The sequence below is a fragment of the Hyla sarda genome, chromosome 6 (genome assembly GCF_029499605.1).
Source record: "Hyla sarda isolate aHylSar1 chromosome 6, aHylSar1.hap1, whole genome shotgun sequence".
In the NCBI taxonomy this organism is placed as follows: domain Eukaryota; kingdom Metazoa; phylum Chordata; class Amphibia; order Anura; family Hylidae; genus Hyla; species Hyla sarda.
Window position 1 is genome coordinate 194,707,112 of NC_079194.1, and position 72,089 is coordinate 194,779,200.

Consider the following 72,089-nt stretch of genomic DNA (forward strand, 5'->3'; position numbering starts at 1 on the left):
AAACAGTTTGGTTACTAAGGGGTCAAAAAACAATCATATCTCCATAAGAAAGGGAAACTATCAAAAACTGAATCACGTAGAGAATACTACTTGTTCAATATTTTAACATATTAAAGGGGTATTCAAGGCAAAAACATTTTATCCCCTATCCAAAGGATATGCGGGTGCTGCATCTCCAGTTTCGGAAACCTCTGGGGACGTGACGCCACGGCACATCCCCTCCATTCATGTCTATAGGAGGGGGCGTGATGGCCGCCACACCCCCTCCCATAGACATGAATGCAGGGGGTGTGGCGTGACGTCACGTCCCCAGTCCCGGAAACTCGGAGCTTTCCAAAACTGGAGATGCAGCACTCACATAGAATGCGGGTGCTGCAGGGAGATGGCGAATAGGGGATAAGGAATAAGATGTTTTTTCCCGGAATACCCCTTTAAAAGAAAATGCTGGAATGGTAATGGCTAAAAAGAATATTGTACTACTAGCACTTTCTAAAACAGTACCCAATAGATAGGTAGGTAAATATTTGACCGCTGGACACATACTATTCCTTGAGTGTAAAGTACTATTTCATATGGGACCCCTTAAAATACTTATTTAAAGGGGTACTCTGGTGAAAACCTTTTTTCTTTTAAATCAACTGGTGGCAGAAAGTTAAACATATTTGTAAATTACTTCTATTAAAAAAGCTTAATCCTTCCTGTACTTATTAGCTGCTGAATACTACAGAGGAAATTCTTTTCTTTTTGGAATGCTCTCTGATGACATCACGAGCACAGTTCTCTCTGCTGACGTTGTTATAATAATAATAATAGTGCTTTATTTATTGTTGCCCTTAGTGGGATTTGAACCCAAGTCCCCAGCACTGAGCCACCATGCTGCCCTTAGCATACATCTGCTATGCATGGTTGCTAAAATGGACAGAGATGTCAGCAGAGAGCACTGTGCTCATGATGTCATCAGTGTTCCAAAAAGAAAGGCATTTCCTCTGTAGCATTCAGCAGCTAATAAGTACTGGAAGGATTAAGATTTTTTTAATAGAAGTAATTTACAAATATGTTTAACTTTCTGCCTCCAGTTGATTTAAAAGAAAAAAGGTTTTCACCGGAGTACCCCTTTAACACTCAAATATTTTGCCTTTGCAAGTTCCTTGTAAACTCAATAGCAAATGAGACCTTAACAATGACTAATACACAGCAAAAGTTCTGCAAGAACAAAACCAGATTAGATGTTTATGCCAGAGTGAAGTTGTTGTTAGACATTAATAAATCCCATCCAATTTCTTTATTATTCTCTAGCATCTGAAGCCATACAAGTATCACAGGGGACAGCACATAGTGCTGCGGGCCAGGAGTTATAATAATTCTGAGAATCTTATAATAGCACCCGATGTTTCTTATCAGTGAATATTGCATTGGATATTGTATGAGATGCCGCAATAAATTTACTACAGGTGCAGCATAATCTTTGAAAGAAATAAACAAGATATATGGCTTGTACACATGAGAATGTCACTGCGTAGGATTATTCCCAGGCAGAACCTCAATAAAATTAGGTTCCTTACTCTGCAGCTTTCATCTTTAAATTTTAATTAGCCCTGTTTATCAAATTTTGCACAAAATGAGTTTATGGCGTTAAATCTTCAGTGCTTAAGACGTCCCGGTAGAACAAGGAAATAATGTGAATTTGTGACCCCCGCTGTTTCTTTTGATATCCTTTCCCAATCTGTAATAGATAATATGACATTACACGGTCGAGCCTTTCATTAATATTGCTTCTTTCTTGCTGCTATCATCTATTATCTAATACATTTTAAAGGAGGGTTAATTAATCTTTCTCTCTGTTTAGCAAAAGCTGTTTTCCTAATTTCTTGGGGTATTGATTATGAATGTTTCATTTTTAAGATCATATAATATTAACTTGTAACAGAGGTAAATGTTATGACCCCCTCCCCCAAGGAAGAAAGACTGAACGTTTTGACTTTCAGAGATTGCTTTTCATGCTGCCCTATACCAGGTGACCCCTCCTCTGTGCAACTTGCTTTAAGCCCCCCTCCCCATCTGCTAGAGAAAATAGCCCTTAAAGGGGTACTCCGCCCCAAGACATCTTATCTCCTATCCAAAGGACTATCTCCAGCAAGGCACCATAGGCATCTGGTGCATAGAGTGAACTCTGTTTCGTGCCGGATGATGGGTGACCACTGGCACCATGCCCCCACCATTTATGTCTATGGAAAGAGGTGTGGCAGCTATGTACTAGCTGTCATGCCCCCTCCCATAAACATGAATGGAGGGGGCATGGCGTGACGTTACAAACACAGAAGCCCCAGGCTTTCGTGTTCATGAACGCTGCAGTGCCCGTCCGGCCGTTAACCCCCGTCCCAGATCAGACATGTTATCCCCTATCCATTGGATACCCCTTTAAAGTGCCTGCCAGTTCATTAATAGACCTGCACCAGACAATTGTAATATTGTATAACCATAAATAAAATGGTTACCAAACCATACCAGTATACAAATAACAAATATGCCTACGCTATTACCGTTATACTGAACATAACTTAGTATTCCAAGACTGAGTAATGCCCAGTACCAGTATAATGGTAATTACTAGTAACTTTATACAAAGGACAAATAATACTGCAAGAAAACACATGCTACTACTGCATAATGCCTAATACTAACATTCTGTTGCTAAATTATAACCACTGTCCTAAAACCAATATAACCTCATACAGTGACCATTTATTATTAGATATCAGTTCTACCAGGCATAGACTGTTTGAGTTATTACAGTTATCCAGTTCCTCTCTGATTGGACTGTGAAACTTTTTCCAGCCAGGACTGAACTCAGTGGCAAAAGATGCCACACATCCAGGATCCTCAGTTTTACAGTACTTTGTCTACCCTTTCCTCACATAAAAACTCCCCATCCACAGTGACCCGAATAGCAATATTGTGCCCCTCTGTGCCCCACATAGTTATTGTACTCCACATATTAATAATACCAGTAAATGTTAATACTTTAATTTGTGGCTTACAAGAATAATTGATGGGTCTGGGAGTCAAAATACTATCTGCTCCTCCACAGTTTTCAACTGCATGTATATCCTAAGGGCAAGGATACAGTTAAAAGCAATGGTCACCCAGGGATCTTGGGCAGGTACTCTGGGTTTACTGGTACTAGTTGTTGCACCCTCTCTACTGCCAGGTAGGAGATTGCACATTAGAAGTTTCCCCCATCCTTATTGTGGCCCTGTTCTACACTGTGCATATATATGCAGAAAGTTGTATACAGCTTCTTATATATACTTCAGATTTATCTATATGAATCTGGTGACAGGTTTCTTTCAGCCAGTTCTTTTTTATTGCTTAGTACATCAGGCTTAGGACAGCAAAAGCCTAGTATAGGTGCATGTGCAATATAATACTGAACTGCACCACAACTCTATTAGAAGTGACAGAGAAGAGCTGGAAAACTGAGTGGTTTATGCCGAGGGTCCACATGTGGTGCTGGAAGACATGGCCTATGTAATTCTAAGGCCTGGGCTTATCAGTGGAGGCTGGTGTGGTTTCTTCATTTGGAGAGAAGTAATGGGCTAAACACTAAAGTGAGTGATAAGGTGCCTGTGAAAACCCTAATATAATTATTTATTTACATACTTTGCTTGGTTCCAGGACACTATAGATTTGATAATGGTTAACATACATTATACAAACGCAAGAACAATTAATGTGACACAGATTACTGTAGATTGCAGCCTGATGATATAGAGGGGAAGAGAGCCCTGCCCATAAGGCCTTACAATGCACAAGGAGAAGGGAAGAAACAGTAGGGGAGGGGTACAATTGGTCATCTGTGAACAGGGGGGAAAGTAGCTGGTAATAGTGCAGTACAATGACAGGGAATTTAAGAGATGTTTTTGAGGTGAAGGCAACAGGAGGAGGTAAGTGTCTTGATGTGTGATTTGAACAACAGCACCAAGTCAAAGGTGACCCTAAGGCAGCAGACTTGTGGGACCGGAGAGAGAATGGAGTCATTGACTATGATTGATAGATCGGGGGGGTTGCAGGATGGGGGGAAAATTATGAAATCGGTTTTCTCAATGTTGAGTTTGAGAAAGGGGGAGGAGAAGGAGAAAGATATGGGGGGACATTTATCAATGTTTGCTTATGTATTCCTTTTTTTAGTTATTTTTTTCTTACTATTTTTTTTGCTTATGTGCGACTTATTTATCAACTGGTTTCAGCCTGTTGATAAATTTCTTTCACTTAAGCACTTTTTCTTTTTTTGCTTTGGTAGTGGCTTTTTCTGCTCCATGTCTGAGCTGGAGTAAATTTAGTAGGTTTTTTTCATGCGATGCAACATTTTTGTGACTTTCGCACTTGATAAATCTCTGACCACTGCAAGTCAAAAATCACTTTTTGCTTTGTTAAGCAAGATTTTTATTTTTTGCTTAGGACACTGAACATGCAAAAAGTCGCAGAAAAAAGAGCGTAGTCGCACGTGCGACTTTTTTGCGACTATTTTAAGCAAAAAAATAATCTACTAAATGCTTTGATAAATGTCCCCCATGGTTGGTAGACAATCTGGTATTTTGGATAGGAAGGGGATGACATCAGTGCTTGAGAGGTAGATTTGTTGTTTTCAGCATAGAATTGGTACTTAAGGTCAAGGGATTCTATATTATCTCCCAGGCCAAGGGTATAAATAAAAAAGAGTAGGGGCCCAAGGAAAGAGCCTTGGGTGACACTAACAGTGAAAGGCTAGGAGAGGAGGTAGGATGTGAGTGGGTGCTTTTGAGGGGCCGCAATTGAGATGTTACACTGCAAAATCATCTAGCAAGGAATGGAGAGTGTCACTAGAGGCAGTTGGAGAGATGTGATTTCTAGAAGTCCAGCAGCAGGAAAGGTCAACTTGCAGGGCTCTGTGCAGACTATCTCTAACATGCCATGGGTTAATCCTGGGTACCTGCAGGGGTGTGTGAGAGATGTGCCTTCCTTGAGGGTAGCTAAGATTGCTTAGGCTGTGGAAGGCTACATCCCTGGAGTATGACAACAGTAGGGTAGGAAGGAATGTGTTTGAAGCCAGCCTGAAGAGAAATTAGAGTCCAGTGTACTCCAGGAGATTGGCCTAGGAAAACCTGTTAAGGCCCCCTAATTCTGCTTGCTGCACCCATATCTTTTCTGTGTTGCTGCACATTGATGGAAAAATGCTGTATTTGCTGGTCCAAGTGCTTTTAAAGTAGATATGGAGTGAAGCCACAAAGGCATGTGGTCCCAATGCTTTCATTCAGGTGTGATTGACATCCTGAGTAGGAGATGTCAATCAAGCCTGAGTGGCTGGGACGAGGGTAGAAGCAACCTGGCTACAAGAGCGGCATCCGGGAAAAGTGATATTTGATATTTATCAGTGCTATATTCTAGAGAATGGCAGCTCTGTTGTGTGGTCCATGTGGAGACAATATTGATCTTTTTGAGGTCAAAGCTCTATTGTTTACAGCACTGAGAATGTTCAAACACTCTGTGCCACCTAGAGTGTTTTGTTCCTGCTAAGCTTATTTGCCAATAAGTGTGAACTGACACTATTACAAGTGTTGTGCCATTATTTTTATAGGAAAGAAAGTAAGTCTAGTGTTTTACAAATATGGTCTGCAAATTTATTTTTAACCCCTTCCCGACATAGGACGTATGCATACGTCCCAGCACCCAACAAGTTTGCGCACTGGGACGTATGCATACGTCCTAGCGATCTCCTGCATTGCCGCGAGCAGCGCAGGAGATCGGTGGCGAGACCCGGCTGTCTGTCAATAACAACAGGAGACCCGCTGCAGCTGCTGGGGCCATGATCGAGCTGGTCCCGGCAACATTAACCCCATAGATGCCGTGATCAATCCTGATCACGGCATCTATGGTTCTGACAGGGGGAACACGCCCCCCCTGTTCACCAACGGCGGTGCCGCAATACAATCGCGGGTCGTAGTTGGTTGCTATGGGAGCATGAGGTCAGATCATGAACTCCTGTCTGCCTGCTACGGAAGCCTGTGAGATCCAGCCACAGGCTGAATCGCACAGGCTGTACTGTGTGCAGCGGATCGGGTCATACTGTGCTGCAGTACAAATGTATTGCAGCATAGTATGACCTGTAAAAAGTGTACAAAATAAAATAAAACATTCTTCAATAAAAATATGAAAAAATAAAAATGAAAAAAATGCCCCTTTCCCAATAAAAGCCCTGTATTATCACCAAAAAAGATCAAAGACACAAATCATATACATAATAGGTATTGCCACGTCTGTAATGATGTGTACTAAAATACTATAATGCAAATTATCCCGCACGGTGAGTGCCTTAAAAAAATAAAATAAATAAAAGCACAAAATTTGCCAAATTTGGTACAAATTTTGGTACGAATAAAAAAGATCAAAAGCTAGCACATACCACAAAAATTATACTAATAAAACGTACAGCTCATCCTGCAACAAATAAGCAATGGCGTTGGACGAAAAATAAAAAGTAATGGCTGTTGGAAAATGAATGGCAGAAACAGAATTTAGCTCAGAAAAGAAAAAAGAACATAGAAAGCGATATAAAATGGGTATTGCCATAATCGTACTGATCCACAGAATAAAAATAACATCACTTTTACCGCACTACTTATGTAAAGTACAATTTGTCACAAAAAAAAAATCTCAGAATCGCTCCGCTTAGAAAAAGCGTTCTAAAGTTAAAGGGGTATTCCAGGCCAAAACTTTTTTTAATATATCAACTGGCTCCGGAAAGTTAAACAGATTTGTAAATTACCGTATTTATCGGGGTATACCACGCACCGGCCTATAACACGCACCCTCATTTTACCAAGGATATTTGGGTAAAAAAAGTTTTTTACCCAAATATCCATGATAAAATGAGGGTGCGTGTGTGCGCGTGTATACCCTGATACACCCCCAGGAAAGGCAGGGGGAGAGAGGCCGTCGCTACCCGCTTCTCTCCCCCTGCCTTTCCTGGGGTCTAGAGCGCTGCTGTCGGCCCTTTTCACCCCCCGACAGCCAGGGGGAGAGAAAGGGCAGCGGCACCCATTGCCGGCGCCGCTGCCCCGTTGCCTCCCCCCATCCCCGGTGGCATAATTACCTGAGTCGGGTCCGCGCTGCTCCAGGCCTCCGTCATGCGTCCCCAGCGTCGTTGCTATGCACGGCACGGCGCTCTGACGTCATGCGCCGCGCCGTTCAGCGCATAGCAATGAAGCCGGGGACGCACGACGGAGGCCTGGAGCAGCGTGGACCCGACTCAGGTAATTATGCCACCGGGGATGGGGGGAGGCAACGGGGCAGCGGCGCCGGCAATGGGTGCCGCTGCCCCTTCTCTCCCCCTGGCTGTCGGCGCCGCTTCTCTCTCCCTGGCTATCGGCGCTGGCACCGATAGTCAGGGGGACAGAACGGGCAGCGGCGCCGATAACCAGGGGGTGAAAAGGGCCGACAGCAGCGCTCTAGACCCCAGGAAAGGCAGGGGGAGAGAAGCGGGCAGCGACGGCCTCTCCCCCCTGCCTTTCCTGGGGGTGTATCGGCGTATAACACGCACACAGACTTTAGGCTAAAAATTTTTGCCTAAAAAGTGCGTGTTATACGCCGATAAATACGGTACTTCTATCAAAAAATCTTAATCCTTCCAATAGTTATTAGCTTCTGAAGTTGAGTTATTGTTTTCTGTCTAACTTCTCTCTGATGACTCACGTCCTGGGAGCTGTGCAGTTCCTATGGGGATATTCTCCTATCATGCACAGCTCCCGGGACGTGACATCATCATTGAGCAGTTAGACAGAAAACTTCAGAAGCTAATAACTATTGGAAGGATTAAGATTATTTAATAGAAGTAATTTACAAATCTGTTTAACTTTCCAGAGCCAGTTAATATATATATAAAAAAAGATTTTGCCTGGAATACCCCTTTAATACCATTTAACCCCTTAAGGACACAGCCCATTTTCACCTCTAGGACGCAGCCCTTTTTTGCACATCTGACCACTGTCACTTTAAACATTAATAACTCTGGAATGCTTTTACTTATCAATCTGATTCCGAGATTGTTTTTTCGTGACATATTCTACTTTAACATAGTGGTAACTTGCATCCTTTCTTGGTGAAAAATCCCAAAATTTGATGAAAAATTTGAAAATTTTGCATTTTTCTAGCTTTGAAGCTCTCTGTTTGTAAGGAAAATGGATATTCCAAATATTTTTTTTTTTGGATTCACATATACAATATGTCTACTTTATATTTTCATCATAAAATTTATGAGTTTTTACTTTTGGAAGACACCAGAGGGCTTCAAAGTTCAGCAGCAATTTTACAATTTTTCACAAAATTTTCAAACTCGCTATTTTTCATGGACCAGTTCAGGTTTGAAGTGGATTTGAAGGGTCTTCATATTAGAAATACCCCATAAAAGACCCCATTATAAAAACTACACCCCCCAAAGTATTCAAAATGACATTCAGTAAGCGTTTTAACCCTTTAGGTGTTTCACAGGAAAAGCAGCAAAGTGAAGGAGAAAATTCAAAATCTTAATTTTTTTACACTTGCATGTTCTTGTAGACCCAATTTTTGAATTTTTTCAAGGGGTAAAAGGATAAAATTTATACTTGAATTTGTAGCCCAATTTCTCTCGAGTAAGGACATACCTCATATGTCTATGTAAATTGTTCGGCGGGCGCAGTAGAGGGCTCAGAAGCGACAAGGGGATTTTGGAGAGTACGTTTTTCTGAAATGGTTTTTTGGGGGCATGTTGCATTTAGGAAGCCCCTATGGTGCCAAAACAGCAAAAAAAAAACACGGCATACCATTTTGGAAACTAGACCCCTTGAGGAACGTAACAAGGAATTAACTGAGCCTTAATACCCCACATGTGTTTCATGACTTTTGCATATGTAAAAAAAAAAAAAAAAAATTTCACTAAAATGTGTGTTTCCCCCCAAATTTCACATTTTTGCAAGGGTTAGTAGCAGAAAATACCCCCCAAAATTTGTAACCCCATCTCTTCTGAGTATGGAGGTACCCCATAAGTTGACCTGAAGTGCATTACGGGCGAACTACAATGCTCAGAAGAGAAGGAGTCATATTTGGCTTTTTGAGAGCAAATTTTGCTCGGGGGGCATGTCGCATTTAGGAAGCCCCTATGGTGCCAGGACAGCAAAAAAAATGACATGGCATACCATTTTGGAAACTAGACTCCTTGAGGAACGTAACAAGGAATAAAGTGAGCCTTAATACCCCACAGGTGTTTCACGACTTTTGCATATGTAAAAAAAAAAATTTTTTTTTTACCAAAAATGCTTGGTTTAGCAAAAATTTTACATTTTTAAAAAAAGGTAATAGCAGAAAATACCCCCCAAAATTTAAAGCCCAATTTCTCCCGATTCAGAAAACACCCAATATGGGGATGAAAAGTGCTCTGCTGGCGCACTACATGTCTCAGAAGAGAAGGAGTCACATTTGGCTTTTTGGAAGCAAATTTTGCTCTGGGGGCATGCCACATTTAGAAAGCACCTATGGTGCCAGGACAGAAAAAAAAAACACATGGCATACCATTTTGGAAACTAGACCCCTTGGGGAACGTAACAAGGGGTAAAGTGAACCTTAATACCCCACAGGTGTTTCACGACTTTTGCATATGTAAAAAAAAAAAAAAATTTTACACTAAAATGCTTGTTTTCCCCAAAATTTTACATTTTTACAAGGGATAATAGCAGAAAATACCCCCCAAAATTTGTAACCCCATCTCTTCTGAGTATGGAAATACCCAATAAGTGGACGTGAAGTGCACTGTGGGCAAACTACAATGCTCAGAAGAGAAGGAGCATCATTGAGCTTTTGGAGAGAGACTTTGGTAATGTGCATTTCCAAAGCCCCCCCGTGGTGCCAGAACAGTGGATCCCCCCACATGTGACCCCATTTTTAAAACTACACCCCTCACGGAAGGTAATAAGGGGTGCAGGGAGAATTTACACCCCACTGGCATTTGACGGATCTTTGGAACAGTGGGCTGTGCAATTTAAAAATGTTATTTTTCATTTTCACAGACCCCTGTTTCAAAGATCTGTCAGACACCTGTGGGGTGTAAATGCTCACTGTACCCCTTGTTACATTCCGTGAGGGGTGTAGTTTCCAAAATGGGGTCACATGTGGGTATTTATTGTTTTGCACTTATGTCAGAACCGGTGTAAAATCAGCCACCCCTGTGCAAATCACCAATTTAGACCTCAAATTTACATGGTGCACTCTCCCTTCTGAGCCTTGTTGTGCGCCCCCAGAACACTTTGCGCCCACATATGGGGTATCTCCGTCCTCAGGAGAAATTGCGTTACAAATTTTGGAGGCTTTTTTTCTTTTACCGCTTGTGAAATTTTAAAGTATGGGGCAACACCAGTATGTTCGTGTACAAAAATGTTTTTTTTTTACACTAACATGCTGGTGTAGACCCCAACTTTACCTTTTCATAAGGGGTAAAAGGAGAAAAAGCCCCCCAAAATTTGTTAGGCAATTTCTCCCGAGTACGGCGATACCCCATATGTGGCCCTAAACTGTTTCCTTGAAATACGCCAGGGCTCCGAAGTGAGAGAGCGCCATGTGCATTTGAGGCCTAAATTAGGGATTTGCATAGGGGTGGACATAGGGGTATTCTACACCAGTGATTCTCAAACAGGGTGCCTTCAGCTGTTGCTAAACTCCCAGCATGCTTGGACAGTCAATGGCTGTCCGGAAATGCTGGGAGTTTTTGTTTTGCAACAGCTGGAGGCTCCGTTTTGGAAACACTGCTGTAGGATACGTTTTTCATTTTTATTGGGGGGGAAGGGGTGGTGGTGGGGGGGGGGGGCAGTGTACGTGTGTATATGTAGTGCTTTACTCTTTATTTTGTGTTAGTGTAGTGTAGTGTTTTTTAGGTTACATTCACACTGACGGCGGATTACACTGAGTCTCCCGCTAGGAGTTTGAGCTGCGGCTGCAGCTCAAACTTGAAGCAGGGAACTCACTGTAATCTGTCGCCAGTGTGAATGTAACCTGTACATTCACATGGGAGGGGGGGGAACTACAACTCCCAGCATGCACTGACAGAACGTGCATGCTGGGAGTTGTAGTTTTGCAACAGCTGGAGGCACACTGGTTGGAAAATACTGAGTTAGGTAATAGAACCTATTACCTAACTCGGTATTTCCCAACCAGTGTGCCTCCAGCTGTTGCAGAACTACAACTCTCAGCATGTACTGATTGCCAAAAAGAATGCTGGGAGATGTAGTTATGCAACAGCTGGAGCACGCAAGTACAACTCCCAGCATGCCGAGACAGCCATTTGCTGTTCCTGAATGCTGGGAGTTGTAGTTTTGCAAGATTTAGAGGGGTTCAGGCTGGAGATCACTGACAGTGGTCTCTAAACTGTAGCCCTCCAGATGTTGCAAAACTACAAATCTCAGCATGCTAAGACAGCAAACTGCTGTCTGGGCATGCTGGGAGTTGTAGTTTTGTAATATCTGGAGGGCTACAGTTTAGAGACCACTGTCAGTGATCTCCAGCCTGAACCCCTCTAAATCTTGCAAAACTACAACTCCCAGCATGCCAACACAGCAAACAGCTGTCAAGGCATGGTGGGAGTTGTAGTTTTGCAACATCTGGAGGGCGACAGTTTAGAGACCACTCTCTAAACTGTCGCCCTGCAGATGTTGCTAGGCAACAGACTCTGGACACGCGGCGTCATACTTACCTCCACCGCCGCCGTGATCACAGCCGCCGCCGCCGGGTAAGTGATCGCCGCCGCCGCCATTACATGGTTCCCCCCGCTGTGCCCGGACACCGATGGGTGGGCATAGCGGGGGGAACCGAACTTTAACCCCCCCGCCCCCAGTCTGCTATTGGTCGGCCGCTCCGCCGATCAATAGCAGGGATAGGAGGGGTGGCAACCCTGCCACCTCACTCCTATCTCTTCAAGGGGGATCGAGGGTGTCTTGGACACCCTCGATCCCCCTCATTTTATCGCGGCGCCGCCGTTGATGGGCAGGGGGAGAGCGCTCCCCCTGCAAACACCGTAGATGCCGTGATCAGAACTGATCACGGCATCTATGGGGTTAATGCTGCCGGGACCAGCGCGATCGCGGCCCCGGCAGCTGCGGTGGGACTCCGGCTGTGATTGACAGCTGAGTCCCACCCGCGATCTCCTGCGCTGCCCGCGGCAGAGCAGGAGATCGCTTGGACGTATGCATACGTCCATTTGCGCGAACGTGTAATTCGCCTGGACGTATGCATACGTCCAATAGCGGGAAGGGGTTAAAGAGACACGTCAAAAAAAAAAGAGCCTGGTAATTAAGGTAAAAAATGGGTCCGTCCTTAAGGGGTTAAAAACAAATGTTAACTGCCATCTCATAAGCTTCTTTATGGAATCTCAATCTGTACATTGGAAGTTAAGTAATAGTGAGTATGAGCTCAGGATATCAGGAGCTTAAAGGGGTATTCCAGGCAAAACCTTTTTTTTATATATATATATCAACTGGCTCCAGAAAGTTAAACAGATTTGTAAATTACTTCTATTAAAAAATCTTAATCCTTCCAATAGTTATTAGCTCCTGAAGTTTTCGGTCTAACTGCTCAATGATGATGTCACGTCCCGGGAGCTGTGCATGATGGGAGAATATCCTCATAGGAACTGCACAGCTCCCAGGACGTGAGTCATCTGAGAGCAGTTAGACAGAAAACAACAACTCAACTTCAGAAGCTAATAACTATTGGAAGGATTGATTTTTTGATATAAGTAATTTACTGATCTGTTTAACTTTCCGGAGCCAGTTGATATATAAAAAAAAAATTTGGCCTGGAATACCCCTTTAATAGAGTAAAACTAGGTAAGCAAGGCTCATGCCAAAGGCTTTTAGTGACGCAAGACAGCTACCTAGGCATGACACTAAATAAAAGTGTATCATGAGGCTTCTGGGCCGAAAAGGCAAAATTTGCACTCATCCTATCCTGTTTATGATACCTGTGCAGAGGAGACTATGGGTCCTCTTAGACCAAGCCCTTTAATATGTTCATTGGTAAGCTAATGTGTATTTTGGCAAATACAGGGATTCAGCTATAGGGGGAGCAGAGAAGAAGTCAGAGAAACTCCTCTGCCACTTAAGACACCAGAATTCTAAATGGTAGGTTGGGCCTAGGTTTTGAATTGGAGCATAGCTGCTTTATGTTTTGCATATGTTTTGCATCTGCCTAGTTGTATGTCAAAGGGCATAGTAAACAAAGCGTGTCAAGACATATTACTGCTGTGAGCAGACTCCACATAAGTAACAGCTTGTAGTACACTTGAAAGGTGTCATCAACTTTTATGTTTCCAGTAAGGAGAAGGGAATGAGAACAGCTATAGTATGTATGTCAGGTATGACTTGGATGAAGGAAACAAGTTGAAATAGGTATTGTCATTTGAACAAAGTTTGCATAGATCAATAGTAGAGATGAGCGAGAAGACCGTGGTGAACCCGGATTTGACCGAACTTTACAGTTTGCTCAGATCACAGAACTCCTGGACTTTTACAGAAGCAGTAAAAATGCTGAAGATATGTAAAAATCATGGCGTTTTGAAATTAAGAGGAAGCATGGGGATCAGGGGGTGGTGGCATCATGTCAGGTGACCAGCATATCACATGATAATCCCAGGTTATCATATGATTTTCTGGTTTATGTGCCAATCAGCACAAAGGCCAATACGAGACAACAAGGGGAGGGCAATTTTACACCGTTGCAAGGGCTCACACTCTGTATATATATATATATATATATATATATATATATATATATATATATACACATATATATATATATATATATATATATATATATATAAAATCTCCAAAGCCACCACACTACCTGAATATGTTCCCTGTAAACCATCCTGCCCACATGTCTTCTCTAGCTGCTTGATATTTTTTGCCATCCTCCCCTCATCTTGCCTACATCTTCCAGCAATCATTACAGCTCTGCTTTGTCTTCCAGCTCACTCTCTGAGAGCAGTCCCCACCCTCCTGCTTTGAGCAGCAATGAGAGGTTCACTGTCTGATTGGCTGAGACCATACCCACCTCTGAGTTCTCAGCACTAAAGAAAGCATGACTCATCAGTGGAGGGCAGAAACCACATGGTCTGTGTCTCTTAGGAGGGTAGGGGCTGCCTTCAGAGAAGGATTTGGACAAAGACAGAGTGGATTGCTGGATGATGTCCTGCCCCTATTTCATGCATGTAAGTGACAACCAATGAGGGGGAACTGTTCTATTTAGCTAATGAATGATATTTAGATCGGTTGATAAGAAGGAAAGTATGGGTTATGGGTTTAGTTCCCCAGAGTACTCCTTTAACTATTATATTGGTTTCAGCAAACACAAAAATAGAGAAATAGAAAGCCGCAAATCCACAACTTGTATTTTGATCTACTTGCTTCTCAGCAAAATTTCAAAAACTAACAGGTTGTTAGTATACATTTTGATCAAAAAGTACAAGCCCACTCACCACGTCAAGGCCACCTAGTCAGAGTGGGTCTCTAAGCTAAAACTGGCTTAGTGCCGGATGGCGACCACTGCCTCCGTGACACCAAGCACACAGGGGGAATGACCCAGTGGCTGGCAAGCCCTACTGCTGCCCGACCAAGCCCCCGACTCTGGGCCACACCACCCCACAGACAAAACATCACAGCAAGAATGGCCACCACAGAGCACTACACCAATTTGGTTAAAAAGTTTGTGAGCTCAACAGTAATAGAAAAGTGGGTATCATTTTAATCGTCTTGACCAAAAGAATAAGGAACACGGCATGTTTACCGTAAATTGTATGGCGTGAAAACAAAACCTTCCAAGATTTGCAAAATTGTGGTTTTCTTTTTAATTTCCCCGCACAAATAGTATTTTTTGGTTGTGCCATACATTTTATGGTAAAGTGAGTGATGGCATTACAACCGACAACTGGTCACACAATAAACAAGCCACTGGACACAAAAGAAATTCACTGAAATGAGCGCACACCACCAATATATTAATGAAAATACAGAAGTTCTTTTATTATATTATATGACTCAACAATCAGTATATAGGGAAACATTTAAAAACATTAAAATAGCCCAAACAAGGGCATAGCACAACCCTGGGGAAGGGCCATGAACCCCCTCCCACAAGTGAGTGACCCCGTCCGTATCAAACACACAGTGCAATAATAACAGATAATAACACTATGTCCCAATACCTATCCTGCTCAAGCATAAAAAATAAGCATAACAATAAATGAATGTTCAATATTGAGTGATAGGCGAGAGACAGAGATAGACATCCAATAACAAAAGGACGGGGTCACGCCAGAGCCCCACGCGTTCCGTCACAAAGCGACTTCCTCAGGCGAACAGTTCCCGGCGAACTTAGCATGTTCGCGTTCGCATCGCCTGGCGAACATATGTGAAGTTCGATTCGCCTCCTATACTTTAACATTGCGGTAAACTTTGACCCTTTGAGTCAGAGTCAGCAGCCAATCAGCGGCAGTCCCTCCCTTCCAGACCCTTCTACCTCCTGCTCGGATGCCATTTTACCTTCATTCGGCATGCTGCAGGCTTAGAAAGTGGAGGGACTGAGAAGCTGCTCCTGCTGTAATAGGGGAAGCGATAGCTAGGTTGCTGCTAGGTGGTGTATTCAGGGTCCACTTTACTCCTAAAGCACTAGTGTAACATCTGCTTTAAGGACAGCCCCAAAAAAGCCCTTTTTAGGGCTCAAATATCAGTCTGTGTGTCTTGCAACAGCTGGAGGCACCCTGGTTGGGAGGGAACCGCTGGTTAAAAGGGGTACTCCAGTGTAAAACTTAATTTCCTTCAAGCAACTAATTACAGTATTAAAAGGGCTATAAGTTCAGTCCGTGTGTCTTACAACTGCTGGAGGCACCCTGGTTGGGAGGGAACTGCTGGTTAAAAGAGGTACTCCAGTGTAAAACTTAATTTCCTTCAAGCAACTAACTACAGTATTAAAAGGGCTATAAGTTCAGTCCGTGTGTCTTGCAACTGCTGGAGACACCCTGGTTGGGGACCTCTGCTTAAAAGGGGAACTCCTCTGGCAACCTTTTTTGCTCATTGTCACACTAGTGCAAATCACATTGTGCTGCCTAAAGGGGGGCTCTAACTATGTGCTGCCTAATATGGGGGAATCTATGTGCTGCCTAAAGCGGGGATCTAAATATGTGCTGCCTAAAGGGAGCTCTATGTGCTGCCTAAAGGGAGGCTCTAACTATGTGCTGCCTAATATGGGGGAATCTATGTGCTGCCTAAAGGGAGGCTCTAACTATGTGCTGCCTAATATGGGGGAATCTATGTGCTGCCTAAAGGGGGGCTCTAACTATGTGCTGCCTAACATGGGGGAATCTATGTGCTGCCTAAAGGGGGGATCTAACTATGTGATGCCTAAAGGGGGGCTCTATGTGCTGCCTAAAAGGAGGCTCTAACTATGTGCTGCCTAATATGGGGGCATCTATGTGCTGCCTAAAGGGGGGCTCTATGTGCTGCCTAAAGGGGGGCTCTAACTATGTGCTGCCTAACATGGGGGAATCTATGTGCTGCCTAAAGGGGGGGATCTAACTATGTGCTGCCTAACATGGGGGAATCTATGTGCTGTCTAAAGGGGGATCTAACTATGTGATGCCTAAAGGGGGGCTCTATGTGCTGCCTAAAGGGAGGCTCTAACTATGTGCTGCCTAATATGGGGGAATCTATGTGCTGCCTAAAGGGGGGCTCTATGTGCTGCCTAAAGGGGGGCTCTAACTATGTGCTGCCTAACATGGGGGAATCTATGTGCTGCCTAAAGGGGGGATCTAACTATGTGATGCCTAAAGGGGGGATCTAACTATGTGCTGCCTAAAGAGGGCTCTATGTGCTGCCTAAAGGGAGGCTCTACCTATGTGCTGCCTAAAGGGGGGCTCTAACTATGTGCTGTCTAATATGGGGGAATCTATGTGCTGCCTAAAGGGGGGATCTAACTATGTGATGCCTAAAGGGGGGCTCTAGCTATGTGATGCCTAAAGGGAGGCTCTAACTATGTGCTGCCTAATATGGGGGAATCTATGTGCTGTCTAAAGGGGGGAATCTAACTATGTGATGCCTAAAGGGGGCTCTACGTGCTGCCTAAAGGGGGCTAAAGCACGTTATTCCAAAGAATTTAGGAATAATAGGTGATTTATGCCCTTTATGGATTAAAACCAGACTCTGCATCAACTATGTTATTTTCCGTGGGAGTTTTGCCATGGATTCCACTCCGGCATGCCACAGTCCAGGTTTTAGTCCCCTTGAAACAACTTTTAAATCACTATTGTGGGCAGAAAGAGACCCTGTGGGTTTTAAAATTCGCCTGCCCATTGAAGTCAATGGCAGTTCGCCCGGTTCACGTACATTTGCGGCAGTTCGAAAATTTTATGTTCGCGACATCACTAGCGGGGAGTTGAAGTTTTGCAACAGCTGGAGGCACACTGGTTGAAAAATACGGAGTTAGGTAACAGAACCTAACTGAAGGTTTTCCAACCAGTGTGCCTCCAACTGTTGCAAAAGTACAACTCCCAGCATGCACTGCTGGGAGTTGTAGTTTTGAAACAGCTGTCGGTTTGCCCCCCATGTGAATGTACAGGGTACATTCACACGGGCAGGTTTACAGTAAGTCTCCTGCTTCAAGTTTGAGCTGTGGCAAATTTTTCGCCGCAGCGCAAACTCCTAGCGGGAAACTCACCGTAACCCGCCAGTGTGAATGTACCCTAAAAACACTACACTACACTAACACATTATAAAGAGTAAAGCACTACATATACACCCCCTTACACTGTCCCCCCCACCCCCAATAAAAATGGAAAACGTATTGTACGGCAGTGTTTCCAAAACGGAGCCTCCAGCTGTTGCAAAACAAAAACTCCCAGCATTTCCGGACAGCCACTGACTGTCCAGGCATGCTGGGAGTTTAGCAACAGCTGGAGGGACCCTGTTTGGGAATCACTGGCGTACAATACCCCTATGTCCACCCCTATGCAATCCCTAATTTAGTCCTCAAATGTGCATGGCGCTCTCTCACTTCAGAGCCCTGTCGTATTTCAAGGAAACAGTTTAGTGCCACATATGTTGGGGTCTACACCAGCCTGTTAGTGTAAAAAAATTAAAATTTTTACACTAACATGCTGGTGTTGCCCCATACTTTTTATTTTCACAAGCAGTAAAAGCAAAAAAAGACCCCCAAAATTTGTAACGCAATTTCTCCTGAGTACAGAAATACCCCTTATGTGGGCGTAAAATGCAGGCTCAGGAGTGAGAGCGCACTATGTAGATTTGAGGTCTAAATTGGTGATTTGCACAGGGGTGGCTGCTGGTTACAGTGGTTCTGACATAAACGGAAAAAAATAAATACCCACATGTGACCCCATTTTGGAAACTACACCCCTCATGAAATGTAACAAAGGGTATAGTGAGCCTTAATACCCCACAGGTGTTTGAAATTTTTTCATTAAAGTTGGATGGGAAAATGAAAAAAATAATTTTTTTTCACTAAAATGCTGGTGTTACCCTAAAAAAAAATTCATTTACACATCCAACTTTATGAAAAGTCGTCAAACACCTGTCGTCTGTTAAGGCTCACTGTACACCTTGTTACGTTCCTTGAGGGGTGTAGTTTCCAAAATAGTATGCCATGTGTTTTTTTTTCTTGCTGTTCTGGCACCATAGGGGCTTCTTAAATGCAGCATGCCCCCCAAAAACCATGTCAGCAAAATTCACTCTTCAAAATCCCATTGTCACTCCTTCCCTTCTGAGCCCTCTAGTGCACCCACGGAGTACTTTACATCCACATATGAGGTATTTCCTTACTCGAGAGAAATGGGGTTACACATTTTGTGGGGATTTCTCTCTGTTTACCCCTTGTAAAAATGTAAAAAAAAAATGGCTCTACAAGAACACGCGAGTGTAAAAAATTAAGATTTTGAATTTTCTCCTTCACTTTGCTGCTATTCCTGTGAAACACCTAAAGGGTTAACAAACTTTCTGAACATCATTTTGAATACTTTCAGGGGTGCAGTTTTTACAATTGTGTAATTTAAGGGGTATTTCTAACATGAAAACCCCAAACTGAACTGGTCCCTGAAAATTTCAGATTTTGAAATTTTTGCCAAAAATGTGAAACACGGAAGCCCGCACACAGCGTTCGGAGGAATGAACTTCCAGACGCTGTGAGCGGAGCTCCGAACTGCAGGGCAGCGCACAACCCCTTTAAAGCCCTCTAATGTCTTATTAAAATTAAAAACATGTCAACTTTATGATGCCAACATAAAGCAGACACATTGTATACGTGAATCAATATATAATTTATTTGGAAAATCCATTTTCCTTACAAGCAGAGAGTTTCAAAGTTAGGAAAATGCAAAATTTTCTAAATTTTCATGAAATTTTGGGATTCTTCACCAAGAAAGTATTCAAGTAACGACAAAAATTTACCACTATGTTAAAGTAGAGTATGTCACAAAACAACAGTCTCGGAATCAGAATAAACAGCAAAAGTATTCCAGAGTTATTAATGCATAAAATGACAGTGGTCAGAATTGCAAAAAAGGGCTCAGTCCTTAAAGGGGTACTCCGCACCTAGACATCTTATCCACTATCCAAAGGATAGAGGATAAGATGTCCGATCGCCGCGGTCCCGCTGCTGGGGACCCCTGGGAATCGCTGCTACGGCACCGTGCTATCATTACTGCACCGATCGAGTTCCCTCTGCACGTAATGACGGGCAATACAGGGGCTGGAGCATCGTTATGTCACGGCTCCGCCCCTTGTGATATCACGGCCGCCCCCCCTCAATACAAGTCTATAGGAGGGGGCATGGTGGTCATCACGCCCCCTGCCATACACTTGCATTAAGGGGATGGGCCGTGATGTCACGAGGGGCGGAGCCATGACGTCACACTGCTCCGTCCCCTGTATCGCCCGTCATTATGCACAGAGCGAACTCGCTATGTGCAGTAATGATAGTCCCGTGGCACAGCGGCGATCCCGGGGCTCCCCAGCAGCGGGACCGTGGCGATCTGACATCTTATCCCCTATCCTATGGATAGGGAATAAGATGTCTAGGGCCGGAGTACCCCTTTAAGGTGAAAAAGAGCTCAGTCCTTAAGGTTAAAACTGTATAAGGCTACAGAAACAAGGATGTAGCTTAGGCTGGCCTTTGACAGTAACTAGGCCCAAATTAGTTTTTCAGGAAAAAAACTTACACCACGTAGGAGTTCCTACAGTTTAAATTTATGAAAGGAGGACTATGCGCTACACTACAAACTGTATAAGGCTACAGAAACAAGGGTGTAGCTTTGGCTGTGAAGAAAGAAGACAAAATGATCCAGCACTTGACGAAATCCACATATTTATTCAATCCTCCATAAAAACAGCATGGCAACACACAGTTCACAAGGTCTGTGCAATCTTGACGCATTTCGAGTGCATGCGCTCTTTGACAAAGATTGCATGCGCTCGAAACGCGTCAAGATTGCACAGACCTTGTGAATTGTGTGTTGCCATGCTGTTTTTATGGAGGATTGAATAAAGCTGTTGATTTCGTCAAGTACTGGATCATTTTGTCTTCTTTCTTCATTGCTGGACACACGGAGCCTGGGTGAGGACCCGTGCACGACATTAGGAGGTTGAGCAGGATTTTTACTTTCTTGTAGCTTTGGCTGGTCTTTTACAGTAACTAGGCCCAAATTAGTTTTTCAGGGGAAAAAAAATGTACACCACATAGGTGTACTTATTGTTTACACTTATGAGAGCTGGACAATACGCTCCACTACAAATTGTATAAGGCTACAGAAACAGAGGTGTAGCTTTGGCTGGCCTTTCACAGTAACTAGGCCAAAATTAGTTTTTCATGAAAAAAAATGTACACCACCTATAAGGTTACACTTATGAGAGGACAATAAGCTCCGCTACGCAACCTGTTAGCTTTACAGTTATTGTTCAACCAACTGCAGCAGTACAGAATCGCTGTGTATTAGAGCCCAGTACAGTACTAATAGGCACTAATAGCAGATGACAATGGCTTTTACTGCTCTGCCTAACTGGCCCCTTTAAGCTTTACAGTTGCTGTTCACCCCACTGCAGCAGTGGAGTCGCTGCGTATTAAACCCAAAAGTGTACTTTCTCTCTCTCTCTGTCAGTGCTTTTATGCAGTGATTTGGGCTTGTGGTAATTCGCTTATGTGAAGCTGTTTTTCTGTGCAACACACACAATGCTCTCTCTCTATACCTACAGTAAAACACTCTCTCTGAAATAAAACGCTGATGTGACTGGCCGCAAGATGGCTGCCGATTGTATAGGGCTGTTACATCACAGGGGTGGTTGGCTGCTGATAGGCTGACTCATGGTCATCCTGCCTTCCCAGAGTTCCTTGCCCCATGTCCTTACATGTGGATCCGCCATTTTGGATGCCCTGGAGCCTGGACCGTGTTTAAAAAAGTGATTCGTGCAACTGAATCATGGCGATATTCTGATTCGTTGTGAAGCAAATTTTTCCTGAAATTCGAAACAAATTCAGCTTTGTCAGATTCAATTCGCTCATCCCTAACCTGGAGCTCATAGGCTCCAGTGTAAAATCTTCCTCAGGGCCACTTACCTATCAATACTATTTTAATATACAGTAGATGTCTTGTGAGGGGTCAAAGGGACTTTAGCCCCTATAGTTATCACCTCTGACAAGGAGAGAAGATAATTCAGCTTTACCATATCATTATCATTGCAAAATTGCAAATCTTTTGCTTTCCCTTAAATTGAATTGACCGCTTCTTCGCCATTTCTTTTCTTTCAGAAGTAGTTTTTTCTATATTTGTATGTCAGCATTTCAGGGTGAAAAGACCCTATAACTGGTCTACATTTTCTTACATAACATTTTTATTTTTTGCACAAATCTTAATACTGGAAATAATATTTATGTAGGCCTTTAATCTTACCTTTTCTTCTATGTGAAGCTAATAGACTTTATAAAGAATGTGTGGAAAGTCCTTTATAATATAGTTGTATATACTTGTACATCTTTTCTCAGAGTGCTTGACATAACCTTGGAAATAATGTGAGTCTGATTAACATTCTTCATTCATGACTGAAGTTGGTTTTCCATTTGCTTTATATTATATCAATATGTGTAGATGTATTTTTTCACATCCTATGGGGGCATGGAAACAAGCAAAGAATACAAAGGGCTATTAAGACCTGCTGTTTTCAAGTATAGTCATTATCAATTGGTATAATTTTCCTGCACAAAGATTGTGGATTTTAATAATACATGACATGTGACTCATGAAATGGCTAGAAGGAATTCAAGTCAGAAAACCAAAAATGAACAGTGTGTGCCCATGGTTTCCTTTGTATGCGACTTCCAATGAATTGTGACTATACTGTAGACAAACACTATCCCCCCCTTCCTACAGTGTACCAGCACTTTATAAACAATATATGCACATTGTTAATTTTGTCTCTAATAAATAGTATTGCAATGTAATGTTGCTTTGCTTTTATGCCTAGTTAATTCTATTTTTTTCTATTTCTTTTTGGTCCCATGTCTGAAGAAAAAATTCTCGCCCACTCCTAAAGGTGGTCTACACCAAAGGTGGAACTCTGACTGCTTATTGTGCAGGAATTAACCATAAAAGTTGTCATTATTTTAGGTATCAAAAGGAGACTGTCAGCAGATTTGAGCCATCAAAACAGCTGACAAACATATACAGAGGTCAGGGCTGTAATGATACCTGCTGTTCGATCCTGCAAGTGTGTATGAGGTGTACTCTTGAATCTCCTTACTGGATGCTTTTCTGCTAATGGCTGAGAGGAGTGGCAGGGAAAACACTGTACTGTGCATCTAATCAGAAGAGCCTGCCTGTCAATGTGCATGAAAACATGCTCTGACTTTGGCGCTCTGACTTAATATGATTGCCACAACCAGTGCCAGTCCCTATGCTAATAAAGTGCAGGGCATAGCAAAGTCAAAGTAAAAAACAACTACAGTGTGAAACTCATAATAAAAAAACTCATTAACAACAGCACAGCAGAAAGACACAGAGGTAAAGCATGTATAAATGTGTAATGAAAGCTAAGCAAACCATGTCAGTAATGGAGAGAGTGTTGGAGTACAGATACAACAAGCAATAGAGGAGTCAGCGAACAAACCAATACAATATATAAATACACAGGATATAACAAAAACCAGAGCCAAGGACAAGAAAACATCCCTTATCTCAAGTTAGCATCTGGAAGTAGAGTGCAGCTCACATAGATCGGCTCAGGAGGTTGTGGTAGCTAAGGTCGGACACATTTGGGTAGTTGTCCAATCCTCCAGATTGTCAAGGATTTTTCATGGCAATAGTTGACACCGCAGCTGAACTGGAAGGGCTGGAATTGCTGTCAGAGCCAGAACAGATGTAAAATGTAGAAAAAAAAGGAAAAAGGCTTGGTGAACCCCTAGTGAAGCCTGTCAGGGATATGCAGATTAGGGTGTAAATTAGGGTGTAAATGTTTGCCCTTACCAAATGTTGTTGTGCTAAGAGAACAACACCTACAGTAGCACGTGGAGAGAAATCGTCTGGTGAGCAGCCTCAGGAGTCCCTTGTCCAGTGTGGTAAAGGAGCAGAAAATACAAAAATTATCCTGTATCTTGGTGCATCAAGCGTCCCCAGGTATAGGTCCAGGTAGATATATTAATAAAAACATAGTGTTTCAATCCTGGACTAGGGTGTTCATCAGGTTATCATAACCTGATGAAGACCGTAACATAACCTGATGAAGACCCTAGTCCAGGGTCGAAACGCATTGTTTTTATTAATAAATCTACCTGAACCTATACCTGGATCCGATTGATGCGCCAAGATACAGGTTCATTTTTGTATTTTCTGAACCAGAACAGAGACACACCTCTTACACTGCACACTGGACACTTGCCTTGAACAATAAAGGTGTATTCTCATCTGTCAAAGTTATTCCCTATCAAAAGGATAAGATTAGCAAGCTGGGATTGGACTGCCACCAGGGAAATTGTCCTCCCAAATAAATGGACATACACAGCCTGCACTCCATTCATTCTCTACTGGGCTTCTGAACATTGCAGAATGCTAAAACTTTCTATAAATCCACATACCACACAGTTGGCTTTTCGAGAAGAACTGAGCATAAAGAAATGGCACAGAACTCAGCTAAGCCCTTTTCCCCCTTTATTTTAGTGAATGGTGGGAGTTTCAAATTTCTGACATGTGACTATAACATGCCAGAAGCTTCTAAAAGAGATAGGTGCCCATTAAAAGTGGATGTGTACATATTCTCTTCAGACAGCTGGTGAACCATTTTTTGCCATGCAGTAATATCAGTAATAACATATTATAAGGCCTAAAAACTCCTATCAGGCATATACATTGTGATGTAAATAGCAAATATGGCTAAATCATTGTTTCCCCAAGCCATATTTAAAAAAAGAATCTTATGAATCAATCTACATCTCCAAATAAAATCAATACTTTCAATAATTGTGCTGCTAAATAAAAATGCTCCGATTAGCAAACACTTAAATGCTTATCCACTGTATCCACAAGGACTACTGTGATGATCAGTACATCATTCAACATATAAATGTATCTGAATCAGATCTCAGCATGAGGAGCATGTCGCTTTATGTCCTAAACCCTTGCACACAGAGGGATCATAATTATGTTGCATCTGCTTCCCATGTATCATTCAAAAGATAATATTTGTTACGTCTAATGCATAATAAGGCCTGGAAGAAGCCAATAGTAATTAGGCATTGTCCAACTTAACTTTCCTTTCCATACTCATTTTCATAACTTATTGATGCATACAATTAGCAAAGTTTTTACAGTAGACATTATTAGGGTGGCTGTGCCAAACGAGTGATCAATTAACATCCCTAATCCCATTATGTTAACATTTAATTGATATCTAATTAACTTGCATGGGGATTTCAATACATGGCAATTTAAAAATGTACACTTCCTTTCAAGGTTAATGTACTAATTGGAATCAAATTGAACATTGCTTGCTATAGTAGTTTCAAAGTAATTATGCGACTATTAGATTTATCCAACAAATGCTCAGTAAGTTATCATTTAACAATTAATTTATACAATTAAAAGAAGAGATTTGGTTGCCAACCGAAAAAAAAATCTATTTTAAAGGGATTATCAAACTTTTACTAGTGACACGGGGGATGTGCCATGAATGTTACAAATCAAACGTAAAGTCAATTTAATTGCTGAGGAAATAACATTTTAGTGGGATTCATCAATATTCCCCCATTAAGTGATGTCATATATTAAGTGGTAAATTGATCGTTCTAATAAATATTTTAAAATTACAATTGCAATAGCGGTAATATTTTAGTGGAGCAAATCACCCAAGCAATAAACAATGCGCATTAAAACATAATTGCAAATAAAATGGAAATAATTAAGAAAGTCACATGGTGCCTCAAGTCTGGTGCTGAGCACTATGTAGCAAAGGATCTGGGTCTAAAATCCTAATTATTTTTAAAACAGCTTATTAAGAAAATAACAAATTTATTAATGTCGCATTTAGTAATGCCGAAAAAATAAATAAATCTACCATAATGGTTTCAATCAATTACAACTTGTTATTATATTATTATGTCACTAATAGATCCTGGTTTGACTATATAAAATGTGCTTATGAAGGTCGAGCTGTTTTTTATTTTTACAATATAATTTTATACATTTTAAAATGCAATGAAATATTATTTTAATGTTATGTTATCATCCTTTAATATGCATATATTTATAAAAGATATTATTTCATATATTATTGTTGTTGTTGTTGTTATTATTATTAATATTAATAGTAAGTATTCATATATATTTATATTTGAATTTTGTGTTTTGTAGAAAAATAGGAGAATCTAACTTAAAGGGAGCCTGTCCAGGTCACACACAGCATGAAATGCCAATAGGCTCCTATATTGCAAACAACTATGTTGTGTTCTGAAATACTGCACTACAGCTGTAGTTTTACTTGTGTATAGGGAAAGACCTTACAAACAAGCCAAGCTAGTAGAGAAACTGTGCTTGTGCTTTGCCCCATTCCTAATTTTTTTTTCCCTATGGATGCTCCAGTTTTTCTTTTGAATTTCCCAGTTACATTGGAATGTTGCTAAATAACAAGTCCAGGTTTCCCACATCTTGGTAAACTTTCCGTATTTGTTTTCCTGTCTAGCAATAATTTCTTCAAAAAAGAAGTTATAATTTACCATGTATATTATTTCAGATATGGTAGGAACGACTTGGGATTTCCATCTCCTAGATATCAGTAGCCTATAACTGTGAAAAACATGTCAAATTGGGATACGTGTCTTGATCGGAAATTGGTCAATGCCTATAATTAAAAGAGCCATTTCTATCGGGATTACCTGTGTAGAAGGTGAGAGGGTTTGAATTAAAAGTTATAAATCCTGTTTAATTTTGGTTAATTTCGGACATTTCCAAAATACATGAGATAGGGAGCCAATCATGCCGCAGTTTCTCATTTCAACTCCCCATGACTACTGCTCTATATGCTGAACCTTGCAACATATTTCAACTTCTCATTGAAGACCACAATAATACACTAAGGAGGTATCGTGCGAGGTCTGTAGTTTACCACCTTGTTTTGAGCAGGCTTATCATAATATTACCTTGACTGTTGTTCTATTGTTTCCTCATAATACCTTCTCGAGCAACTGATATCTTGGCTTGCTAACCCGATGAATAACCTTGTGGAGTTCGGCTTCACAAACACTTTGCCCAAGTATACCTAACCTATTCCCTTATACAAGGTTATCTCTCTTAGTTCTGACATACAGAATCAACTCAGGATTGTTTATCCATGCATATATAATATGATATTAAAATATAATGTAGAGTACATTGTTAGAATATTTCATTATCTTGTTACCGTTTGTTGGATTAGTTTTTTCTCAATTACCTTGTATTACATAATGTGTATGTAAACATGTTTCTCCTTCTGATAAAAACCCAATAAAATCTTGTTGAAAAGGAATATTGCTAAATATTAAAGGGGTACTCTGGTGGAAAACATTTTTTGTTAAATCAACTGGTGCCAAAAAAGTTAAACAGATCTGTAAACTACTTCTATTACAAAATCCTAATCCTTCCAGTACCTATTAGCTGCTGTATACTACAGAGAACATTCTTTTCTTTTTGGATTTCTTTTCTGTCTGTCCACAGTGCTCTCTGCTGACACATCTGTCCATGTCAGGAACTGTTCAGAGCACCCTGTTTGCTATGGGGATTTTCTCTTGCTCTAGACAGTTTCTGACATGGACAGAGGAGGTGTCAGCAGAGAGAACTATGGTCAGACAGAAAGGAAATCCAGAAAGAAAATGATTTCCTCTGTAGAATACAGCCACTAATATGTACTGGAAGGATTAAGATTTTTAATAGAAGTAATTTACAAATCTATTTAACTTTCTGGCGCCAGTTGATTGAAAAAAAAAATAGTTTTCCACCAGAGTACCCCTTTAAGAAAATAATTAAGTATGATTGTCCCCTATGGGGTATATTATGTAACAAAACAAAAAAGTAAAAAGATATAGAAATAGAAAATAAAATACAAATAACATGGATAAAAATATTTACACCGCGCATACCAAACGAAAGCCGGACCATAGCATCTATGTTCCCCACTAATATTATTACTTTAATTTAGCAATAATTAGCAAATCTGAATTGATTCTTAATTCATTCTTTATACACTTTACTGAACATATTTGAAAAAAATGGTGAAAAAGTAACCACACTAATTATTTTGGTAGCCTAATAAATAAAATAAAAAGTGTGCAAAATCACTCAAAAATGGTATTTTAAGCACAAAACAAAAGGCGTTAAAGGCAAACACGACAAAGAGGAAAACAAACAATTTAAGAGCAATATTTTTTTGTCTTTGAAAGTGACATTAGCTTCACACATTCTGTCTGTTCATTTACAAAATATATTTGATACAAAATATCTGTGGCAGGTTGCTAGGTGACAAGAAAGAGATCATGGTAAAGCATCCCTACAAACAGTAGTCATGATTATGTGAATATAAAGGACGTTACAGAAACAATTTCATCAAACAAACCAATTTCTGTCCATCTTTATTCTACATTCGATAGATGGCGAAAATCTTGTGTTGTTTTGAATAAAATGTTTCATTGTGTTGTCAAGGCAATTTCCATTTTTACTGTTTCTTTCTGGACATGGTAATAAAAGTAAACGTGAATATTTTATACACAATGCTTTATTTAAATGGTAAATTTTATATTGCTTTGTGACTGTATAGTCTGTTAAAAGACAATGGGAAAATGAATACATATGCTTTCTTGTTGTAAGGCTAGAAATACAGTATGGCCACTGCCATATGAGTCCCTGTGTTCCTGTGAATAAGCTAAAGTGAAAGTAGTGGCATAGTCCACTACTAGAGATTCATTTCAGGTGACATTTGGTTAATTGATGTACAAAACATTGCTGCTTAACGGGGTACTCAACTGGAAAACATTTTTTTTTTGATAAATCAACTAGTGCCAGAAAGTTAAACAGATTTGTCCATTACTTCTATAAAAAAAAATCTTAATCCTTCCAATACTTATCAGCTGCTGTTATAATTCACAGGAAGTTCTTTTCTATTTGAATTTCCTTTCTGCCTGACCACAGTGCTCTCCGATGACATCTCTGTCCATTTTAAGAACTTTCCAGAGAAGAAGCAAATCCCCATAGAAAACCTATCCTGCTCTGGACAGTTCCTAAAGGGGACATATGTTTCAGCAGAGAGCACTGTGGTCAGGCAGAAAGGAAATTCAAAAAAAAAAGAACTTCCCATGGATCATAACAGCATCTTACTGTATAAGTACTGGAAGGATTAAGATTTTTAAATAGAAGTAATTTACAAATCTGTTTAACTTTCTGGTACCAGTTGATTTAAAAAAAATGTTTTCCAGTGGAGTACCCCTTTAATTAAGAGCCACTCATTGTGCAGAAGCAAGGACTACTTGCTTTGACAGACAGCAGAATGACCTTCCCCCAAAATAGGGATCTTATATTGAGAAAATTACAATAAAGAGGCGACTAGAATGCTGTCTGACAATACCTTACTCTACTGGAAAGCATTTTTCACCGTACGGGATAATTTACATTATATTTTTTAGTACACGTCATTACGGACTTGGCTATACCTATTATGTATATGATTTGTGTTTTTGATCTTTTTTGGTGATAATACAGGGCTTTTATTGGGAAAGGGGCATTTAAAAAAAATTTTTTTACACTTCATACTTTTATTGAAGAACTTTTTATTTGATTTTTTACAGGTTATACTATGCTGCAATAAATTTGTACTGCAGCACAATATGACCTGATGAGCTGTACATACTACAGCCTGTGCGATCCAGCCTCTGGCTAGATCTCACAGGCTTCCGTATCATGCAGACAAGAGGTCATGATCTGACCTCCTGCTGCCATAGCAACCAACGGCGACCCGTGATTGTATCGCCGCACCGCCATTGGTGAACTGGAGGAGAGTGCTCCCCCTGTCAACACCATAGATGCTGTGATCAGTATTGATCAGCACGGCATCTAGGGGGTTAATGCTGCCAGGGCCGGCGCAATCGTGGTTCCGGCAGCTGCGGCGGGACTACGGCTGTGATTAACAGCCGGGTTCCATCTCCGATCTCCTGCGCTGCCTGCGACAGTGCCGGAGATCGCTAGGACATATGCATACGTCCAATTGCGCAAACATGTTGGATGCTTGGACGTATGCATACATCCTATAGCGGGAAGGGGTTAATACTCTTCTCGAAAACAACTACAAAAAATGAGTCCTCACAAAAACAGTGTGTGACTATATCACAGTTACAGAACCCTGAGGATATTTCCTGGAGCTGCACCATTCCATCTTCCTTTTTATTCTACTTTGATACCACTGACGGGTTCCCGCTGAGGATACTAGCTTCATACACTGACATGCAACCAAGTGGTGCAATTTTATCATAATTTTACTATGCTCATGCAGAGGATCTGGAGATAATCCATTAAGAAATAGGCAACACAGATTTAAGGAATATTTAGAAAAAACACAAAAATGTATGTTATTCATGGGAGGGTGGACATTTACCTTACAGGGGCTGTACAGTGTATAAGATCAGAATGAGAGTGAGTGAAGCTGCAGTTTTACAATATTAATGTTATTAGAGCCTATTTATCCTCAGGACATAGCACATACTGTATGTTAATATTTTTTGTTTGAAAAATTTAAATAAACTCAATTTATCTTTTTGTTGTTATATGATTGTTTGTTTTAATCTATTTTTCCCTAATGAGTACAGTGACCCCCCGACCTACGATGGCCCCGACATACGATAATTTCAACATACGATGGCCTCTCAGAGGCCATCGTATGTTGAAGGCAGCATCAACATACAATGCTTTTGTATGTCGGGCCATCGCATAAACAGCTACCCGGCAGCGCAGACTGCTTCAGCTGCCACCGGATAGCCGTTTACGGAGCCCCGTGTGCTCCGTTGATGATCACTTACCTGTCCTTGGGGCTCCGGCGCGTCCTCTTCAGGATCCCCTGCATCATCGGCGCTCTCCATTATCGTCATCACGTCGCTGTGCACGCCGTCCCGTCATCCAATAGGAGCAGCGCGCGTAGCGACGTGATGGCGACGACGGAGAGGGAGGATGCCGGGGAAGCAGAGGCCTTGCCGGAGCGCCGGGGACACCCCGGGGACGCAGCAACAGCGATGGAAGGTGACATCCAGGGCAGCAGTGACGAGCGGTGATGGTCCGGAGCGGTGGGGACACGCGAGTATAACCTCCAATACCAGTGGTCTTCAACCTGCGGGGTGTTGTAGTTTTGCAACATCTGGAGGTCCGCAGGTTGTAGACCACTGTCCTATACTTTACATTGCACGGATCCCTCAACATACGATGGTTTCAACAAACGACGGTCCATTTGGAACGGATTACCATCGTATATTAAGGAACCACTGTAATTTATTAGTAATTCAGCACTTTTACTGTTTTTGATTACCAACAACTGTGGAAAATTGTGTACCAGATTTTAGGAATTTAACTTTAAGAGGAAAACTAATACTAGATGATGTCCTGTGTTAAGACGTCAAACATTGACTATTAATTAGTAATTATGATATCTGAAACTATTATACTCTCAACTTGAAGCTCTCTTCAGTGCTGTCACCTCAGTATCACTATCACAATTTATGTGTCGCTTTCATTTTCTGCATTAAGCTGTTCATAACATCTTCAACTCAATGCTTTCTGCCTCCTAATGTGTTTTTGATACAGTTTTATGAGTCACTTTAGTGAAGTCTTCGTAGCGCCAGGCTCTGTTGTGATTATGTTCACAAATCATAAGAGAAGTATTGAAATAGAGCTTAATACTCCAGATTTGCTCACAACAATATCAACTGTAAAACTTGCACATTTTTAAATGGCTTCTCTAATAGGATGTTTGTTGTCGGTTCTAGACTTAATAATCAACTCCTCAGATTTTGCTTCAAGCAAATACAATAGCATATTAAGTGTTTATCATATATATATTTTTTTTTTCTGTGTCTTGTTTTACGATCACCCGCCATCTTTGTGGCCTAATTGCAATATCTAACTGACTACAATTATTGCTTAATTTTGAGAAAAAAAAGAAAAACGACATTGCAATTTTGCCAGCTTAAAGGGGAACTGGTGGAAACAAGCGAAAAACAAATGTTTTCAAATCAATTGGTGCACGCAAGTTAAACAAATTTGTAAATTACTTCTATTTAAAAGAACTTATCAGCTGCTGTATGCTACAGAGAAAATTGTGAAGTTCTGTCCGGTATGATTATAGTGCTCTCTACCAACACTACTGTCAGGAACTGTCCAGATTAGAAGCAAATCCCCATAGAAAACCTCTCCTGCTCCTGACAGTTCCTGACACTAACAGAGGTATCAGCAGAGAGCACTGTTGTCAGACTGGAAAGAACTTCACAAATTTCTCTGTAGTATATCTGTAGTATACTACAGCTGATAAGTGCTGGAAGTGTTAAGATTTTTAAATAGAAGCAATTTACTTGTTTAACCTTTTGGCACCAGTTGATTTGAATTTTTTTTTTCTCTACCAAAGTTCCCCTTTAAGTGAAAAAGTTCTCTCAAGCATAATAAACCACTAAAATAGATGGAACAATGCTGAAAACATCAATTAAATCAAAACATATTCACATTCAACACACAATGGGAAAATTCAAAGAACAAATTGAGTGTAAAATTATAGCACGATATTTGCATTAATTATAATTTGGGGTACAATTTAACATGACACTGAAAAGAATTAAGTAGTTATGAAAGGAATTGTCATAGACGTTAAGGATTAAGAATGGAGATATATAGAAATAAATTACATTTATTGTTTGTTATTAGAAGTTCCTTCTTAGCTCTAACACCAGGCTGCTTAATTGGAATACATTCTATTATAAAATTTCTTTATATATTTTGAGTAGAGATAAGCGAACTTTTGAAAAATTTGATTCGGCCGATTCTGAATTTTCCAGAAAAATTTGTTTCGGGTCGAATTTATTTGCGGCGAATCTATATTAACCCCTTAAGGACTGAGCCCTTTTTCACCTTAAGGACTCGGCCATTTTTTGCAATTCTGACCACTGTCACTTTAAACATTAATAACTCTGGAATGCTTTTAGTTATCATTCTGATTCCGAGATTGTTTTTTCGTGACATATTCTACTTTAACTTAGTGGTAAAATTTTGTGGTAACTTGCATCCTTTCTTGGTGAAAAATCCCATAATTTGATGAAAAATTTGAAAATTTTGCATTTTTCTAACTTTGAAGCTCTCTGCTTGTAAGGAAATGGATATTCAAAATAATTTTTTTTTTATTCACATATACAATATGTCTACTTTATATTTGCATCATAAAATTGATGAGTTTTTACTTTTGGAAGACACCAGAGGGCTTCAAAGTTCCGCAGCAATTTTCCAATTTTTCACAAAATTTTGAAACTCGCTTTTTTTCAGGGACCAGTTCAGGTTTGAAGTGGATTTGAAGGGTCTTCATATTAGAAATACCCCATAAATGACCCCATTATAAAAACTGCACCCCCGAAAGTATTCAAAATGACATTCAGTAAGCGTTTTAACCCTTTAGGTGTTTCACAGGAATAGCAGCAAAGTGAAGGAGAAAATACACAATCTTCATTTTTTACACTCGCTTGTTCTTGTAGACCCATTTTTTGCATTTTTGCAAGGGGTAAAAAGGAGAAAATTTTTACTTGTATTTGAAACCCAATTTCTCTCGAGTAAGGACATACCTCATATGTCTATGTTAATTGTTCGGCGGGCGCAGTAGAGGGCTCAGAAGGGAAGGAGCGTCAAATGGTTTTTGGGGGGCATGTCACCTTTAGGAAGCCCCTATGGTGCCAGAACTGCAAAAAACCCCAAATGGAATACCATTTTGGAAACTAGACCCCTCAGGGAACGTAACAAGGGGTAATGTGAACCTTAATACCCCACAGGTGATTCACGACTTTTGCATATGTAAAAAAAAAAAAAATTTTTTTACCTAAAATGCTTGGTTTCCCTAAAGTTTTACATTTTTAAAAAGGGTAATAGCAGAAAATACACCCCAAAATTTGAAGCCCAATTTCTCCCGATTCAGAAAACACCCCATATGGGGGTGAAAAGTGCTCTGCTGGCGCACTACAGGTCTCAGAAGAGAAGGAGTCACATTTGGCTTTTTTGAAGGAAATTTTGCTCTGGGGGCATGCCGCATTTAGGAAGCCCCTATGGTGCCAGGACAGCAAAATATAAACACATGGCATACCATTTTGGAAACTAGACCCCTCGGGGAACGTAACAAGGGGTAAAGTGAACCTTAATACCCTACAGGTGTTTCACGACTTTTGCATATGTAAAAAAAAATAAAAAAATGTACCTAAAATGCTTGGTTTCCCAAAAAATTTACATTTATACAAAGGGTTAAAGCAGAAAATACCCCCCAAAATTTGAAGCCCAATTTCTCCCGATTCAGAAAACACCCCATATGGGGGTGAAAAGTGCTCTGCTGGCGCACTACAGGTCTCAGAAGAGAAGGAGTCACATTTGGCTTTTTGAAAGCAAATTTTGCTCTGGGGGCATGCCGCATTTAGGAAGCCCCTATGGTGCCAGGACCGCAAAAAATACCCACATGGCATACCATTTTGGAAACTAGACCCCTCGGGGAACGTAACAAGGGGTTAAGTGAACCTTAATACCCCACAGGCGTTTCACGACTACTGCATATGTAAAAAAAATAAAAATAATTTTACCTAAAATGCTTCTTTTCCAAAAAACTTTACATTTTTAAAAAGGGTAAAAGCAGAAAATACCCCCCAAAATTTGAAGCCCAATTTCTCCCGAGTACGGCGATACCCCATATGTGACCCTTAACTGTTGCATTGAAATACGACAGGGCTCCAAAGTGAGAGCGCCATGCGCATTTGAGGCCTAAATTAGGGATTGCATAGGGGTGGACATAGGGGTATTCTACGCCAGTGATTCCCAAACAGGGGGCCTCCAGCTGTTGCAAAACTCCCAGCATGCCTGGACAGTCAACGGCTGTCCGACAATACTGGGAGTTGTTGTTTTTGCAACAGCTGGAGGCTCCGTTTTGGAAACCATGGCGTACCAGATGTTTTTCATTTTTATTGGGGAGGGGAGGGGGGTTGTATAGGGGTATGTGTATACGTAGTGTTTTTTACTTTTTATTTTATTTTTTGTGTTAGTGTAGTGTAGTGTTTTTAGGGTACAGTTGCACGGGCGGGGGGTTCACAGTAATTTCTCGCTGGCAGTTTGAGCTGTTGCAGAAAATTTGCTGCAGCTCAAACTTGCAGCCCGATACCTACTGTAATCCTCCGCCCATGTGAGTGTACCCTGTACATTCACATTGGGGGGGACCTCCAGCTGTTGCAAAACTAAAACTCCCAGCATGCGCTGACAGACTGTACATGCTGAGAGTTTTAGTTTTGCAACAGCTGTAGGCACACTGGTTATGTATCACGGAGTTTGTGACCTTACTCAGTGTTTCAAAACCAGTGTGCCTCCAGCTGTTGCAAAACTACAACTCCCAGCATGTACGGTGCATGGTGTAAGGTGACTGCTGGGAGTTGTAGTTTGCAACTGCTGGAGGCACACCGGTCGTGAAACACTGAGTTAGGTAAAAAAAAAAACACTAAGTTTCACAACCAGTGTGCCTTCAGCTGTTGCAAAACTACAACTCTCAGCAGTCACCGACAGCAAACGGGCATGCTGGGAGTTGTAGTTATGCAACCAGCAGATGCACCACTACAACTCCCAGCATGCACTTTAGCTGTTTGTGCAAGCTGGGAGTTGTAGTTATACAACAGTTGAAGGTACACTTTTCCATAGAAATAATGTGCCTCCAGCTGTTACAAAACCATAAGTCCCAGCATGCCCATAAGGGAATGCTGGGAGTTGTGGTGGTCTGCCTCCTGCTGTTGCATAACTACAGCTCCCAGCATGCCCTTTTTGCATGCTGGGAGCTGTTGCTAAGCAACAGCAGGAGGCTGTCACTCACCTCCTGCTGTTGCTTCATCGCTGGACTGTCCCTCGCCGCCGTCGCTCCTGGGGCCCCGATCCCAACATGGACGCCGGGGATCGGGGTCCCCAGCACCCGGGGTCGTCTTCCCGCACCCGCTCACGTCCTCCGGAAGAGGGGCGGAGCGGGTGCGGGAGTGACGCCCGCAGCAGGCGCCCTGATTGGTCGGCCGGTAATCCGGCCGACGAATCAGGGCGATCGTGAGGTGGCATCAGTGCCACCTCACCCCTGCAGGCTCTGGCTGTTCGGGGCCGTCAGAGACGGCCCCGAACAGCCAGTAATTCCGGGTCATCGGGTCACTGGAGACCCGATTGACCCGGAATCGCCGCAGATCGCTGGACTGAATTGTCCAGCGATCTGCGGCGATCGCCGACATGGGGGGGCATAATGACCCCCCTGGGCGATATGCCGGGATGCCTGCTGAACGATTTCAGCAGGCATCCGGTTCCGGTCCCCAACCGGCTAGCGGTGGGGGCTGGAATTCCCACGGGCGTATGGATACGCCCTGCGTCCTTAAGGACTCGGGATGCAGGGCGTATCCATACGCCCTGCGTCCTTAAGAGGTTAAAAACTGATATTTCTTGCCTACAGAGAGACTCAGTAGGTCAGTAGGTGTTACGCCGAGCGCTCCGGGTCCCCGCTCCTCCCCGGAGCGCTCGCTTCACTCTCCCCGCGGCAGCGCTCCGGTCACGTCCTCTGACCCGGGGCGCTGCGATTCCGTTGCCAGCCGGGATGCGATTCGCGATGCGGGTAGCGCCCGCTCGCGATGCGCACCCCGGCTCCCCTACCTGACTCGCTCTCCGTCTGTTCTGTCCCGGCGCGCGCGGCCCCGCTCCCTAGGGCGCGCGCGCGCGGCCCCGCTCCCTAGGGCGCGCGCGCGCCGGGTCTCTGCGATTTAAAGGGCCACTGCGCCGCTGATTGGCGCAGTGGTTCCAATTAGTGTTTACACCTGTGCACTTCCCTATATCACCTCACTTCCCCTTCACTCCCTCGCCGGATCTTGTTGCCTTAGTGCCAGTGAAAGCGTTCCTTGTGTGTTCCTTGCCAGTGTTTCCAGACCTTCTGCCGTTGCCCCTGACTACGATCCTTGCTGCCTGCCCCGACCTTCTGCTACGTCCGACCTTGCTTCTGTCTACTCCCTTGTACCGCGCCTATCTTCAGCAGCCAGAGAGGTGAGCCGTTGCTAGTGGATACGACCTGGTCACTACCGCCGCAGCAAGACCATCCCGCTTTGCGGCGGGCTCTGGTGAAAACCAGTAGTGGCTTAGAACCGGTCCACTAGCACGGTCCACGCCAATCCCTCTCTGGCACAGAGGATCCACTACCTGCCAGCCGGCATCGTGACAGTAGATCCGGCCATGGATCCCGCTGAAGTTCCTCTGCCAGTTGTCGCTGACCTCACCACGGTGGTCGCCCAGCAGTCACAACAGATAGCGCAACAAGGCCAACAGCTGTCTCAACTGACCGTTATGCTACAACAGTTACTACCACAGCTTCAGCAGTCATCTCCTCCGCCAGCTCCTGCACCTCCTCCGCAGCGAGTGGCCGCTCCTGGGATACGTTTATCCTTGCCGGATAAATTTGATGGGGACTCTAAGTTTTGCCGTGGCTTTCTTTCCCAATGTTCCCTGCATCTGGAGATGATGTCGGACCTGTTTCCCACTGAAAGGTCTAAGGTGGCTTTCGTAGTCAGCCTTCTGTCCGGAAAAGCCCTGTCATGGGCCACACCGCTCTGGGACCGCAATGACCCCGTCACTGCCTCTGTACACTCCTTCTTCTCGGAAATCCGAAGTGTCTTTGAGGAACCTGCCCGAGCCTCTTCTGCTGAGACTGCCCTGTTGAACCTGGTCCAGGGTAATTCTTCCGTTGGCGAGTATGCCGTACAATTCCGTACTCTTGCTTCAGAATTGTCCTGGAATAATGAGGCCCTCTGCGCGACCTTCAAAAAAGGCCTATCCAGCAACATTAAAGATGTTCTGGCCGCACGAGAAATTCCTGCTAATCTACATGAACTTATTCACCTAGCCACTCGCATTGACATGCGTTTTTCCGAAAGGCGTCAGGAACTCCGCCAAGATATGGACTCTGTTCGCACGAGGCGTTTCTTCTCCTCGGCTCCTCTCTCCTCTGGTCCCCTGCAATCTGTTCCTGTGCCTCCCGCCGTGGAGGCTATGCAGGTCGACCGGTCTCGCCTGACACCTCAAGAGAGGACACGACGCCGTATGGAGAACCTCTGCCTGTACTGTGCTAGTACCGAACACTTCCTGAGAGATTGTCCTATCCGTCCTCCCCGCCTGGAAAGACGTACGCTGACTCCGCACAAAGGTGAGACAGTCCTTGATGTCTACTCTGCTTCTCCACGTCTTACTGTGCCTGTGCGGATGTCTGCCTCTGCCTTCTCCTTCTCTACAGTGGCCTTCTTGGACTCTGGATCTGCAGGAAATTTTATTTTGGCCTCTCTCGTCAACAAGTTCAACATCCCGGTGACCAGTCTCGCCAGACCCCTCTACATCAATTGTGTAAATAATGAAAGATTGGACTGTACCATACGTTTCCGCACGGAGCCCCTTCTTATGAGCATCGGATCTCATCATGAGAGGATTGAACTTTTGGTCCTCCCCAATTGCACCTCGGAAATTCTCCTTGGACTTCCCTGGCTTCAACTTCATTCTCCTACCCTGGATTGGTCCACTGGGGAGATCAAGTGTTGGGGGTCCTCTTGTTCCAAGAACTGTCTAAAACCGGTTCCCAGTAACCCTTGCCGTAACTCTGTGGTTCCTCCAGTAACCGGTCTCCCTAAGGCCTATATGGACTTCGCGGATGTTTTCTGCAAAAAACAAGCTGAGACTCTACCTCCTCACAGGCCTTATGATTGCCCTATCGACCTCCTCCCGGGCACTACTCCACCCCGGGGCAGAATTTATCCTCTCTCTGCCCCAGAGACTCTTGCCATGTCCGAATACGTCCAGGAGAATCTAAAAAAGGGCTTTATCCGTAAATCCTCCTCTCCTGCCGGAGCCGGATTTTTCTTTGTGTCCAAAAAAGATGGCTCCCTACGTCCGTGCATTGACTACCGCGGTCTTAATAAAATCACGGTTAAGAACCGCTACCCCTTACCCCTCATCTCTGAACTCTTTGATCGCCTCCAAGGTGCCCACATCTTCACTAAATTGGACTTAAGAGGCGCCTATAACCTCATCCGCATCAGAGAGGGGGACGAGTGGAAAACGGCATTTAACACCAGAGATGGACACTTTGAGTATCTGGTCATGCCCTTTGGACTGTGCAACGCCCCTGCCGTCTTCCAAGACTTTGTCAATGAAATTTTTCGTGATCTGTTATACTCCTGTGTTGTTGTATATCTGGACGATATCCTAATTTTTTCTGCCAATCTAGAAGAACACCGCCAGCATGTCCGTATGGTTCTTCAGAGACTTCGTGACAACCAACTCTATGCCAAAATTGAGAAATGTCTGTTTGAATGCCAATCTCTTCCTTTTCTAGGATATTTGGTCTCTGGCCAGGGACTACAGATGGATCCAGACAAACTCTCTGCCGTCTTAGATTGGCCACGCCCCTCCGGACTCCGTGCTATCCAACGCTTTTTGGGGTTCGCCAATTATTACAGGCAATTTATTCCACATTTTTCTACCATTGTGGCTCCTATCGTGGCTTTAACCAAAAAAAATGCTGATCCCAAGTCCTGGCCTCCTCAAGCAGAAGACGCCTTTAAACGACTCAAGTCTGCCTTTTCTTCGGCTCCCGTCCTCTCCAAACCTGACCATTCCAAACCCTTCCTATTGGAGGTTGATGCCTCCTCAGTGGGAGCTGGAGCTGTTCTTCTACAAAAAAATTCTTCCGGGCATGCTGTCACTTGTGGTTTTTTCTCTAGGACCTTCTCTCCAGCGGAGAGGAACTACTCCATCGGGGATCGAGAGCTTCTAGCCATTAAATTAGCACTTGAGGAATGGAGACATCTGCTGGAGGGATCAAGTTCTCCTGTTATTATCTACACCGACCACAAGAACCTCTCCTACCTCCAGTCTGCCCAACGGCTGAATCCTCGCCAGGCCCGGTGGTCTCTGTTCTTTGCCCGATTTAATTTTGAGATTCACTTTCGTCCTGCCGATAAGAACATTAGGGCCGATGCTCTCTCTCGTTCCTCGGATGCCTCAGAAGTTGAACTCTCTCCGCAACACATCATTCCACCTGACTGCCTGATCTCCACTTCTCCTGCCTCCATCAGGCAGACTCCTCCAGGAAAGACCTTTGTTTCTCCTCGCCAACGCCTCGGAATCCTCAAATGGGGTCACTCTTCCCATCTCGCAGGTCATGCGGGTATCAAGAAATCTGTGCAACTCATCTCCCGCTTCTATTGGTGGCCGACTCTGGAGACGGATGTTGTGGACTTTGTGCGAGCCTGCACTATCTGTGCCCGGGATAAGACTCCTCGCCAGAAGCCCGCTGGTTTTCTTCATCCTCTGCCTGTCCCCGAACAGCCTTGGTCTCTGATTGGTATGGATTTTATTACTGATTTACCCCCTTCCCGTGGCAACACTGTTATTTGGGTGGTCGTTGATCGATTCTCCAAAATGGCACATTTCATCCCTCTTCCTGGTCTTCCTTCTGCACCTCAGTTGGCTAAACAATTTTTTGTACACATTTTTCGTCTTCACGGATTGCCTACGCAGATTGTCTCGGATAGAGGCGTCCAATTCGTGTCTAAATTCTGGAGGGCTCTCTGTAAACAACTCAAGATTAAATTAAATTTTTCTTCTGCATATCATCCCCAGTCCAATGGACAAGTAGAAAGGATTAACCAGATCTTGGGTGATTATTTGCGACATTTTGTTTCCTCCCGCCAGGATGACTGGGCAGATCTCCTCCCATGGGCCGAATTCTCGTATAACTTCAGGGTCTCTGAGTCTTCCTCCAAATCCCCATTTTTCGTGGTGTACGGCCGTCACCCTCTTCCCCCCCTCCCTACTCCCTTGCCCTCTGGTCTGCCCGCTGTGGATGAAATTTCTCGTGACCTTTCCATCATATGGAGAGAGACCCAAAATTCTCTCTTACAGGCTTCATCACGCATGAAGAAGTTCGCGGATAAGAAAAGAAGAGCTCCCCCCGTTTTTTCCCCTGGAGACAAGGTATGGCTCTCCGCTAAATATGTCCGCTTCCGTGTCCCTAGCTACAAGTTGGGACCACGCTATCTTGGTCCTTTCAAAATTTTGTGTCAAATTAATCCTGTCTCTTATAAACTTCTTCTTCCTCCCTCTCTTCGTATCCCTAATGCCTTTCACGTCTCTCTTCTCAAACCACTCATCCTCAACCGTTTTTCTCCCAAGTCTGTTCCTCCCACTCCTGTTTCCGGCTCCTCGGACATCTTCTCGGTCAAAGAAATTTTAGCTGCCAAAAAGGTCAGAGGGAAAAATTTTTTTTTAGTGGACTGGGAGGGTTGTGGTCCTGAAGAGAGATCCTGGGAACCTGAGGACAACATCCTAGACAAAAGTCTGCTCCTCAGGTTCTCAGGCTCTAAGAAGAGGGGGAGACCCAAGGGGGGGGGTACTGTTACGCCGAGCGCTCCGGGTCCCCGCTCCTCCCCGGAGCGCTCGCTTCACTCTCCCCGCGGCAGCGCTCCGGTCACGTCCTCTGACCCGGGGCGCTGCGATTCCGTTGCCAGCCGGGATGCGATTCGCGATGCGGGTAGCGCCCGCTCGCGATGCGCACCCCGGCTCCCCTACCTGACTCGCTCTCCGTCTGTTCTGTCCCGGCGCGCGCGGCCCCGCTCCCTAGGGCGCGCGCGCGCCGGGTCTCTGCGATTTAAAGGGCCACTGCGCCGCTGATTGGCGCAGTGGTTCCAATTAGTGTTTACACCTGTGCACTTCCCTATATCACCTCACTTCCCCTTCACTCCCTCGCCGGATCTTGTTGCCTTAGTGCCAGTGAAAGCGTTCCTTGTGTGTTCCTTGCCAGTGTTTCCAGACCTTCTGCCGTTGCCCCTGACTACGATCCTTGCTGCCTGCCCCGACCTTCTGCTACGTCCGACCTTGCTTCTGTCTACTCCCTTGTACCGCGCCTATCTTCAGCAGCCAGAGAGGTGAGCCGTTGCTAGTGGATACGACCTGGTCACTACCGCCGCAGCAAGACCATCCCGCTTTGCGGCGGGCTCTGGTGAAAACCAGTAGTGGCTTAGAACCGGTCCACTAGCACGGTCCACGCCAATCCCTCTCTGGCACAGAGGATCCACTACCTGCCAGCCGGCATCGTGACAGTAGGGGCGTAGAACACTTTGCTTTGTTCTAACAAGTATATGGAGTGTGCTGGGGTGTTGAAAAGATACTGTTATTCAGTATGACATGCAGATTACAGGCATCACAATTAGAATCACTGCCACACAGCAGCACAATGACAGAGCCTGGAGGTGGCATCAGTATGAGGAGACCATATAGTGATTGAATGACACAGCATGGAGGTGTTGGCAGCATGAGGAGACCATATAGTGGCTAAATGACACAGCTTGGATCTGGCTGAAGCATGAGGAGACCATATAGTTGCTAAATGACACAGCGTGGAGGTGTTGGCAGCATGAGGAGACCATATAGTTGCTAAATGACACAGCTTGGAGGTGTTGGCAGCATGAGGAGACCATATAGTGGCTAAATGACACAGTGTGGAGGTGTTGGCAGCATGAGGAAACCATATAGTGGCTAAATGACACAGCTTGGAGGTGTTGGCAGCATGAGGAAACCATATAGTGGCTAAATGACACAGCTTGGAGGTGCTGACAGCATGAGGAGGCCATTTAGTGGCTAAATGACACATCGTGAAGGTGCTGGCAGCATGAGGAGACCATATAGTGGCTAAATGACACAGCGTGGAGGTGTTGGCAGCATGAGGAGACCATATAGTTTCTAAATAACACAGCCTGGAGCTGGCAGCAGCATGAGTAGACACTAGGGCTTCACAATCCCTAAGATTAAAAGATGAATTTTGAAATTTAAATTTAAGATTTATGGTAGCTAGTGCTACCATAAAAAAATGTAGTCCCAGGAACAACAGCATCGGTAAACCATATATTGGCTGAATGACACAGCCTGGAGGTGGCTGAATCATGAGGAGACCCTATAGTGGCTGAGTGGCACAGCCTACAGGTGGCTGAAGCATAAGGAGACTATGTAGTGGCAGAATGGCACATCCTGGAGGTGGCTGAAGCATAAGGATACCATATAGTGGCTGAATGGCACGGCCTGGAGTTGGCAGAAGCATGAGGAGACCATTGAAATTTAAGATTTTAAAATTTAAGATTTTGAAATTGAGGATTCTGAAATTGAAATTTTAACTCCCAAGTTTTAGTGTCCCGGGCCCCGGCATGTAGGTACAAAGGACAATATCAAACAAGGAGTCACATGTCACATGTCAGCACAATGACGGAGCCTGGAGTTGGCATCAGTAGGAGGAGGCCATATAGTGGCTGAATGACTGCCTGGAGTTTGTGGCAGCATGAGAAGACCATATAATGGCTGAATGACACAGTCTGGAGGTGGCTGAATCATGAGGAGACCATATAGTGGCTGAATTGCACAGCCTGGAGGTGGCGAAAGCATGAGGAGACCATTGAAATTTAAGATTTTAAAATTTAAGATTTAGAAATTAAAATTGAGGATTTTTTAATTTAAATTTTAACTCCCAAGTTTTAGTGTCCCGGGCCCCGGCATGTGGGTACTAAGGACCAAATCAAACAACAAGTCACATGGCAGTACAATGACAAAGCCTGGTGGTGGCATCAGTATAAGGAGACAATATAGTGGCTGAATGACTGCCTGGAGTTTGTGGCAGCATGGGGAGACCATATAGTGGCTAAATGACACAGCTTGGAGGTGTTGGCAGCATGAGGAGACCATATAGTGGCTAAATGACACAGTGTGGAGGTGTTGGCAGCATGAGGAGACCATATAGTGGCTAAATGACACAGCTTGGAGGTGCTGACAGCATGAGGAGACCATTTAGTGGCTAAATGACACATCGTGGAGGTGCTGGCAGCATGAGGAGACCATATAGTTTCTAAATGACACAGCCTGGAGCTGGCAGCAGCATGAGTAGACATTAGGGCTTCACAATCCCTAAGATTAAAAGAAGAATTTTGAAATTTAAACTGAAGATTTATGGTAGCTAGTGCTACCATAAAAAAATTTAGGCCCAGGAACAACAGCATCGGTAAACCATATATTGGCTGAATGACACAGCCTGGAGGTGGCTGAATCATGAGGAGACCCTATAGTGGCTGAGTGGCACAGCCTAGAGGTGGCTGAAGCATGAGGAGACTATATAGTGGCAGAATGGCACATCCTGGAGGTGGCTGAAGCATAAGGATACCATATAGTGGCTGAATGGCACAGCCTGGAGTTGGCAGAAGCATGAGGAGACCATTAAAATGTAAGATTTTAAAATTTAAGATTTTGAAATTGAGGATTCTGAAATTGAGATTTTAACACCCAAGTTTTAGTGTCCCGGGCCCCGGCATGTAGGTACAAAGGACAATATCAAACAAGGAGTCACATGTCACATGTCAGCACAATGACGGAGCCTGGAGTTGGCATCAGTATGAGGAGGCCATATAGTGGCTGAATGACTGCCTGGAGCTTGTGGCAGCATGAGAAGACCATATAGTGGCTGAAGATGACACAGTCTGGAGGTGGCTGAATCATGAGGAGACCATATAGTTGCTGAATTGCACAGCCTGGAGTTGGCATAAGTATGAGGAGACCATTGAAATTTTTAATTTTTAAATTTAAGATTTAGAAATTGAAATTGAGGATTTTTAAATTTAAATTTTAACTCCCAAGTTTTAGTGTCCCGGGCCCCTGCGTGTGGGTACAAAGTGTGGGACCAAATCGTGTGGGACCAAATCAAACAACGAGCCACATGGCAGCACAATGACAAAGCCTGGTGATGGCATCAGTATGAGGAGACAATATAGTGGCTGAATGACTGCCTGGAGTTTGTGGCAGCATGGGGAGACCATATAGTGTCTGAATGGCACAGCCTGGAGATGGCTGTAGCAAACAAACAAAATAGAACACCATGTAGGTATGCAGTATGCACTTATGAGGGTAGAAAATGTGCTACAGTACGCTTCAAAATACGTATGTTTACCTGTGTCCCAGATTCCAAAATTCCTTTAAAATCAGAAAATGTCAGAATAACACCTGACATTCAAAATAAGAAAATGATACATAGGTTCTCTGAAGAAAAGTATCCTTCATTAGATGACAATATGAGTATTGTGTGTTCCAGTGACATTAGCTCATCGGAGGAACAGGAAAACATGATACAACTTAATTCTGCAACTGAAGAACCACATGAATGTGTTTTTACGTTTTTTACTTACCCTATTTGTTTTGTTTCATTTCTATTCTTGTTGTTTAGCCTACTCTATTTCCGTTCTTTGTTGTCTTTTTATCCCCCACTATGTCTTCATATCTTTGTTCTATTTCCTGTTTCTTGCTGTGCTGAAAACTACAAATCCCATCATGCCACATGCCTTGCTGGTTTGGGGCGGCTCCTTTTTTTTTTGTTTATTTGCTTTACCCTTTACCCACCCTACTATTTTCCAGGGTCGGCCCCCTTATACACAGCACACTAATATAATCAGCCCTGGTTGGGATACACTGGCATACACACACAAAAGGAACTACAACTCCCAGCATGTGTCATTCAGGAGTCTTCAGTCTGTGGTATAACACCAGCATGCTGCCTCTGTAGTCTCCTAAGGGTTGTAGTTCACCACACCTCTATAGGGCATACACCAGTGTTTCCCAACCAGAGTGCCTCCAGGTGTTGCCAAACTACTACTACCAGCATGCCCGGACAGCTAAAAGCTGTCCGGGCATGCTGGAAGTTGTAGTTTTGATACAGCTGAAGACACCCTGGTTGGGAAACCATGCACTTTGTTTGTAATATACTGAATTGGCTAGAACAGTGTTTCCCAACCAGTGTGCCTCCAGCTGTTGCAAAATAACAACTCCCTGCATATCCAAAGACTGTCAGGGAATGCTGGGAGTTGTAGTTTTACAACAGCTGGAGGCACACTGGTTTGGAAACACTGGTGTAACATGATGTGTATGTTGAATAGGCTAGGACAGTGTTTACCAACCAGTGTGACTCCAGCTGTTGCAAAACTACAACTCCCAGCATGCCCAAAGGCGGTCAGGGCATGCTGGGAGTTGTAGTTTTGCAACAGCTGGAGGCACACTGGTCTGTAAACACTAGCATACACACATAACAGGGACTACAACTCCCAGCATGTGTCATTCAGAAGTCCCCCCCCCCTTCACACATATAAATCATCCCCAGTCCGAGATTTATTCCCCAGCAGTCTATACATCCCCAGCCTGTGCACTTTGTTATCCTCCCCTTCAGATAACACTCTTATCTTCTCTGTCTTCTTTCTGTGCAGACCTGTATCTTCAGAAGACAGAGCAGGGGGAGGGGAGATGAGGAGCTGTATACGTCCTCTCTCTCCCCCTGCTCTGGCTCCTTTCTCTCATGCAGATCTCCGTCCTCCGGGCGGGGGGAGATGAGGGGGCGTGGCTTCTTTCTCTCATGCAGACCTGCGTCCTCTGGGCTCTGAAAGTACAGAGGGAAAAAAATGCCCTGACGTGTCGTACACAGCCTAATCCTAACATGGCTGACGCTGTGGATGACAGTAAGAGATCCAACATGGAACTACAGAACTTCCTGGCCCACAAACAGGTAAGAAAAAAAGACACATGCTACACAAACACAAACATATAATGCATGTTAATTGCAACAAATATGAACATTAAAAGAAGATGTAATATAGCCAAAAATCTTAACCCCTGGAGTACCTCTTTAAAGACTGCTGGAACCGAGGAACGTCAAAATGGTAAATCTACCAAATGGGGTAGTCAGTCAATTCCAACAGCCAGTGGTCAGTATCCACAGTTCCCTGTTTCTCCTAGTCCCTTGCCAATATTCCTTTTATTACTGATATCAACATGGCAATTATGCTGGGAGTGTAACTCAATGATACACAGTCAACCAATCCTTATAATCAGTCATCTGCATTTGCAATGCCAAATACCTATAATACAAACCAGCCTTACTCTGATTTTAATGGACAGATTCAAGCACGGATGTATTCAGTTTCTGGCCCCTTTGCTGCCAATTTGCCATACAATTATGCAGATCCATCCTCTTCTTCATATCAGAATCCAGTGGAAATACAGGCAGGCCATGGAGATCTTGGCAATAATGAAGAAAACACGATGAAAGATGAAACAAGATGAAAAGATGAAACAAGACAGTGATCTCTGGATTCAATATCTGAATTTTTAATTGCAGTAGTACTATTTATGCCAATGACATTTGTAGTTTTTGGTACATTTCTTAACTGTGCTAACTTTTTTGTATGTTTTTGCATTATATTATCTAAAGTTAAGATGTCTCGCCAGTATTTCATTTTTATAAGCAAAATACTTATTGTTATATAGTTTTCCTTTTTATATACAAGAGTTTTCCTCAGGGCACTTGCTTAAAGTGTCTATAACTATTTTATATATTTGTTTGTTAGGAGTCACAATGTATGATTGTGTTGTTTTGTAATTGTTTTTTATATTTGGAATATTTTGTGACTTAAATAATTATTATGTGTTTCCTGTCTTGTATTAGAAAACTGAATTGTCACTTTTCAGCTCTTAACCCCTTAAGGACCAAGCCAATTTTCACTGTAGGACCCGGCCATTTTTTGCACATCTGACCACTGTCACTTTAAACATTATTAACTCTGGGATGCTTTTACCTTTCATTCTTATTCCAAGAAAGTTTTTTTGTGACATATTCTACTTTATGTAAGTGGTAAAATGTTGTTGATACTTCCATCATTTCTTGGTGAAAAATTCCAAAGTTTGATGAAAAAATATAAAATGTTGCATTTTTTTTTTACTTTGAAGCTCTCTGCTTATAAGGAAAATGAATATTCCAAATACATTATATATTTTATTCACATACACAATATGTCTACTTTATGTTTCACGTATAAAGTTGACATGTTTTTACTTTTGGAAGACATCAGAGGGCTTCAAAGTATAGCAGCAATTTACCAATTTTTCACAAAATTTTCAAAATCTAAATTTTTCAGGGACCAGTTCTGTTTTGAAGTGGATTTGAAGGGCCTTCATATTAGAAATACCCCATAAATAACCCCATTATAAAAACTGCACCCCTCAAAGTATTTAAAATTACATTCAGTAAGTGTGTTAACCCTTTAGCTGTTTCACAGGAATAGCAGCAAATTAAAGGAGAAAATTCTAAATCTTCATTTTTTACACAGGGATGTTCTTGTAGACCCAGTTATTGAATTTTTACAAGGGGTAAAAGGAGGGAAGTCTTCCTAAAATGTGTAACGCAATTTCTCTTGAGTAAGAAAATACCTCATATGTGTATGTCAAGTGTTCGGCGGGCGCAGTAGAGGGCTCAGAAGGGAAGGAGTGACTTTGGGATTTTGGAGAGTGAGTTTTTCTGAAATGGTTTTTGGGGGGCATGTCACATTTAGGAAGCCCCTATGGTGCCAGGACAGCAAAATAAAACCCACATGGCATACTATTCTGGAAACTACACCCCTCAAGGCACGGAATAAGGGGTCTAATGAGCCTTAACACTCCACAGGTGTTTGACGACTTTTCGTTAAAGTTAGATGTGTAAATGATTTTTTTTTTCACTAAAGTGCTAGTTTTCCCTCAAATTTAAATTTTTCACAAGGGATAATAGGACAAATGCCCCCCAAATTTTGTAACCCCATCTCTTCTGAGTATGGAAATACCCCATGTGTGGACGTCAAGTGCTCTGCTGGCGCACTACAATGCTCAGAAGAGAAGGAGCGCCATTGAGCTTTTGGAAAAAAAAATGTTTGGAATGGAAGTCAGGGGCCATGTGCGTTTACAAAGTCCCCCGTGCTTCCAGAACAGTGGACCCCCCCACATGTGACCCTATTTTGGAAACTACACCCCTCACAGAATTTAATAAGGGGTGCAGTGAGTATTTACACCCCACTGGCGTTTGACAGATCTTTGGAACAGTGGGCTGAGCAAATGAAAAATAAAATTTTTCATTTTCACGGACCACTGTTCCAAAAATCTGTCAGACCCCTGTGGGGCGTAAATGCTCACTGTACCCCTTATTACATTACATGAGGGGTTTAGTTTCCAAAATGGGGTCCATTGTTATGGCACTATGGGGGCTTTGTAAACACATGTGGCCTTCAATTCCAGACAAATTTTCTCTTCAAAAGCCAAATGACGCTCCTTCTCTTCTGAGCACTGTAGTTCGCCCGCAGAGAACTTTACATCCACCCATGGGGTATGTTCTTACTCAGTAGAAATGGGGTTGCAAATTTTGTTTTTTTTTCTTATTTTGCCGTGTGAAAATGAAAAATTTTGGGTAACACCAGCATTTTAGTGAAAATTATTATTATTATTATTTTTTTCATTTTTCCATCCAACTTTGAAGAATTTTCATTAAACACCTGTGGGGTGTTAAGGTGCACTATACCCCTTGTTATGTTCCGTGAAGGGTGTAGTTTCCAAAATGGGGTCACATGTGGGTATTTCTTTTTTTGCATTTATGTCAGAACCACTGTAAAATCAGCCAACCGCTGTAAAATCAATCACCAATTTAGGCCTCAAATGTACATAGTGCGCTCTCACACCTGAGCCTTGTTGTGCGCCCGCAGAGCATTTTACGCCCACATATGGGGTATTTATGTACTCGGTACCGAGAAATTGGGTTACAAATTTTGGGGGTCTTTTTCTTTTTTATGGGGCAAAACCAGGTGTAGCCCCCAACTTTTCCTTTTCATAAAGGGTAAAAGGAGAAAAAGCCCCCCAAAATTTGTAGTGCAATTTCTCCCGAGTACGGAAATACCCCATATGTGGCCCTAAACTGTTTCCTTGAAATACGACAGTGCTCTGAAGTGAGAGAGCTACATGCGCATTTGAGGACTAAATTAGGGATTGCATAGGGGTGGACATAGGGGTATTCTACACCAGTGATTCCCAAACAGGGTGCCTCCAGCTGTTGTTAAACTCCCAACATGCCTGGACAGTCAGTGGCTGTCCGGAAATGCTGGGAGTTGTTGTTTTGCAACAGCCATTTTGGAAACACTGCCATTCAATACGTTTTCATTTTTATTGGGGGGGACAGTGTAAGGGGGTGTATATGTTGTGTTTTACCCTTTATTTTGTGTTAGTGTAGTGTTTTTACGGTGAGTTTCTCGCTAGGAGTTTGCGCTGCGGCCAAAAAGTTGCCGCAGCTCAAACTTTAAGCAGGAAACTTACTGTAAACCCGCCCGTGTGAATGTACCCTGTGCGTTCACATGGGGGCAAATCTCCCGTGCATGCTGGGAGTTGTACTTTTGCCGCTTGCACACTGGTTGGAAAACCTTCAGTTAGATTCTGTTACCTAACTCAGTATTTTCCAACCAGTGTGTCTCCAGCTGTTGCAAAACTACAACTCCCAGCATGTACTGATCGCCGAAGGACATGCTGGGAGATGTAGTTATGCAACAGCTGGAGGTGCGCAACTACAACTCCCAGCATGCCGAGACATCTGTTTGCTGTTTAGGCATGCTGGGATTTGCAGTTTTGCAACATCTGGAGGGCTACAGTTTAGAGTCCACTGCACAGTGATCTCCAAACTGTGGCCCGACAGATGTTGCAAAACTACAAATTCCAGCATGCACAGACAGAAAAATGCTATATGGGCATGCTAGGAGTTTTAGTTTTGCAAGATCTAGAGGGCTACAGTTTGGAGATCACTGTGCAGTGGTCTCTAAATTGTAGACATCCAGCTGTTGCAAAACTACAACTCCCAGCATGCCCAAATAGCTGTCTGGGCATGCTGGGAGTTGAAGTTTTGCAACATCTGGAGGACTACAGTATAGAGACCACTGTATAGTGGTCTCAGACTGTAGACCTCCAGATGTTGCTAGGCAACTCAGCGGCTTCCGTAGGATCCAGGGAGCCACATCGACGTCCTCTGCTGCCAGCGATCTCCGCCGCTGATCGTCGCCTCCGCCGCGGTAAGTGGACTCCGGCGCCAGTCCCCGTCGGTTTCCCAATTCTGCCCCACCTATTGTGGGTGGGCAGAACGGGGAGAGCGAATGTTAACCCCCGCCCCAATCTGCTATTGTTCATCGCTTCTTGATGACCATTAGCAGGGATAGGAGGGGTGGCACCCCTGCCCCCTCACTCCTATCCCTTCAGGGGGATCGTGGGTGTCATGGACAACTGCGATCCCCCTTATATTCCGGGTCACCATAGACCCGTTATGACCCGTAATCGCACAAATCACAAGTGTGAATTCATTTGCGATTTGCCATGATTGCCGACATGGGGGGGGGGGGGGGGGGGGGGGGTCTGATGACCCCCCTGGGCGTTTGCATGGGATGCCTGCTGAATGATTTCAGCAAGCATCCCGTCCGATCCCAGCCTGGCGCGTGGCGGGGACTGGAATTCTCCATGACGTACGCGTACTTCATGGGTCCTTAAGCACCAGGGTGTCATGACATACGCGTACGTCAAGGGTCCTTAAGAGGTTAAGTGACAAATGAAGTCAGCACCCTAATCATCTGAGCAGCGATTAAAAAGTTAAATAGTTAGTTTAATAATACATGCCCTTTGAAAAAGTTTGGGGGGGTTTGGTGTTCCCCAACAAAGGGGGAAAAAAAATTTTTTGCACAACACCAGCAGTACACAACAGTGCTGCAGCACACAGTCGCTGGGTAATAAACCCAGAATTGCACTATCTCACAGACTATTAGGAATGGACTGCTGGGTATGTATTATACCATCTACAGATAAGTATAACAAGCAGTCAATTTGTTATGGAACAAAGAGGGCAGAAAAATGCGGTAAAGTATTTTAGTAAAACACCAGCCATTTATTACTTTTGCCTGGACTTTCACAGTATCTAGGCCCTTGACAGATTAACAGGTACAAAATATTACACTACTTAGATGTATGTATGTGTTATGCACTTATGAGGGCATTATCTACGCCCTTGACAAATTGAAAGGTACAAAATAGTACACTACTTAGATGTATGTATGTGTTATGCACTTATGAGGGCAGAAAAATGCAATACAGTATGCTTAAAAAAAAGTCTGGTGATTACTTTTACCTGGACATTCACAGTATCAAGACCCTTGAAAGATTAGCAGAAAGATTAGCAATTTGTTGTGGAACAAAGAGGGCAGAAAAATGCACTATAGTATACTTAACCCCTTAAGGACTTAGCCCTTTTTCACCTTAAGGACTCGGACGTTTTTTTGCAATTCTGACCACTGTCACTTTAAACATTAATAACTCTGGAATGCTTTTACTTATCATTCTGATTCCGAGACTATTTTTTCATGATATATTCTACTTTAACATAGTGGTAAAATTTTATGGTAACTTGCATCCTTTCTTGGTGAAAAATCCCAAAATTTGATGAAAAAAATGAAAATTTTGCATTTTTCTAACTTTGAAGCTCTCTGCTTGTAAGGAAAATTGATATTCAAAATATTTTTTTTAATTCACATATACAATATGTCTACTTTATGTTTGCATCATAACATTTATGAGTTTTTACTTTTGGAAGACACCAGAGGGCTTCAAAGTTCAGCAGCAATTTTCCAATTTTTCACAAAATTTTCAAACTCAATATTTTTCAGTGACCAGTTCAGTTTTGAAGTGGATTTGAAGGGTCTTCATATTAGAAATACCCCATAAAGACACCATTATAAAAACTACACCCCCCAAAGTATTCAAAATGACATTCAGTCAGTGTTTTAACCCTTTAGGTGTTTCACAGGAATAGCAGCAAGTGAAGGAGAAAATTCACAATCTTCATTTTTTACACTCACATGTTCTTGTAGACCCAATTTTTTAATTTTTGCAAGTCGTAAAAGGAGAACATTTTTACTAGTGTTTGTAGCCCAATTTCTCTCAAGTAAGCACATACCTCATATGTCTATGTAAAGTGTTCGGCGGGCGCAGTAGAAGGCTCAGAAGGCAAGGAGTGACAAGGGGATTTTGGAGAGAACATTTTTCTGAAATGGTTCTAGGGGGGGCATGACACCTTTAGGAAGCCCCTAGGGTGTCAAAACAAAAAAAAAAAAAAAAAAAAAACACATGGCATACCATTTTGGAAACTAGACCCCTCGGGGAACGTAACAAGGGATAAAGTGAGCCTTAATACCCCACAGGTGTTTCATGACTTTTGCAAATGTTAAAAAAATTAAAAAAATTTACCTAAATTACCTATTACCTATGTTGATTAGCATCCAGCTTTACCAGGAACAGATAGAAAATGTATGCATAAAAACTACTGTGCAGTGATTTGCAGACTGCCAGGCTGCCCCAGGCTCAGAGCAGATGAGTCATCACAGTGAGGGAGAGAGATGGACACACACCCTCCAGAAGGCAAGAAGACAAAGCAAGTGAGCAAAATATAAATGTTATTTGTTAGGTCCTAGACATATAAAAATTATATGTACAGGATTAGGTCCTGAGTAACACTTTTTTGCCCTATGACAGGTATGCTTTAAAGTTAGCCAGGACATATAATAACATTAATGCTAGTCTACATAACCTGACAGACCAAAATTCCTTTGTTATCAGATTAAAGGAATACTCTGCCCCTAGAAATCTTATCCCCTATCCAAAGGATAGGGAATAAGATGCCTGATCGCGGGGGTCGTGCCTGTGGAGTGCAGCACGGAGATAGCGGGGGTCCCCCCCCCCTGTCTATGGGCGGAGTACCCCTTTAAGCATACATTTTTGGTGTGTTTAGAAAGTGAGATGAGCAGTCCTATTCTGGGTGCTTTGTTAAAGAAGCACATATCATGAACATTCACCATCACTAGTCCTATAGCGCCATTTTTTCTACTCCAGAAAAGCTGCATCCATGCATTTCATTACTGTAACTGGGTCATGTCACCAGTCTAACCCACATAAAATCACAATGCTTAAAGTGTCAGAGGAAGTATTCAGTCAGTGGTCAGCTGATTTCCTGTGAACTACAAGATGACATCATAAGAAGATGAATCCTGCTAGCTCCCATACACCTACCCCCTCACCACAAATTCATTCCCTTAAAAAGCTCTATCAGGATATAGTAATTATACAGGGTGGGCCATTTATATGGATACACCTTAATAAAATGGGAAAGGTTGGTGATATTAACTTCCTGTTTGTGGCACATTAGTATATGTGAGGGGGGAAACTTTTCAAGATGGGTGGTGACCATGGTGGCCATTTTGAAGTCGGCAATTTTGAAAACAACTTTAGTTTTTTCAATAGGAAGAGGGTTATGTGACACATCAAACTTATTGGGAATTTCACAAGAAAAACAATGATGTGCTTGGTTTTAACGTAACTTTATTCTTTCATGTGTTATTTACAAGTTTCTGACCACTTATAAAATGTGTTCAATGTGCTGCCCATTGTGTCGGATTGCCAATGCAACCTTCTTCTCCCTCTCTTCACTTACTGATAGCAACACCGCAGGAGAAATGCTAGCACAGGCCGGAAGACCAGCGCTGGACCCGGAGGGCACCCCGAAGCATCGTGGAGGGGTAAGTAATACTTACCGCACCACACGGGGAACATTAAGCTGCTATCCAGCAGCAGCTTAAGCATTTTGCGCTGCCGGATAGCACTTAATGCGATGGCCCCGACATAAAAAAGCATCGTATGTCGATGCTGACATCGACATGCTATGACCTCTGAGAGGCCATCGTATGTCAATTTGATCATATGTCGGGGCCATCGTAGGTCGGGGGGATCACTGTATTCCCGTGCCCGGGCCTCAAAAATGAACAAAACAAACTCATACATACCTTCCTACGAGCCCCCATTGGTCCGGCACACGCCTCCACTTCCTGGGGACGGGGACGCCGCAGAGCCGTCGGCGTATCACCAGCCGCAGCGATATCCCGCCCCGGACAGTGATAGGCTGAGCCCACTGTCATGTAAGGAGCTCTGGCTGGCTTCTTACATGAGAGTGGGCTCAGCCTATCACCAGCCGGGGCGGTACATCGCTGCGGCCAGTGATACGCCGACGGCTTTGCGGCATCCCCGTCCCCAGGAAGTGGAATGACGTCAGCACTGCCGGACCGTGAGGCCTGTGCCGGACCAATGGGGGCTCGTAGGAAGGTATGTATGAGTTTATTTTGTTTATTTCTGTGGCCCGGGCAGGGGCATTAGTGTGCACTGTGAGGCTGTAACAGGACCTGCGATGATGTCACCGTCATGTGATCAGTCACATGGAGGAGGGGGAATCACATGATCAGGGGCTGCTGTTCTAGGCCACCCCTACATCCCCCAGCCTCCCTTACCTTCCCCCTCCCCCTGCGGCCCAGAGAGGGGAAGTATGCGGAAGCTGCGCCGGGCCGGTGTAGTGACCCATGCCCCAGTGTCCCCCAGCATCCCCCTCCCCCCTGCGGCCCAGTGAGTTCCCTGCCAGAGAGGGGAAGTGTGCGGAAGCTGCGCCGGGCTGGTGTAGTAACCCGTGCCCCAGCGTTCCCCTCCCCCCTGTGGCGCAGTGAATGATTGCCTTAGCGGAGCCCTGAGTCGGTGCCCTGCCGGAGAGGGGAAGAATGGGGAAGAAAATTGGCTTGCTTAAGGTACTGTACTATAGCCATCCCCCCCTCCCTCACCCATGTCCATCCCCCCTCCCCATGTCCACCCCCCCTCACCCGTGTCCATCTTCCCCCCCCCTCCTGTCATTCAGGTCCACCTTTTCCACCCCCTGTCCATTCCTGTCACCCATGTTCACCCCCCAGTCTACCCCCTGTCACGCACATCAACCCCCCAATTCACCCCTCTGCCCCCCTCTTTTATCCCCCTTTTCATCCTTGTCCACCCTTCTGTCATCCCTGTTTACCCCCATATCTCCCGTTTCCACCCTTCTGTCACCCATGTCCACCTTGGCTACCCCTCTGTCACCCCTGTCCATCCCCCTGTCACCCATGTTCACCCCCCCTGTCCATCCCTCTGACCACCCCCCAGTCTACACCTGTTACCTATGTCCACCCCCCATTCACCCCTCTGTCACCCCTGTCCACCCTTCTTTGTCACTCCTGTCCACCCCTCTTTTAACTGCTTGTCACCCTTGTTCACCCCTCTGTCATCCCTGTCCATCTTAGTGTCACCCATTTTCATCCCCCATTGTCCACCCCTCTGACCACATACTTGTCACCCATGTACACCCCTCTGTCCCTTTGTCACCCCTGTTACCACCTTGTCACTCCTGTCCACCCCTGTCACCCCGACGCCCCCCTGTCACCCATGTACAGTCTTCTACACCCCTCTGTCACTCATGTACACCCCTCTGCCACCCCTCTACACCCCTCTGCCACCCATGTACACCCCTCTACACACCTATGCCACCCATGTACACTCCCCTATAGCCCTCTGTCACCCATGTACAGTCCTCTACACTCCTCTGTCACCCATGTACACTCCTCTACACTCCTCTGTCACCCATATACACTCCTCTACACCCCTCTGTCACCCATGTACACTCCTCTACACCACTCTGTCACCCATGTACACTTCTCTACACCCCTCTGTCACCCATGTACACTCCTCTACAACCCTCTGTCACCCATGTACACTCCCCTATACCCCTCTGTCACCCATGTACAGCCCTCTACACCCCTCTGTCACCCATGTACACTCCTCTACACCCCTCTGTCACCCATGTACAGTCCTCTACACCCTCTGTCACCCATGTACACTCCTCTACACCCCTCTGTCACCCATGTACACTCCTCTACACCCCTCTGCCACCCATGTACACTCCTCTACACCCCTCTGTCACCCATGTACGCTCCTCTACACCCCTCTGTCACCCATGTACACTCCTCTACACCCCTCTGTCACCCATGTACAGTCCTCTACACCCTCTGTCACCCATGTACACTCCTCTACACCCCTCTGTCACCCATGTACACTCCTCTACACCCCTCTGCCACCCATGTACACTCCTCTACACCCCTCTGCCACCCATGTACACTCCTCTGTCACCCTTGTACACCCCTTTACACCCCTCTGCCACCCATGTACACCCCTCTGTCCCCCCTGTTACCACCTTGTTACTCCTGTCCACCCCTGACGCCCCCTGTCACCCATGTACAGTCTTCTACACCCCTCTGCCACCCATGTACACCCCTTTACACCTCTCTGCCACCCATGTACACCCCTCTGCCACCCATGTACACCCCTCTGCCACCCATGTACACTGCTCTACACCCCTTTTCCACCCATGTACACTGCTCTACACCCCTCTGTCACCCATCTACACCCCTCTGTCACCCATGTACACATCTTTACCCCCTCTGCAACCCATGTACACCCCTTTATATCCCTCTGCCACCCATGTACACCCCTTTACATCTCTGCCACCCATGTACACCCCTGTCACCCATGTACACTGCTCTACACCCCTCTGCCACCCATGTACCCTGCTCTACACCCCTCTGCCACCCGTGTACACTGCTCTACACCCCTCTGTCACCCATGTACACCCCTTTACACCCCTCTGCAACCCATGTATACCCCTTTATACCCCTCTGCCACCCATGTACACCCCTTTACACCCCTCTCCCACCCATATAATCTGCTCTAAACCCCTCTGCCACTCCTCTACACCCCTCTGTCACCCATGTACACTCCTTTGTCACCCATGTACACTCCTCTACACCCATCTGTCACCCATGTACACTCCTCTACACACCTCTGTCACCCATGTACACTCCTCTGTCACCCATGTACACCCCTTTACACCCCTCTGCCACCCATGTACACCCCTCTGTCCCCCCTGTTACCACCTTGTCACTCCTGTCCACCCCTGTCAGCCCTGACGCCCCCTGTCACCCATGTACAGTCTTCTACACCCCTCTGCCACCCATGTACACCCCTCTGCCACCCATGTACACTGCTCTACACCCCTTTTCCACCCATGTACACTGCTCTACACCCTTCTGTCACCCATCTACACCCCTCTGTCACCCATGTACACCCCTTTACCCCCTCTGCAACCCATGTACACCCCTTTATACCCATCTGCCACCCATGTACACCCCTTTATACCCCTCTGCCACCCATGTACACCCCTTTACACCTCTCTGCCACCCATGTACACCCCTGTCACCCATGCACACTGCTCTACACCCCTCTGCCACCCATGTACACTGCTCTACACCCCTCTGCCACCCATGTTCACTGCTCTACACCCCTCTGTCACCCATGTACACCCCTCTGTCACTCATGTACACCCCTTTACACCCCTCTGCAACCCATGTATACCCCTTTATACCCCTCTGCCACCCATGTACACCCCTTTACACCCATCTGCCACCCATGTAATCTCCTCTAAACCCCTCTGCCACTCCTCTACACCCCTCTGTCACTAATGTACACTCCTTTGTCACATATGTACACTCCTCTACACCCATCTGTCACCCATGTACACTCCTCTACACACATTTGTCACCCATGTACACTCCTCTGTCACCCATGTACACTCCTCTACACCCCTCTGTCACCCATATACACTCCTCTACACCCCTCTGCCACCACTGTAAACCCCTCTATCACCACCCACACCCCTCTGTCACCCCCATATACTCTACACACCTGTCTCCCATATACACCCCTTTGTTACCCATATACCGCCCTCTGTCTCCCTCGTACACTCCTCTACACATCTGTCTCCCATGTACACCCCCTCTGTTACCCCTTTACACCTATACGCCCATGTATTCCTCTTCACTTGTAAAAGGGGAATCTGGAGGCTAATGCTGGTAAAGTGCAGAGCCTAATAGATTTGTTTTGCAGGTTTAACGGGGAAGAGTTGTGGCTGGAAGAAATGGTCAGGATGGTCAGGACCAGACGAACAACTCTGATCAGAGAAGACGTCACATGTGAGTTGCTGTATAAAGCAGCACTTTAAACTACATACCCACTGATAAATAGATATTGTAATTTGTGTGCACTGTGGCTTTTTTTTAATTATTATTATTTTTTTTTTTGAACTTCGGTCAGGGTGCCCCGCGAAAAAAAAAATTTCCGGAGGGGTGCTCTGAGCTGAAAAAGGTTGGGAAACACTAGTACACAGGATTTGGTCAGTAACAGTATGATGGTAATATGTATGGTGATAATATTCCTCCCTGTATACTGGTATTATTGGTAATATTGGTCTTAGTATTGTCACGATGCCGGCTGGCAGGAGGTGGATCCTCTGTGCCAGAGAGGGATTGGCGTGGACCGTGCTAGTGGACTGGTTCTAAGAGGCTACTGGTGTTCACCAGAGCCCGCCGCAAAGCGGGATGGTCTTGCTGCGGCGGTAGTGACCAGGTCGTATCCACTAGCAACGGCTCAACCTCTCTGACTGCTGAAGATAGGCGCGGTACAAGGGAGTAGACAAAAGCAAGGTCGGACGTAGCAGAAGGTCGGGGCAGGCAGCAAGAATCGTAGTCAATAAGGCAATAGCAGGAGGTCAAGTACACAGTATGGACAAACACAGTAACGCTTTCACTAGGCTCTAAGGCAACAAGATCCGGCAGGGGAGTGCAGGGGCAGTGATCAGATATAGTCTGGGAGCAGGTGGAAGCCAATTAAGCTAATTGGGCCAGGCACCAATCATTGGTGCACTGGCCCTTTAAGTTTCAGGGAGCTGGCGCGCGCGCGCCCTAGAGAGCGGAGCCGCGCACGCCAGCACATGACAGCAGGGGACCGGGACGGGTAAGTGACCTGGGATGCGATTCGCGAGCGGGCGCGTCCCGCTGTGCGAATCGCATCCCCGACGGCCATGACAGTGCAGCGCTCCCGGTCAGCGGGACCGACCGGGGCGCTGCGGAGAGAGAGACGCCGTAAGCGCTCCGGGGAGGAGCGGGGACCCGGAGCGCTAGGCGTAACAGTACCCCCCCCCTTAGGTCTCCCCTTCTCTTTGTCCGGTAACTGCCTCCCCTGGGATGAGGACACCGGGAAAGAATGGAGGGTTTCCTCAACGGCAGGCAGTAAAGCAGGAGTGGGAATGGGGAGGGAGGGCAGAGGGCGAGGCCTGGCACGGGGCAGTGTGACACCAGGACGGGGGCCATGAGGAGGCACCGAGGCTTGCCTGACTGGACTGGGAGGGGGGGAGAGGCACTTCTTATGGCAGGCAGAGTCCATAAAGACCTTAGGGAGACCGGATACAGGGGGAACCACAGGGTCACGGCAGGGAGTACTGGGAACCGGTTTAAGGCAGTCCTTGAAACAAGAGGTACCCCAGCTCTTGATCTCCCCTGTGGACCAATCCAGGGTTGGGGAATGGTGTTGAAGCCAGGGTAGTCCAAGGAGAATTTCGGAAGTGCAATTGGAGAGGACCAAAAACTCAATTTTTTCGTGATGAGGTCCGATGCACATTAGGAGGGGCTCCGTGCGGTAACGCACGGTGCAATCCAACCTGACTCCGTTGACCGCGGAAATGTAGAGTGGCTTGACGAGACGGGTCACCGGGATGCGGAATTTATTCACCAAGGAATCCCGAATAAAATTCCCAGAGGCACCAGAGTCCAGGCAGGCCACGGCTGAGAGGGAGGAGTTGGCTAAAGGAGAAATCCGCACGGGCACCGTGAGACGTGGAGAAGCCGACTTTGAATCAAGAGACGCCACACCCACGAGAGCTGGGTGCGAGCGTGCGTTTCCCAGACGTGGAGGACGGATAGGGCAATCCACCAAGAAATGTTCGGTACTGGCACAGTACAGACAAAGATTTTCTTCCCTACGGCGATTCCTCTCCTCCTGGGTCAGGCGAGACCGATCCACTTGCATGGCCTCCTCGGCGGGAGGCCTAGGCGTAGATTGCAACGGAGACTGTGGGAGAGGTGCCCAGAGATCTAAGTCTTTTTCCTGGCGGAGCTCTTGATGTCTCTCAGAAAAACGCATGTCAATGCGAGTGGCTAGATGAATGAGTTCATGCAGGTTAGCAGGAATTTCTTGTGCGGCCAGAACATCTTTAATGTTGCTGGATAGGCCTTTTTTAAAGGTCGCACAGAGGGCCTCATTATTCCAGGATAGTTCAGAAGCAAGAGTACGGAATTGTATGGCGTACTCGCCAACGGAAGAATTACCCTGGACCAGGTTCAGCAGGGCAGTCTCAGCAGAAGAGGCTCGGGCAGGTTCCTCAAAGACACTTCGAATTTCCGAGAAGAAGGAGTGTACAGAGGCAGTGACGGGGTCATCGCGGTCCCAGAGCGGTGTGGCCCATGACAGAGCTTTCCCAGACAGAAGACTGACTACGAAAGCCACCTTAGACCTTTCAGTAGGAAACTGGTCCGACATCATCTCCAAGTGCAGGGAACATTGTGAAAGAAAGCCACGGCAAAACTTAGAGTCCCCATCAAATTTGTCCGGCAGGGACAAGCGGAGGCGAGGAGTGGCCACTCGCTGCGGAAGAGGTGCAGGAGCTGGCGGAGGAGAAGGTTGTTGCTGCTGTAGCTGTGACTGAAATTGCTGTAGCTGAGACTGAAGCTGCTGTAGCTGCGACTGAAGTTGCTGAGTCATGGTGGTCAAGTACGACAGCTGGTGCTCTTGTTGGGCGATCTGTCGAGCTTGCTGGGCGACCAGCGTAGTGAGGTCAGAGGCAACTGGCAGGGGAACCTCAGCGGGATCCATGGCCGGATCTACTGTCACGATGCCGGCTGGCAGGAGGTGGATCCTCTGTGCCAGAGAGGGATTGGCGTGGACCGTGCTAGTGGACCGGTTCTAAGTCACTACTGGTGTTCACCAGAGCCCGCCGCAAAGCAGGATGGTCTTGCTGCGGCGGTAGTGACCAGGTCGTATCCACTAGCAACGGCTCAACCTCTCTGACTGCTGAAGATAGGCGCGGTACAAGGGAGTAGACAAAAGCAAGGTCGGACGTAGCAGAAGGTCGGGGCAGGCAGCAAGAATCGTAGTCAATAAGGCAATAGCAGGAGGTCAAGTACACAGTATGGACAAACACAGTAACGCTTTCACTAGGCTCTAAGGCAACAAGATCCGGCAGGGGAGTGCAGGGGCAGTGATCAGATATAGTCTGGGAGCAGGTGGAAGCCAATTAAGCTAATTGGGCCAGGCACCAATCATTGGTGCACTGGCCCTTTAAGTCTCAGGGAGCTGGCGCGCGCGTGCCCTAGAGAGCGGAGCCGCGCGCGCCAGCACATGACAGCAGGGGACCGGGACGGGTAAGTGACCTGGGATGCGATTCGCGAGCGGGCGCGTCCCGCTGTGCGAATCGCATCCCCGACGGCCATGACAGTGCAGAGCTCCCGACCGGGGCGCTGCGGAGAGAGAGACGCCGTAAGCGCTCCGTGGAGGAGCGGGGACCCGGAGCGCTAGGCGTAACAAGTATACAGGATTTGGCCAGTAACCGTATAATGGTAATATGTATGGTGATAATATTCCTCCTTTCATAATGCCATTATTGTTAATATCAGTCTAAGTATAGAGGACTTGGTCAATTACAGTGTGATGGTAATATTTCCTTTCCTTCCATACTATTGTTACTTGGTAAATGTATGACTTATATAGACATATACAGTATTTTAATGCATGGAAAATTGACACATATAAATTGCTCCAGCATAGTCAGATACAGTAGCAATTTATTTCTTCGAAATATATATCGAGGAAATAAAAAAAAAAAAAAAAATATATATATATATATATATATATATATATATATATATAATCCAAAGAAGAAGCGGCACTCCAATGTGGCAGAAACTGGTGTATTTATTCACCCATCCAGTTACAAGTGCAACATTTTGGTCTGCACAATGAGACATTTCTCAAGCCCAAGGGCTTGGGAAAGGTCTCAGTGTGCAGACCAAAACGTAGCACTTGTAACTGGATGGGTGAATAAATACACCAGTTTCTGCCACATTGGAGTGCCGCTTCTTATTTGGATTATTGTAATTTAATGGGACATTGAGTCTTGTCTCCAGTAGCAGAGCACCCGCTGGGCCCAGAGCCTCTACACAGTGCCGGTTCCTTTCCACACATGGTATATATGCGTTAATTTTTAACGTAAATTTGTTTTCCCTTAGTCCTAACAGCAGCACAAGTGGGGTGTTCTGCCCCTGTGAAGCTGGCAGGACGGTGGAATTTTTAATTCCGCCCAAGCAATTTAAATTAATTAGCCCCCCCCATAAAAGGCCTCCTCCCCTAGGCCATCTCGCTTAATAACAAGTAACAAAAAAGTTTAGGGCGGGAAATTTGTGTGCTGCTGTTAGGACTAAGGGAAAACAAATTTACGTTAAAAATTAACGCTTCCCTTACGTCCTAACCAGCAGCACAAGTGGGGACTTAGCGAGTAACAACACAAATAGGGAGGGACTACGGCAGAGTGGCACTTAGGATTGACTGCCCAAAGGCCAACTCTTCCGATCGTTTGGCATTAACCCTGTAATGACTCAAAAAAGTATTGTGGGTGCTCCAAGAAGCAGCAGCACAAATCTGTTCCAGAGGAACAGACCTTTTCTCAGCAAAGAAAGTAGAGACTGCCCTAGTGGAATGGGCAGTGACAAAGGCAGGAGGAGTTAGCTCCTGGACTATGAAGGTCTCTCGGATTGCCTCCTTAATCCACCTACTTAGGGTAGGTTTAGAGGCTTTCAAGCCCTTGTTCTTTCCTGAAAAAGAAACAAGGAGGTGTTCCGACTTCCTGAATTCTCCAGTTCTTGAGATATAGACTCTGAGAGCTCTAGAGATGTCCAGAGTGTGGTCAACCGCTTCTTCAGGAGAGGATGGATTAGGCAGTAGAACTGGAAGAGAAATAACCTGGTTGGTATTGGAGAAAGTCGGAACCTTAGGAAGGAAGGTAGGTAAAAACCTCAACAGGACTCTGTCCTGTAGAAAAACAGTATAAGGCTCGAAAGCCGAAAGGGCCTGAAGCTCACCCACTCTCTTGGCTGAGGTTATGGCCAATAAAAAAGTGACTTTAAGGGATAAATACCTAAAGTCTACTTCTTCCAGAGGTTCAAAGGGGGGAGAGCATAACCCCCTGAGAACAGTGGTTAAATCCCAACTGGGAATAGGTCTGAGAACTGTAGGTTTAAGTCTTTCAGCCCCTTTGAGGAATCTTCTAACCAGGGATTCTTGTGATAGAGACCTGCCTAGGAAGGCAGAGAGTGCTGCGACCTGAACCTTTAAGGTGGATGGGCTAAGACCCTTGTCAAGGCCATCCTGGAGAAAACGCAGTATTGCAGAAAGAGGAGGATCTGAGGTAACTACCTCTTTCGTTGCACACCATTGAAGGAAAATCTTCTTTATCCTGGAGTAAACCTTGTTTGTAGACTCTGCTCTAGAGTGTGCAATAGTTCTCAAGACCTCCGCAGGAAGCCCACTCCTTAGTAGGGTCCTGTCAATCTCCAGGCTGTCAGATTGAGTCTCCTCAGATCTAGGCAGGAGCCTGTGTTGTGAGACACAAGGTTCTGCACGTGGGGAAGCCTCCAATAACACCCCTGACTCATCCTCATGAGTTGGGTGAACCAAAACCTCTTCGGCCAGAATGGGATGATGGCAATTACTGAGGTCTGGTCTTGCCTGACTTTCATCAATACCCTGGGTATCATGGAAAGTGGAGGGAATATGTAGGCCAGCCTGAACCTCCATGGGATGGACAGAGCGTCTATCGCCACCGAATTGTCCTCCTTGTAAAGGGAACAAAACTTGCTCACTTTGGCATTCAGCCGGGTTGCCATGAGGTCTATTTCTGGTGTACCCCACTTCAGGGTTATCCTCCTGAAGATCTTCTCGTTGAGAGACCATTCTCCCTGGACTGCAAGCCCGCGACTTAGACGATCTGCCACTACGTTGAGATCCCCCTTGATGTGGACTGCAACAAGGTGGGATAGGTTGAGCTCTGCCCACGATAGAATAAGTCCGGTCTCCCTGAGGAGCACTTGGGACTTTGTGCCACCCTGTCTGTTGATATAAGCCACTACAGTGGTGTTGTCTGACCGGACTCTTATTGCTTTCCCTAAGATATGGGGAGCAAAGTGGAGGAGCGCAAGACGAACTGCTCTCAGTTCTCTCATGTTGGATGAGAGTAACCTTTCCTGAGGGGTCCAGGTACCCTGAACCGGATGGTCGTCCAGATGGGCTCCCCACCCTAGAAGGGAGGCGTCCGTGGTCAGAGTGATCCACAGAGGTTGAATCAAGGACTTCCCATCTGTCAGGTTTGTCCACCACCTGAGAGAGGCACGGACTTCGGACGACAGGGTGCATTTTTTGTCCAACCCACTGGGGTTGCGATTCCAGGCAGTCAAGACCTGATCTTGGAGAGGTCGGAGGTGCCACAGGGCCCAGGGGACTGCTTCTGCAGACGCTGACATGTGGCCCAACATCTTCATTAGAGTTCTGATGGGCACTCTGCGAGGTACCGACAAAAACTCTGCGGCTCTTATGACGCGCTCTCTCCTTTCTGGGGTGAGAGACAGCGTCATCCGAGAGGAGTCTAGGACAAACCCCAGGAACCTTCTTGAGGTAGATGGAATGATCTCGGATTTTTCCCAATTTATGAGCCACCCTAGGTGTTGAAGAAAATCCAGGGTCAGTTGAAGATGAGCTTGAAGAATGTCTAGAGTCGCGGCTTTTAAAAGCCAGTCGTCTAGATAAGGAACAATCTCTAGGCCTTTTAGTCTTAGAGCAGAGACAACTGGAGCCACCACCTTTGTGAAGGTGTGGGGAGCGGAGGTAATGCCGAACGGTAGAACAGCAAATTGGAAATGCCTTACCATACCTTTTATGGTGACGGTGATTCTTAAGAACTTCCTGTGGGTAGGAAATATAGGGACATGAAGGTATGCATCCTTCAAGTCTATAGTGACCATGAGATCTTGTGGGTTCAGGATACTGACCACCGAGCGAATGGTTTCCATTCTGAACCGCCTTTTCCTTATAAATCGGTTTAGGTAGCGCAGGTCTATTATCATGCGCCAGTCGCCATTTGGTTTGGGAACCAAAAATATCGGGGAGTAGACGCCAGATCCTCTTTGATCTGGGGGAACTTCTTTCAAAGCTTGCTTTTCCAAGTATTGGAGAACTGAGGTTTCTATGACAGCCTGTTTTGGCTGAGGAAGTAACTTTGTTAAGACAAACTTCCTTGGGGGAGGGGAGGTAAATTCTATCCTGTACCCCAACTGAATAACCTTCAGAACCCAGGGATGCTGGATTTCTTGCATCCAGGTTGTAAGGAATAAACTTAAACGTCCTCCTACTGGAGGAGGATGGGCAGATAGATTCTCTGCAACAAACACTTGAGGGGAAGGGAGAGGGAAAACGTTGGTGGATGTCAGTGGAGAGTCATAGCTCGGCCTTCCGGTCTTTACCGCGTCCGCGACCTCCACCACGTTTTTGAAAGGCCTGACGTCTCTGGGATCTAGGAGGGCCCTGGGACTTCCCCCCTCTTGCTCTACCTTTACCCCGAAAGGCCTGAACAGGAAGGCACCTGCCTTTTTTGTCAGCATAACCTTCCATTATGCGATCCAGCTCAGAACCAAATAGCCAAGTAGGCTCGAAAGGCATCCCACACAAGTTAAACTTGGAGGTGTTGTCCGCTACCCAAGGGCGTAACCACAAGGGACGTCTGCTAGCAGAAGCGAGTGCCATGGACTTGGCAGCTAGCTTAAGGTGTTGCTGGGAGGCCTCGCAGAGGAAGTCTATACCAAGGAGGAGTGTCTTGAAGCTGTCCAAGATGTCTTCCCTGGGGACATTGTTGTCAATCTCAGTCTGTATGCGCTCCACACGCTCCTTCACGAAGTCAGACACTTCTCCCGAGGCAATAGCCACAGAGGCAGACGCTGATGCTGCCGAATATGTGCGTCTGAGAAGGGAATCCACCTTCCTATCAAGCGGGTCCTGGAGGTTGCTTCCATCATCCGCGGGAACCAAGACTCTCTTGGACAGTTTATTTACTGCCATATCAACCTTAGGAGGTGGCATCCAGGAATCAGATTCCGCGTCCGAGAGAGGGTACATCAATTTGAAGGTACGAGTGACAAGCGCAGGTTTATCTGGGTGCTTCCACTCAGCCTTCATCATCTTTTTGCGTGCATCATTCACCTTGAAAACCCAAGGTTCTCTAGAGGTGGATGCAGAGGCTTCCCCTTGGTCAACATCCTGGTCCCTTGACCGGATGGACCTAAGTAATCTCTGCGTCTTTTCCGCAGGGAAAAGAGGCGGAAACATCTTCACCTCAACAGGCTGTTCAGACTGTACAGATGACCTCTGGTCCAATACATCGACCGACATAACGGATTCTTCCGCCACAGAAGGAGGAGTGGATTCAGTTCTAGCTCTTTTGGGAACAAGAGCACTCTTAATTTCAGATATGGAATTTCCCATAAACTCCTTCATCCAGATGAACATGTTCTGGACAGTAGGTTCAGCTGGATTAGAGGGTGGACGGCAACCGGGACACCTGTTATATTCGTAAGCGTCCGGAAGCGGAGTGCCGCAATTGGCGCAAGTTAGATGGCGTTTTTTGGCGCTAGCCTTACGACCACCAGAGTGTGGGTCACTAGAGGAAGGAGTAGACATGACTCTGGAAAGAAAGAAAATAAGTTAGGGATAATAAATAAAATTATTATCGCCCTAACGCCAAATAGAGAGGGAGAGATACCTATAATGCAGATAGGAGCTCTAACCACTAATGCTAGGCTTGTAAATAGGATTAGCTATGATGGCAGCAGAGACTGAATGAAGGTCTCAGCTGTCTATATATGGGAAGGGGCCCGGAAGCCCCGCCCCTTCAGAGAAAGACCAGCCTGCAATAGGCTGAAACACCCGGAAGGGAATTTTAATAAAAATTATCCACTGAGCCCTTCCCTAACTAGGAAAGGGCTCACGCCTGAATTTTCACCTAAATATAAAACTTAAAAGGCAGCGCAAAGCGCTTAAGAAAGTGAGGTCGGGACCGGAAGTCGTCAGATGACGTACTTCCGGTCCACGGCTCGCACAGTGTAATGGAGGCGAGCGTGCGCCGGGACACGTGGGACGCCAGGCGGGTAAGAAAAAAACCCGCGGCGGCATCCCTAATGCTATGAGGGATCACCGGATCCCTATAGCAACATAAAATAGTCAAAACAAATAGTTTTAAGATAAACCAGGCCGGAGGCCCAGATAATATAAAAGAAAAAAACAGGGGGCAGTAGAAAAAAGGTACTGCGCCCCAAAATATATCTCCCCAATACAGGGGAGACATCCAGGCAGGCTCCAAAGGAGCCTGCACCGTCCTGCTGTCCTTACACAGGACAGAAAAAAAGCGAGATGGCCTAGGGGAGGAGGCCTTTTATGGGGGGGGCTAATTAATTTAAATTGCTTGGGCGGAATTAAAAATTCCACCGTCCTGCCAGCTTCACAGGGGCAGAACACCCCACTTGTGCTGCTGGTTAGGACGTAAGGGAAATACATATTTGTGTACTGTAAAGGGATAAATCTAGGCGTAGCTACTGATGGCTGACACGATGCTGTGGAGCTGGTCTGCATTTTTTTCCAGGGCTGGTTTTCATCCCCAGTCCGGCCATGCCCAGACTCCTGTAATAAGTTAAATTGAGTGGTGAGCCAGGGAGTGAGGTGCGCAGCCATGTGCTTCTTCTGGCTACATTTAGGGATTAGTGGGGAGTCTTAGCACCCAAACCCTGTCCAAACAAAACTTTTGACATTTCTGCTTGACGTGTCAAAAGTTTATTTAAATGACAGTAACAATTTCCATCACAATAAATGACTTATTGCTAGAATAATGAGGGCACTAAGTGCTATGGCTTCTTTGTTTTCTAAATTGTGAGAGTCAAAGCTGTTGGACCCGTATCAGTCATATGCAAATGGTATATCCTAACGTTATGTCATTATATACTGTAATAATAAAAGCTCTTTACTTATCTATCACCCCAACAACACACCTTCTTGAAAGTATTCCATACACGTGGTTCAGAATCTCAAAGATTAAGGCTCAATCTATTAATATAGCAAATTGTGAGCACGTAAAGTGAATTTATTTAAACGAAAAAACCTCAGGGGTCAGAAATACTTCTGAAGGTACCAGGATGGTTACCTGCTGTGCTTCAGAAGTGCCTTAGCTGCACCTTCAAGCTATAAAACACGACCCTGCTGGTATCTATAAGAGCACTGAGATCCAGTATGGTCACCTATGGTGATCCGACATGTTGAGTTCTATTTTCAAGCAAGCTCAATATTTGTATTTGCAATTTATCTGGACTAAAGCACTGCTAGGGAAAAGGCTATGTCTCCCTTAAATTTGTTTTGTTGTGCAATTCAAAAAAATTCAATGAATATCTTCTGCACCATTACTGCTTCTAACCATAAAGTTCCCTACCCTGAACATGAGTTAATGACACCACAAATACATGTAAATGCTGCTGATAAGACTAAATCACACCTATTATATATATTTTTATTTCACTGAGATTTCTTCAAATGTGATTTCTTCCATTTTTTTTTTTTTTTTTTTTGCATTAACCCCCAGGGGTGGCAATTAGTTAGACATCATGAAATCTACACTCACCAAGCACATGCAGTGGCTTTTTTTCTTCTTGTTTTGAAGGCTTAAGCTATTAAAGGTGTTCTTAAATCCGCACACCATACCCTACTGCTGCAAACTGAAGTGAAATGTCCACCTGCTGTGAGACAAAGTGTCTGCCTCGTCTTTCTGAAAAGGTTTATCTCAGTTTTCTGTTTAGTGCTATCACTGAATGTGCTCTTGAACTGACAAGTTTAGAAAGAGGGAGAAGTAAAGTCTGACTACAGTTATCTTTTTTATTTCATACAGTATATATATAGAGAGAGAGAGAGAGAGAGAGAGAGAGAGAGAGAGAGAGAGAGAGACAGCTACAGGAATGGTCACCAGGGATCTCTAAATTTCCACAAGGTACTTGTCAGGAAGCTCATATCTCATCCAGGAAAAGCTGAGTGAGACATAGAAATCCAGAAATACTTAAGTCCCTGGTGAGACTTAGCTTGCAAGGGACTTTGGTGAGTCTTGTTATCAGGCCTGGATTTTTATGGAATAAAAGTCAGGCTTGGCAGTGGGATCTTTTTTTCCCTTTCAAGGCTACTCTAGGTTTTCAGACAAGCCTGGTCAGCACAAGTGCTGAAGACAGCTTCACTGGGCTCTAAAACTAGGTGAGTGTCAGTCTGCAAGGGAGGCTGTGAAGATGTAAGGAACCTGCCCCACTGATGGGAGTTTGATTCAGGAGGCTTGCAGCCTCTAAAAGGGGAACAATATAAAATATGCAACACATAAGTTAACTGTTTAGTGTTATGGCTGTTATAATAAAGACAGGAGAAGCCTTGTTTAAATATTACTCCTTTGTCAATGACTACCACCTTGTGTGTATATATATATATATATATATATATATATATACACAAGAATTGGCGTGAGACAGCACCGGGGACCAACCTCCGTGCATGTGAAACACCCAGGCAGCCAGCCTAGTGTTAGTATATGCAAAGTCCAGAAATCACAGCACCGACAGGTCAAGGATCTTCATAAGCTGGTTTCTTTATTCACCCCAAAAAACTTTATGGGGTGAATAAAGAAACCAGCTTATGAAGATCCTTGACCTGTCGGTGCTGTGATTTCTGGACTTTGCATATATATATATATATATATATATATATATATATATATATATATATTAGTAAAATTATACTTTTTCATATTTGTTAAGTTGCAGGCTTGTTCTCAAGTAACACAAAAAAACAAATCATGCCTTGCCGCTATTTGACTGTTCAAAAAAAAAAAAAAAAAAAAAAAAAAATACAATAAAAGTCAGTACATGTCATTTGCCAACATATAATTAGTATGTGCATGCCGTAGCTTAATTTAAAGCTTCTCAACACAATACTAGTTGAAAAACAGCCAGTTGATAGTGCCACATTAATTAACTTACCGCCACCTGATATCATCATGCCAGCAGATATATATCTGTGTGGGTAAGAGGAAAAGCCTTACTGATGGCACATCCTTAGTCTTTCATTGGCACAAAATTATGAGTAACTATGCCAATTGAAAGCTGTTCAGCTTTAGTATCTTATGTATCTTTAGATAATATACAGAATACCAAATATATTCACTAACATTAACTAAACAACAATTGCCGTATTTTTCGCCCTATAGGACGCACCGGCATATAAGACGCACCCAATTTTAAAGGTGCAAAATCTAGAAAAAAAAGATTCTGCACCCAACAGTGATCTTCAACCTGCGGACCTCCAGATGTTGCAAAACTACAACTCCCAGCATGCCCGGACAGCCGTTGGCTGTCCGGGCATGCTGGGAGTTGTAGTTTTACAACATCTGGAGGTCCGCAGGTTGAAGACCACTGGATAGGAGGTAATACTCACTTGTCCTTGCCGCTCCGGACTCGTCACCGCTGCCCTGGATGTCGCTCCATCGCTGTCGCCGCGTCCCCGGGGTGTCCCCGACGCTCCGGACGTCTTCTTCCCCGGGATCCACGCTCTCCGTCGCCATCATCACATCGCCGTCATCACGTCGCTACGCACGCCGCTCCTATTGGATGACGGGCCGATGTGCGCGATGACGTTGAAGGAGAGCGCCGCCATGTAGGGGATCCCGGCACGGAGCAGACACCGAGAAGGCAGGTAAGGTCCCTCCCGGTGTCCTGTAAGCTGTTCAGGAAGCCGCAATTTCACCACGGCAGTCCCGAACAGCCCGACTGAGCAGCCAGGTTAGTGTCACTTTCCCTTCAGAGCTGAGCTTTCGCGATCAAAGCTGACCGGCGCGTCTGAAGGGTTAATACAGGGCATCACCGCAATCTGTGATGCCCTGTATAAGCCGCGGGTCCTGGCCGTTGATGGCCGCAGGGACCGACCTGAGAGGTGTGTATTCGCCGTATAAGACGCACCAACTTTTCCCCCCAGTTTTGGGGAAGAAAAAGTGCGTCTTCTACGGCGAAAAATACGGTAAAAGTTTGACTTAAACAAGTTCTTCATGTGTTGTCAACTGTGGAGCGTCAGGTTAAAATATGAAAAATTATAAAAATGATAATTTATCCCAGGTACAATACAAATGCAACAAATCTAAAAACATAGTAATTCCTATGATTAGTTTAGCATTAACCCGTTCAGGACCCATGAGGTAATGTTACGTCCCGACACCCTGGGTCTTAAGGACCCATGACGTACAGTTACGTCATGGGCAGTTCCTGTCCCCGCTGTGCGCCGGGCGGAGATCGGGTCGAGATGCCTGCTGAAATCGTTCAGCAGGCATCCCGTGCAAATGCCCAGGGGGGTTAACAGACCCCCCCAT